Below are 72,089 nucleotides of genomic sequence, written 5' to 3'. Positions count from 1 at the left end.
GGTTTGGCATTAGGGTTAGGTTTGGGATTAGGATTATGGTTAGGGTTGGGATTAGGGGTGTATTGGGATTAGGGTTGGGATTAGGGTTACGTTTGTGGTTAGGGTTAATATGGTTAGGGTTGGGATTAGGGTTAAGGGTGTGTTATGGTTAGGGTTGGGATTAGGGTTAGGGGTGTGTTGGAGTTAGGGTTGTGATTAGGGTTATGGTTGGGATTAGGGTTGTGTTGAAGTTAGGGTTGTGATTAGGATTAGGGATGTGTTGGGATTAGGGTTGTGATTAGGATTATTGATAGGGTTGGGATTAGGGTTAGGGGTGTATTGGGGTTAGGGTTGTAGTTAGAATTGGGGGTTTCCACTGTTTAGGTACATCAGGGGGTCTCCAAATGTGACATTTCGCCACCGTTGATTCCAGCCAATTTTTAGTTCAAAAAGTCAAATGGTGCTCCCTCCCTGCTGATACAGCAATTGGTATTGGTGGGGTACACGGGGGGTGAGGTGCCTTTCACGTTTGTATTTTTCGTAACGGTAATATAACATACATCTGTCAATTTCTCTTTTAATTTTTCTAATAAAGAGCATATAAATTTTACATTGGACTAGTACATCTTTGTTCCCTAGTGGAAGTGGGTTGTTAGTATTTGATGTGTCCATTTATGACAAAGTATCCACATGAGGATTGGATTTAAATTGCATATGATAAAGCTTTGAATCCCTATATCATGTGGTTGTGTTGGTGGTTGGTGAATTATTTGTTATTTACTGTGTTTTACTGTGTTTTGCAAAGATTTTCCAGGCAACATGGACTTTAAAGCCAAAGAAAAAGCTTGGCTGACTCAGATTGATCAGGTGTTTGGTAATGATAAATCGACATCTTTTCAGACAAGTGATCAGGAGTGTGAGGAGCATGCTCTAACTCTGCAAAATATGGTTATTAAGAGAACTAAATTATGGTGGAATCGGCCTTTTTGAATATATTGCAAATAAGATAATTCCTAGAGGCTTACGTGTACGGGTGGTCCCTACATTTCCAGTTGATAATTCAGACTTTGTGGTGAAATGGGAGGAGGCATGTAATGGCTTTTCAAATACTCTTATGCAGTTATTTAGTGACTTAAATACTAATACCATCATTAATTGGAGGTGGCGATAAAAGATGCTGAAGAAGCACTAAAAAGAAAATGGTCACCAGAGATTACAGACTTTTAATACACAGATGGATAAGACTATAGATTCAACTATGAAAAAGATTGATGCCACCCAATCTACAAAATTTAATCGAGATTTACGTGATAATCACAATAATCATGCTTATGCTTGGAGAAAATCTACTATACAAGGACAACGTGCTAGTGCAGCAGAATTGGGATCCTCTATGTCATCATTAAGCGACCAATCTGAAACTTCAAGTACGCCAATATCAACCTGATCTGGAGCTATATCCAGGAGGTTGAAAGATTTGAATTTTCATCCATATTGATGTAATCCCAGATCACTAGAGCAGAGAAAACGTGACAATAAAGTAATTAACCATAGTAGTGTTAATTTCACATCAGCTGATCTCTCATTACTAAATAGGGGTTTATCCTTCTCACCAGCAGCTCCGATTGATGTATTTTCTACTATTAAAGACCTCCAACTCTTTGCACGATCTCTGATGTTCAAGCGATAGTTTTTATTATCCTAATTTATTCCAATTGTTCCCCACAGAAGAGGAACAAACAGCACTATGTATCCTAGAAGATCTATCCATTTAACACAATACTACAGAAGGAGGTAAGATTCCTCCTTCAATTAGGCTAGGTTCACATTGCGTTAACAGCAGCCCATTCAACACATGCGTTAACGGGCTGTTGTTAGCCCAAGTGCCGATATGTCATAGAGCTAGCAGATGCTCTATCTGCGCTAGCGGTGACAGACCTGGAAACGCTGCAGCCCACATCCCAGGGTCCATCACTCAATGACGGCACATCGCTACCGCAAGCCCATTTTGGGCGTGCGCTAGCGATGCCCCCGAAATAGAGCTAAATGGCGTTAACGGACTGCGTTACACCGCGTTATGCCGTGGTGTAAAGCAGTCCATCTAACGGACTGCTAAAATGTAATCTGAACCTAGCCTTAGACCTCCTTCCAAGAGATTTCCTTCATGTCCAAATATAGACTTATTTATTCAGATTGTGAGTAAAGATCTAGCAGACATTCCTCGGTTTATATATCGTGACAACTTAACATTGTAGGGAAGGGGGTGTCTACGCGTTCTTGAGAATTTACAGGAGGTGGTAATAAAACCCGCGGACAAGGGGGGTAACATTGTTATTTGGCCTAGACTTGATTATGAAAAAGAGGCATATTGCCAGTTGGGTGATAAGATATGTTATAAAAAACTGACTTTTAACCCCTTGTCCGCTTATACTGCCCAACTGATAGCTCTATTGATGATGGTTAAGAATGATGGAATCATCACCAAAGAGTTGGCGACAGCTTTGTTGGTGAATGAGCCCATGATTGCATTTTTCCCGCCCGCGTATGCAAATCTTTTCCTGGGGCTGTGGGACAGGGACCTCATCCTGTCAGATCAGCCAACATCAATGTGCCACGTCCCATCATGGGCACGTTACATTGATGACATATTTCTGATCTGGCAGGGTTCCACGGAAACATTGGAACAATTTTTTCAATGCTTGAACAGCAATGATCGGAATATTTTTCTTACATATCATGGGAGTTGTGAGGAGATTGAGTTTTTAGTTGTTAAGTTGAGGAGAGATATCAATATTTTTCGCAAAAAACAGCCACGAATATGCTGTTACATGCCTCCTCCTCACATCCTAGACATATTATACAGTCTGTACCAACCGGACAGTTCCTGCGTTTACGTAGGTTATGTTCTACCGATGATGACTTTTTTGCACAGGCAAAAGATTTAAAATCTAGACTTATTGATCGTGGGTATAGTAAGAGGATGATCAAAAAGGCATTTAATCGAGCGAGACACTCCTCTAGACGTAACCTTCTTTATAAGACTCAAAATAGGGATGAGAGTGATGTTGTGCGGTTCGCGACAAACTATCACTCACAGTTTCCTATGCTTAAACGAGTGCTGGATAAATCCTGGCACATACTGAGGGCAGATCTGGTCCTTGCAAAATTCTTACCTGAGAGGGCCGCCATCACTGCTAGAAGATCACGGAATCTCCATGATATTCTACTCTGCAGTCACTATGCTGATAATTCACCAAAAACGTTCTCGGATACTACGACTGCGAGGTGTGGGTTTGTCCCATGTGGTCGCTGTGTAGCATGCCCAAATATAGATCGCTGTGATACGTTTACTGAGGTTGATAATACACGTGTGTATGGCATCAGGAAGCGTATCACATGCACTAGCAGGAATGTTATCTATTATGCCACGTGTCCCTGCGCAAAAATATATGTGGGTTTAACCACAAGGCAAATAAAAGTTTGCGTTAGGTAACACATGTTGGGCATTGCTGCAGCGGCGACCAGTGAGGACACATCCACACTTAAGACATTTCCTCGCCATTTTAAATTGTATCATGGCTGTGAAGGTGGCCTTCTCAGAGTGAGAGGAATAGATATGATCGAGGTGGGGATTCGGAAGGGCAATATTCCGAGGAGACTAGCCCAGATGGACCTTGGGTGCCTTACATTCATCGGGGCTCAATGAAAATTTGAGCTACGCTCCTTTCCTCTGATCGTTTGTCTGACTTTATAGAGCTATAAAAGTTATATAAGTTTTCAGCTATGAGAAATAGTTTGTATAATTTTAATTTCAATTTTTTACTCCGATTAGTTTTTAATTATTTCTGTCATCTGTGCAGCGACTCAAGATTTACATATATATTGGTACCCCAAGGTTTCTGAATGAATGGATTTGTTCACCTTCAATTGGCTCCTCAAGCAATGAACATGACGGCATTTATATAAAGACTCATTGTTATAATTATGTATTTAAAAATGGAATAATCATCATATATTGATATAGATTTATTGTGACATATTATTGTGAAAACAGTTGCCGGGGTAACAGTAGCTGTATGATGAAATATATATGAGATTAAACAATGCTGCTGGTTATTAAACATTAGGTTGCCTGATGCACAGTGAAGGTTGTGCGACCCTGCTTGTACGCGCTGTCCTCCTTGGTTCCCGTGACTCCCTGAGGCGCGCAGTACTGTGTGACGCCGACGCTCTGCGGCATGGCAGTTTCTATAGGGATGAGTACGTCACACCCGGCAAAGACGTCACATCCGGGGGACGGTGCTGTGATGTGTTAGCGGCCGCATTCAGACTTAGGGTACATACTGCATGGGACGGGAGTGAGTGTGTACCCCCTGACGAAGGCAGGACCGAAACGTGCTTTGGAGGTGCGCACACTCCCCTGTTACCTCCCTCTATCCCTCTAGCTGCGCACTCTGCACTTTAATAGTAAGTATAGGATACATAGTACATGTGTTGTCTACCATAGTAGCATGGCCCAGTGATGGCATAGAAATGCATGGGCTTACAACTGAGGCATGGTGTATTGCTTAGGCAATGGGGGGAAAGGAACCTGTTTGTGTCACTTTAGTTTCTTGTGATACAGCAATTGGTATTGGTAGGGTACACAGGGGGGTGAGGTGCCTTTCGCATTTGTATTTTTCATAGCTGTAATATAACATACATATGTAAATTTTTTTAAATGTTTCTAATAAAGATTATATAAATGTTACATTGGACTAGTACATCTTTGTTTGTTAGTATTTGATGTGTCCATTTATGACAAAGTATCCACATGGGGATTGGATTTAAATTATATATGATAAAGCTTTGAATCCCTATATCATGTGATTGTGTTGGTGGTTGGTGAATTAAACGCAACATGACGCCCGCAGACCATTCCATCAAAGTCTGCATTCCAAAACAGCGCTCCTTCCCTTCCGAGCTCTGCCGTGAGCCCAAACAGTGGTCCCCCCCACATATGGGGTATCAGCGTACTCAGGACAAATTGCACAACAACTTTCATGGTCCAATTTTTCCTGTTACCCTTGTGACAGTAAAAATTTTGGAATGAAAAGATAATTTTTGTGGAAAAAATATGATTTTTTATTTTCACGGCTCTGCATTAAAAACTTCTGTGAAGGACTTGGGGGTTCATAAGTGCTCACCACACATCTAGATAAGCTTCTTGGGGGGTCTAGTTTCCAAACTGGGGTCACTTGTGGTCCATCAAAGTCTGCATTTTAAAACATCACTACTTCCCTTCTGAGCCCCAATGTGTGCCCAAACAGTGGTCCCCCCCACATATGGGGTATCGGCGTACTCAGGACAAACTGGACAACTTTTGGGGTCCAATTTCTCCTGTTACCCTTGTAAAAATAAAAAATTGTGGGCTAAAAAATAATTGTGGGCTCTGCGTTATAAACTTCTGTGAAGCACTTGGGGGTTCAAAGTGCTCACCACACATTTAGATAAGTTGTGGGGAGTTTCCACTGTTTAGGCACATCAGGGGCTCTCCAAATGCGACATGGCGTCCGATCTCAATTCCAGCCAATTCTGCATTGAAAAAGTGAAAAGGCGCTCCTTCCCTTACGAGCTCTGCTGTGCGCCCAAACAGTGGTTTATCCCCACATATTGGGTATCGGCGTACTGAGGACAAATTGCACAACCTCTTTGGTGGTCTAATTTCTCCTGTTAGCCTTGCGAAAATAAAAATTTGGGGGCGAAAAGATCATTTTTGTGAAAATAATAAGATTTTTTAGCTTTACGGCTCTACGTTATAAACTTCTGTGAAGAACTTGGGGGTTTAAAGTGCTCACCACATATCTAGATAAGTTCCTTAAGGGGTCTCATTTCCAAAATATTGTCACTTGTGGGGGTTTCCACTGTTTAGGCACATCAGGGGCTCCCCAAAAGCGACATGGCGTCCGATCTCAATTCCAGCCAATTCTGCATTGAAAAAGTCCAACGGCACTCCTCTTCCAAGCTCTGCCGTGCGCCCAAACAGTTTACCACATATGGGGTATCTGCGTAATCAGGAGAAATTGCAGAACAAATGTTTTTGTTCAGTTTCTGTTTTTACACTTGTGAAAATAAAAAAAATTGGTTCTGAAGTAAAATGTTTGTAAAAAAAAAGTTAAATGTTCATTTTTTCCTTCCACATTGCTTCAGTTCCTTTGAAACACGTAAAGGGTTAATAAACTTCTTGAATGTGGCTTTGAGCACCTTGAGGGGTGTAGTTTTCAGAAGAGTGTGACTTTTTGGTATTTTCTGTCTTGTACAAAGGGGTGTACAAGACTTGAAACGTGAGTTGGTCCTTAAAAAAAAATTTTTTTTTGTAAAGATGAGAAATCGCTGGTCAACTTTTAATAATTATAACTTCCTAACAAAAAAAATTTAGTTCCAAAATTGTGCTGATGTAAAGTAGACATGTGGGAAATGTTATTTATTAAGTATTTTGTGTGACATATCTCTCTGATTTAAGGGCATAAAAATTCAAAGTTTGAAAATGGCAAAACTTTAAAAATGTTCACCATATTTCCGTTTTTTTTCATAATTAAACGCAAATCATATCGAAGAAATTTTACCACTAATATTAAGCACAATATGTCTCGAAAAAACATTCTCATATTCAGCGGGATCCGTTAAAGTGTTCCAGAGTTATAACCTCATAAAGTGATAGTGGTCAGAATTGTAAAAATTAGCCTTGTCATTAAAGGGAATCCGTCACCTAATTTTGGGCCTATAAACTGCAGCCACGGAATGCTGTAGATAAGCCCCTGATGCCGGTGGCCGCAGTTTATAGGCCCAAAATTAGGTGACAGATTCCCTTTAAGCTGAAAATTGTCTCCGTCACTAAGGGGTTAAACACCCCGTTGACTGTTTAATGGCATTTATTATGATTCTGCTGATCCAGGATATTGATCACTAACTCGCTGTATTGCAAATTCTACATTAATAGACCTCTGGGAACCTGTACTAACACAGACCTGCAGAACCCACATCTATGGGTAAAAAGGGAAAATCGCACACCTCATGTTTTCTTCTTACTCATAGAGCAGTAGGTGCTATGGACTACAATAAGGCTATGTGCACACACTGCAGAATTGCTGTGGAAATTTCCGCGGCAGTTCTGCAACTCCCTGCCGCCGGTATAAAGCATGTGGAATTGGCATGCATATTCCCACTAAACACGTGTTTAACAAGCGTAATTAGCTTGCAAAATGCTAGCGTTTTCCAAGCGATCTGTAGCATCGCTTGGAAAACTGATTGACGGGTTGGTCACACTTGTCAAACATAGTGTTTGACAAGTGTGACCAACTTTTTACTATTGATGCTGCCTATGCAGCATCAATAGCAAAAAGATATAATGTTAAAAATAATAAAAAAATAAAAAATCGTGATATTCTCACCTTCTGGCGTCTCTCGCAACCTTCCCGCTCCTCGCGATGCTCCCGTTCCCAGTTATGCCTCGCGACAATGACCCCAGATGACAAAGCGTCACGTGAGACCGCTACGTCATCACAGATCATTGTCGCAAAGCATCACTGGGAACGTGAGCTGCCGGGAGCATCGCTAAGGCCTGGGCTGGATCTGGGGGCCGCCAGAAGGTGAGTATATAACTATTTTTTCTTTTCATTCTTTTTTAAGGGTCTGGAGGAGAGGCTTCACTCCTCCACCCTGGGTACCATCCGCACATGATCCGCTTACTTTGCGCATGGTGGGCACAGCCACATGCGGGAAGTAAGCAGATCAATGCATTCCTATGTGTGCGGAATCTCCGCGATTCCGCACAAAGAATGAGCACGCTGCATATTTTTCCACGATGCGATTCTGCCACGGAAAAATACACAGCATTAGCACAGCATTGCTGAATCCCATTGAATGCAATGGGCTATGTTGTGTATGCGTTTTCGCTGCGAAAAAAACGCATACAATCTGCAACGTGTGCACGTAGCCTAATGGTTCATTTAAAAAGACATCACAAATTCTAACAAGGGGCTGTGGGTTATTTGCTGTCTGTGATTTTTTTTTGTTAATTATTTATTGATGTTGTAAACTTGATACATAAATCAGCAGTGCCAGTTATAATGCCATCACAAGGAGCATGACATCAGAGTAGTTGACATAGACTTCACATGACATCACAAGTGCTATAGAATGTGCAAAGTTCTATTCCTGAGCCATCTTGTGTCCCTGTTTGAAGAGGACGAGTCCAGGTAAGCCGCTCTTCACTGAACGCTGAGGATCGGGGCACATCGGAGAGGGAGGAGGACTCTCTGCACAGCACAGACAGCACAGCAGGGCCAGGAAGAGATCTGCACTGCACGCTGTATGGACGGCTTCATGATCATCACCATGAGTCCTCCAGATGATTATTAGATGCATTTTTTTCTTCTTCCTGACCCTCCCCAGGCTGTTCTGAGAGTGGTGGAGTAACTATCATAGGACCTGTAAGTATCAAGTGAGAAGACTTTTTGGTTATGTTTGTATGTGTGTGTTAAGGTGTACATGTCCCCTGAAATGCAGCAGTAAGGCTATGGGCACACGTTCAGGATTTCTTGCATAAGCATACATGGTCGGCCGCTGTCTCTGGTCTATAAGACGCACACAATATTTAGCAAGTCTTTTGTTGTTAAAAAGTGCATCATATAGTCTAGAAAATACAGTTAGTGACAGTCACGCTTTATCTAAGAAATGCATCTTAACCCCTTGACAACTTATGATGGGCTATGTCTGTCATAAGTCGGCTCCCCATCTTTCACATGGGAAAGCACGCCAAACCCCATCTTTATCGGCAGATGATGGCTGTGTAAGGCTACATTCCCATTTGCGTTGTGCGCCGCAGCGTCGTCGCCGCAACAAAACGCATGCGTCGTGCGGCCCTATCTTTAACATTGGGGCCGCATGGCGCCGCATGTACATGCGTTGTCATGCGTTTTGGTGCGTCGTACGCCGCATGCGGCGTTAGGGCGCACCTGTCAGGGCGCAGCAAACGCAACATGTTGCATTTTTTGTGCGGCGCCGACTTTTTAAAAAACGCATGCGTCGTGTTTGCGTCGCTTTTGCGTCGTCGATGCGCCTTTTTTACCATTGATTTGTATTGACAACGCAGACGACGCAAGTACTTGCGTCGTGGTGCGTTGTACGACGCATGCGTTTTCTAATAAAAATGCCAAACATCGTCTAGACTTTGGGGGGGGCGCATGCGGCGCAAAACGCTGCGTTTTTTGTTCAAAACGCAACTGCGTTTTTGTTTGCGTTGTGCGTTGCGGCGCCGACGCTGCGGCGCACAACGCAAATGTAAACGTAGCCTTATTCAGCCATCATATGCCTCTAACGAGCGACGATCCACCCACTGCTGTTAACCTGTTAAATGCCGCAGTCAATCTGTGACAGCAGCATTTAATGCTCGCCGGCAGGGGGATGCACTGTTCTATCCCCTCATCGGTGTACCCGTGACGTGATCGCTGAGTATTCTATCCCCTCATCGGTGTACCCGTGACGTGATCGCTGAGTATCTCTGTGACTGTCACCACTGTACTCCTGTGAAAGCCAGACTGTGGCTGCTGTTCATAGGAGATTGTGATTTCTGATATTTATAACAATGTTGTATGTAGCACAAGCAATCAGATGATGGCAGGTTCAAGTCCCCTAAGGGGACTAACAAATGCATTGAAACGTAAAAAAAAAGTTTAAAAAAAATAAAAGTTCAAATCTTCCGTTTTCCCCATTAAAAATTAAGAAGTATAAAAAAAATTAAAAAATACACTTATGTGATATTGCTACTTTCGCCAAAGTCAGATCTATCAAAATATCAAATAAATTGTTTCGATCGGTAAACAGCCTAACTAGAAAATAAAATGCCAGAACTACACAGTCTTTCACCATTGCAACAAGAGAAAAAATGTAATAACAGGTGATCAAAACATTGTATATATCCCAAAATGATATCAATATAAACATCGGTTCGGGTGCAAAAAACAAGATGTCAGCCCCATTCCTGAAAGGAAGAAAAAAACGGAAGCACAAAAATGAAACATCGCCCGGTCCTTAAGGGGTTAAAGGGTTTTAGAGTAATGTGTGATAATAGCACATGAAGCTTTACTACCTCCGCAGCTCCAGTTCTGGCTCTTCACTGCTGCCTCTAATCTTTAGTCACTGGCTTCAGGGGTGACGTCATGACTGCAGTTCTGCAGCCAATCATTTGGCTTAGTGGCCCATGCCGGCAGAGCATCTAAGCTCAGTGATTGGCTGCAGCAATGAGTTGTGCTGTAGTTGAGCCATCACCGCTGCAGCCTGTCAAAATAGCCCACAGGAAGTGCTGAAGATCCAGAGCTGGAGCAGCAGGGAGAAAGTAAAGCTTTGTGTTTTTTTTTTCTACCAATGGTAACTTCCTATATACTTTAAAAAAAAAGTTTCTGTAAAGACAAATAATGATTTACCTACCAGCCTCGCTAGCTCTTATACACATTTGGCTGATTTCACCTCTCCGTTGGAAGCCCTATTGGAGCCTCCATCGCAGATTTTATCATGTAGGACGAGTGCTCAGGCAACAGCTATTTGGCCGTTGTTCACATGACGTACCCCAATGTTATATACAGCAATATGCAGCAAGACACAAGATCCAGGGAAATATCCGATGGGTCAGGAAGGAATTTGTTGTCCCCCCTGAAGCAGAGCTCATTGGGGGGTTTTATTTGCCTTCCTCTGGATCTTTGGGTCCCAGTGGCTCTCAGGTGGTCCCCAATTATCGCAGCTCGTTCTGTGACCTCCATGGCCAATCAGAGAGTCATTGTGACCATAGTTTAATTTTTCAAAGGGCCAGTAATATTTTCATTACAATGTTGCTTATTGCTATTCCAATAAAAAAAAATTATATATAAATATATTGTGTTGTGTGTTTTTTTCCTGGATTTCACCTTACACAGTGACAAGGATAGAAGTGATCACTACTATCCTGAATGTTCTACAACTAGACGTGGGGGCTTCATATACAGAGAGCAGATGTCATAATATCAACTCCGGTACCAAAATACATTACAATTATTAGAGGGCTCAGTCTGTGATGGGGGCACTAACATTGTATAGAGTGTGTCCTACACAACATACTGCAGAGAGAAGACTGAAGACCTGGACACAGAGCCACAGAATAGAGAAGACACAGGGTCTTGTGTAAAAGTAAAAACCAGAGGAAAGACGTTCAACAAGTAACCGGGGGGCTCCAGGACCAAACCAGGAGGAAGGCCTCAGTCATCAGTAACCACTGTTCACATGGAATGGCCCACATTTACCAACCGTTCTGCAGCCACTTGTTTACATTTGTCCAACACCTCCGTCGGTCCTTGTAGTTATTAGGCCACCATGGTCGGACTGGCCCACCGAATGACTGGAGGATTCTCTGGTGGGCCCGGCCCTGACATCTGCTGGCACAGTGAACATAAGTCACGTGTGCCAGCTCTGTGCATACCGACCGCTCTCTCCTGTTGTCTTACTGGGTGGAGCAGTGATAGAAAAAGTCATCAGAATGCAAGAGCGCTCTGTTACTTGAAACACGCACTGCTCTCTGACTAGTTGTGGGAGGAGCCGCGAGCAGGACGTCCCCAGCGTGTACGTCACCACTACTCGCGGATCCTCTCAGAGCTAGCCAGAGAGCAGTGTGGGTGTCAGCGATAACACAGCGGACACGCTCGCCTGCTGCAGACTGCGGCTCATGTAAGTAACAAGCGCGCTCTTGCGCCCTGATGGCTTTTTATGTCACCGCTCTTCCCTGTGTTGAACAAGCACAGAGAGCGGTGCAGCTCTTGATAAGGCCAACACTGATTGGCTGCAGCGCAGCCAATCAGTGTTAGCTTTGTTTTGGCCTCTTCTCCCTGGCTGTACAGCAGAGCTCAGGTAGTAAGCTGTGCTGTCATCTATAAGGAGCGCTCCCCTCCCCCACGGTGTAAGCAGCAGAGGGAGATAGATGTCTTTCTGCTACAGCTGCAATGGTTGAAGAAGGGCTCACCTGCCAGCCTAACCGAGAGTAAGTGTAAATGGGGGCCTTTAGGCTGGGGTGATAGAGGGGAAGGGGCTAAGTTACTTAGGGGTGAATGAGGGCCCCATTAAATCATCTCCGCTTTCACCCCTGACTGACTGCACCCCCTTCCCCTGTATCACCCCTGCTGAACCCCCTCGCCCTGGAATCACCTGACTGCGCCACCTCCCTCTGTATCCTCCTGATTGAGCCTCTCACCCACTGTATTACCCGACTGCGCCACCTCCCTCTATATCACCCGACTTTGCCACCTCCTTCTATATCACCCCTGACTGAGCCCCTCCCCCTGTATCACCCCTGCTGAATGCTCTCACCTCAGAATCACCCTGAGCCCCTCCACCCCTGTATTACCCGACTGCACCAACTCCCTTGTGTGCTCCTGATTGAGCCTCTCTCCCCCTGTATTACCACTAACTGCGCCACCTCCCTCGGGATCACCCGACTGAGCCTTCTCCCACTATATCACCCCTGACTGAGCCCCCCTCCCTTGTATCATTCCTGACTGCACCTTATCCCCTGTATCACCCCTGACTGAGCCCCCTCCCCCTGTATCACCTGTATCACCCCATCACCTCAGAATCACCCTGACTGAGCCCCTCTACCCCTGACTGCACCACCACCCATGTATCCTCCTGAGCCCCTCTCCCCCTGTATTACCTCTCATGGACTGTGCCCCCTCTCCCTGAATCACCCGAATAAACCCCACTCCCTGTATCTCCACTGACTGCGCCACCTCCCCTTGTATCACCCCTGACTGAGCCATCTCCCTCTGTATCACCCCTGACTGAGCCCCTCTCCCCCTGTATCACCCGACTGAGCCATCTCCCTCTGTATCACCCCTGACTGAGCCCCTCTCCCCCTGTATCACCCCTGACTGCGCCATCTCCCTCTGTATCATCCTGACTGACCCCTTTATTACCCGATTGACTGTGTCCTCTCCCCCTGTATCATCCATGGCTGTGCCACCACCCTCTGTATAACCCTGACTGCACTCCCTCTCCCTGTATCACCCCTGACTGACTGAACCCCCTCCCCCTGTATCACCCCTGCTGAACCCCCTCTCCCTGTTACCCGACTGCACAACCTCCCCTTGTATCACGCCTGACTAAACCCATCTCCCCCTGTATTACCCCTGTCCCCTCCCACTGTATTACCCCTGACTAACTGTGACCCCTCCCCCTGTATCACCCCTGGCTGTGCCACCTCCCTCTGTATCACCATGACTGAGCCCCTTTCCCCTCCCTGGCTAAAACTTCTTTCCCTACTACTAACAAAATGAGACCCTTCATAAAAAGTTATGGCCTTATAGGTGGCAGAGAGATATATGTAAAAAGTGTATAGGGGGATGTGAGGGAAAGCTCTTTTAATATTATTCCAATGTCATACACAAGTGATTTAGGACCCCCACCACTATAAGAGGGGACATTCACATAATGTATTTGCTGCAGCAATTAAACAGCAAATTAACAGCTGAAATATTCACACATTGTGCAGATATTGCTACATTTACTACTATGATTATTATTGTTATTTATATAGCACCATTATTTCCATGGTGCTGTACATGAGAAAGGGGTTACGTATAGGGTTATAGATATCGTTTACAGTAAACAAATTTACAATGACAGACTGGTACAGAGGGGAGAGGACCCTGTCCTTGCAGACTTACATTCTATGGGATAATGGGGTAGAGACAGCAGGTCGGGGGTGCGGCAGCTCGGGTGGTGGTGAGGCAGCTCGGGTGGTGGTGAGGCGGCAGAGCTCGGGTGGTGGCGAAGCAGCAGAGCTCGGGTGGTGGTGAAGGAGCAGAATGGTTATTGTAGGCTGTAGGATTTCCTGAAGAGATGGGTTTTCAGGTTCCGCCTGAAGGATCTGAGTGTGGTAGATAATCGAACGTGTTGAGGCGTGGAATTCCAGAGGATGGGGGATATTCGGGAGAAATCTTGGAGGCGGTTATGTGAGGAACGAATAAGTGTGGAGGAGAGTAGGAGGTCTTGAGAGGATCGTAGATTACGTGAAGGAAGATATTGTGCCATATTGTGTACTACTATGTAATGATGACCTTTACCACTGACCTGATTCTTTGTATTGCAAAGGATGAAATCGATGGTGAATATCCGCAGCATGAACTGACACATTGTTCATGGTAAATCGGCTTCGGTTAATTCCCGCTGTTGATTTTCTCAAGAGTATTGATGAGATGTTATAAAATCCCTCCACTACACTAACACATTGGCTTAGTGGTTAATAAACACCAGGAGACATGTATCATTGAGTTTGCACCAAACTGTGGACACCAACCCCTGCTATATCCTTAAGACATGTACTGCCTTATGGTATACCCTGATATTAAGGTGTTTTACAGCACAATTGGTGATCATGTATTTATTTCTATGTAGCTATACAGTGGGCCCTAAGAATGATTTTCTCTGGTGGGCCCAAGGTGCTCCAGTCCGACGCTGCTTTTGTGGCACATTCAACACAAATTAAATTTGCCTGAATTTGCTCCCAGAAAGTCACCGAATGAACTAGGAAAAACTGTTAATCTCAACAACTAAAGGGGTATCCAGGGACCATAGAAAAGTTGGCAGAGTAGTGGAAAAAAATATCTTAATCTTCCCATCCCACAGCTCTGGTGATCTCAAGCCCAGAATTCATGTAACGCTGCAGCCAATCATTGGCCTCACGTTTGACGTGCATAAACTGCATATAACTGATAGGCCAGTGATTGGTCAGAATAATATCACTGCAGGACAGGCAGGAACCACCACAGTGGCTGCACAGTATCAACAGGGATTGGACTGGTAGATGGTCATTCTTTATTTTGTAACATTCCCCATTCTTGGTGGACATTTCTAACATCCCAGTAATCCTATAAAGGAGTATGTCCAAGTTTGAAAGTTATCCCCTATCCGTGGCACATGGACTGTGAGTTTACAGGGAAGATTCATCATTCCATTGATTGCATAGTGTGAACAATAGTCTTTTTACTGGCCCCTAATGAAGACTGGACTCGCCATTTGTTATTCAAGTGTCTCCATGGTTATTGAATGCAAAGTGTGATTATGGCTATATAGAAAACACCTTTTCCTCACTTCTAGGGTTGTTTAATCTCTTTGAATGCTAATTCAGATGTTTACCGTAGTCTCCCTTTAATTACATTTGCTCCCTATGGCTGCACACCGTTTGCATGATTAAATATGTTGCATCGGTGGTGACTATTCTCCTAGAGGGTTAAGCACCAAGTCAGATTAATTTGTAAATCTTTATATACAGCTATTTACTACTTGCAAAACGTTATATAGTTGCTATTGTTTTTGTTTTCTCATTGGCCAATGACAAGCTAATGGTTTGTTTTTTTTATGTTCAGTGTGTTTGTATGCACATTATTTTTTTTCTATATGCACAATTTTTCCAGTAACGCATTTAGCTCTTTCACCCCGAAGCCTGTTTTCACCCTCATGACCAGGCCAATCTTTACAATTATGACCAGTGTCACTTTATGTAGTAATAACTCTAGAACGCTTCAACATATCCCCACTGATTCTGAGTTTGTTTTCTCATGACATATTGTATTTTATGACAGTGGTAAAATTTGTTTGATACAACTTGCGTTTATTTGTGAAAATATCGGAAATTTGGAAAAAAAGTCTTAGTTACTTACCGATAACAGTATTTTTCAGAGCCCATGACAGCACCACCAAGAGAGGGGATCCGCCCTTCAGGAACAGGAAACCTACAGATACAAAAGGGCAGCACCTCTCCCACGCATCAGTTGGATTACAGAGCTCGAGAGGACCACCATGGTTAATGGCAAAATTATGTTCAACACTTTAACAACTAAATATTTCCTACATGTGAACCTTATAAGAGGACGACGTGCACACCTTAAAAAAAAGAGGGAGGAAATCGAAGGGTGCCGTCATGGGCTCTGAAAAATACTGTTATCGGTAAGTAACTAAGACTTTATTCGATTACCCATGACAGCACCATCGAGATAATTACAGAGAGTAATAACTACTTAGGGAGGGACTACAGCTTGCAGCACACTTATACCGAAGGAAAGGTCAGAGGAAGCACCCAAGTTTAACCTATAAGGATAAAAAAACGTGCTCGGAGAGGACCAAGTGGCCGCCGTACATATCTGGTCAAAGGAGACTCTCTGCCCACGAGTCTGCCATGGATCGAGTGGAATGCGCCCTCAGCTTTTCAGGTGCCGGCCTGCCACTTGATGTGTATGCCAGCAAAATTGCCTCCCTAATCTATCTAGCCAATGTGCTTTATGACACCCTAAGGCACTACCTGGTGCCTTGAAAGGAGACAAACAAGGCATTGTCCTTTTTCCAGGAATCAGTAACTGACAAGTACTCTATGAGACATCTTCTAACATCTAGGGTGTGGAGCTTCAAAACTTTCTGGCTGGCCGGATTGGGGAGGAAGGATGGAAGAACTATTTCCTGTGTCCTATGAAAACTGGTAGCTACTTTAGATTATTACTCTATCGTCATGGAACTGAGTATACGGAGGGAGTCTACATAGTGCTTGGATGTCACTCACCCTCCGTGCTCACGTCAGTGCTACCAAGAAGGCTACTTTTGAGGAAGAGTATTTTCACCGAGGCCGATGAAATGGGCTCAAACGGGGCTTCCGTCATGGCCGTGAGAACTAGGTTTAACCCCTTAGTGACAGAGCCAATTTGGTACTTAATGACCGAGCCAATTTTTACAATTCTGACCACTGTCACTTTAAGAGGTTATAACTCTGGAACGCTTTATCGGATCCCGCTGATTCTGAGATTGTTTTTTCGTGACATATTGTACTTCAAGTTAGTGGTAACATTTCTTCGATATTACTTGCGATTATTTATGAAAAAAATGGAAATATGGCGAAATTTTTTAAAATTTTGCAATTTTCAAACTTTGTATTTTTATGCCCTTAAATCAGAGAGATATGTCACAAAAAAATAGTTAATAAATAACATTTCTCACATGTCTACTTTACATCAGCACAATTTTGGAAACAATTTTTTTTTTTGTTAGGGAGTTATAAGGGTTAAAAGTTGACCAGCAATTTCTCATTTTTACAACACCATGTTTTTTTTAGGGACCACATCACCTTTGAAGTCATTTTGAGGGGTCTATACGATAGAAAATAACCAAGTGTGACACCATTCTAAAAACTGCACCCCTCAAGCTGCTCAAAACCACATTCAAGAAGTTTATTAACCCTTTACGTACTTCACAGGAACTGAAACAATGTGGAAGAAAAAAATGAACATTTAACTTTTTTTTGCAAACATTTTACTTCAGAACTATTTTTTTTAATTTTCACAAGTGTAAAAACAGAAATTTAACCACAAATTTTGTTGTGCAATTTTTCCTGAGTACGCCGATACCCCATATGTGGAGGTAAACCACTGTTTGGGCGCACCGCAGAGCTTGGAAGTGAAGGAGCACCGTTTGACTTTTTCAATGTAGAATTGGCTAGAATTGAGATCGGATGCCATGTCACGTTTGGAGAGCCGCTGATGTGCCTAAACAGTGGAGACCCCCCACAAATGACCATTTTGGAAACTAGACCCCTTAAGGAACTTATCTAGATGTGTGGTGAGCATTTTAAACCCCCAGGTGCTTCACAAAAGTTTATAACGTAGAGCCGTGAAAATAAAAAAAATCGCATTTTTTCTACAAAAATGATCTTTTTGCCTCCAAATTTTTATTTTACCAAGGGTAACAGGAGAAAATGGACCCCAGAAGTTGTTGTACAATTTGTCTTGAGTACGCCGACACCCCATATGTGGGGGTAAACCACTGTTTGGGCGCATGGCTGAGCTCGGAAGCAAAGGAGCGCCATTTGACTTTTCAATGCAAAATTGACTGGAATTGAGATCGGACGCCATGTCGCGTTTGGAGAGCCCCTGATGTGCCTAAACAGTAGAAACCCCCCAAAAGTGACCCCATTTTGGAAACTAGACCCCCCATGGAACTTATCTAGATGTGTAGTGAGAACTTTGAATGCCCAAGTGCATCACAGAAGTTTATAATGCAGAGTCGTGAAAATAAAAAATATTTTTTTTTAACAATAAAGATTTTTTAGCCCCCAAGTTTTTATTTTCACAAGGGTAACAAGAGAAATTGGACCCCAAAAGTTGTTGTCCAATTTGTCCTGAGTATGCTGGTACCCCATATGTGGGGGTAAACCACTGTTTGGGCGCACGGCAGAGCTCGGAAGGGAAGGAGCGCCATTTTGGAATGCAGACTTTGATCGAATTGTCTGCGGGCGTTATGTTGCGTTTGCAGACCGACCCCTAATGTACCTAAACAGTAGAAACCCCCAACAAGTGACCCCATTTTGGAAAATAGACCCCCCAAGGAACTTATCTAGATATGTGGTGAGAACTTTGAATGCCCAAGTGCTTCACAGAAGTTTATAATGCAGAGTAGTGAAAATAAAAAATATTTTTTTTTCCCACAAAAAAGATTTTTTTAGCCCCCAAATTTTTATTTTCACAAGGGTAACAAGAGAAATTGGACCCAAAAAGTTGTTGTCCAATTTGTCCTGAGTATGCTGGTACCCAATATGTGGGGGTAAACCACTGTTTAGGCGCACGGCAGAGCTTGGAAGGGAAGGAGCGCCATTTTGAAATGCAGGCTTTGATAGAATGGTCTGCGGGCGTTATGTTGTGTTTGCAGAGCCACTGATGTACCTGAACAGTAGAAACCCCCCACAAGTGACCCCATTTTGAAAACTAGACCCCCAAAGGAACTTATCTAGATATGTGGTGAGAACTTTGAATGCCCAAGTGCTTCACAGAAGTTTATAATGCAGAGTAGTGAAAATAGAAATTTTTTTTTTTTTTCACAAAAAAGATTTTTTAGCCCCCAAGTTTTTATTTTCACAAGGGTAACAAGAAAAATTGGATGCCAATATTTGTTCTCCAATTTGTCCTGAGTATGCTGGTACCCCATATGTGGGGGTAAACCACTGTTTGGGCGCACGGCAGAGCTCAGAAGGGAGGGAGCACCATTTGACTTTTTTAGCGCAAAATTGGCTGTCGTGTTTGGAGACCCCCTGATGTACCTAAACAGTGGAAACCCCCAAATTATAACTCCAACCCTAACTCCAACACACCCCTAACCCTAATCTCAACCCGATCCATAATCCTAATCACAACCCTAACGATAATCACAACCCTAACCCCAAAACAGCCCTAATCTCAACCCTAACCATAACCCTAATCAAAACCCTAAATCCAACACACCCCTAACCCTAATCCCAAACGTAACCCTAATCCCAACCCTAATCCCAAACGTAACCCTAATCCCAACCCTAATCCAAACCCTAATCCCAACTCTAACCCTAACTTTAGCCCCAACCCTAACCATAACTTTAGCCCCGTCGTCACAAAAAAAAGTTCAATGTAACCTTTTTTTTGTACGTCGCGTCCGTCATTTCCGCGCATGCGTGGCCGTAACTCTGCCCCCTCCTCCCCAGGACATAGACTGGGCAGCGGATGCGTTGAAAAACTGCATCCGCTGCCCACGTTGTGCACAATTTTCACAACGTGCGTCGGTACGTCGGGCCGACGCATTGCGACCGCCCCGTACCGACGCAAGTGTGAAAGAAGCCTAAGGCTACTTTCACACGAGCGTCGTACTCGGCCCATCGCAGTGTGTCGGGCCGACGTACCGACGCTAGCGTTGTAAGCGCCACACAACGGGTGCAGCGGATGCTGTTTTTTCAACGCATCCGCTGCCCCACTGTGAGGTGCGGGGAGGCGGGGGCGGAGTTCCGGCCACGCATGCGCGGTCGGAAATGGCGGACACGTCGCACAAAAAAGTTACATGTAGCTTTTTTTGTGCCGACGGTCCGCCAAAGCACGACGCATCCGTCGCACGACAGATGCGACATGTGGCAATCCGTCGCAATGCGTCGCTAATGCAAGCCAATGGAGAAAAAACGCATCCTGCAAGCACTTTTGCAGGATGCGTTTTTTCTCCAACGACGCATTGCGACAGAAGCCAAAAAACGCTAGTGTGAAAGTAGCCTAACCCTAACCCTAAATTTAGCCCCAACCCTAACCCTAAGGCCATGTTCACACAGTGCGTTTTTTACCGCGGAACCGCGGCGGTTTTGCCGCTGCGGTTCCGCAGCTGTTTTCCATGCAGGGTACAGTACACTGTACCCTATGGAAAACAGGACACACTGTGCACATGGTCCGGAAATTTAAAAAAAAAAGCCGTGCTGAATAGCTCCCGGAAAAAAGAAGGAGCATGTCAATTCTTCTTCCTGAACCGCAGCGGTTCTGCACCCATAGACCTCCATTGTGAGGTCAAAATCGCAGTAAAACACGCAGATCAAAAATATATCTGCGTGTTTTACTGCGGTTTGATGTGCAGAACCGCTGCAGCAGGAAGTGCGGGGAAGCCGGCGGAAGTGCGGGGCCGGAAGTGCGTGGGCGGAGAGACATGGAGGCATAGCGTCGCATGGGGATCGTGTCGGCCGTTTGATTGATTTGGTGTGTGTGTGTGTGTGTGTGTGTGTGTGTGTGTGTGTGTGTGTGTGTGTGTGTGTGTGTGTGTGTGTGTGTGTCCCCATGCGACGATAGTGCCTCCATTGTGCTAAGTCGCCGTATGGGACTACTACTCCCATCCGGTATTAGGATGGGAGAGTTGTCCCTGTGTCCGGCGACTTAGCACAATAGTAAAGTTTACACCAAACACCTACACACAATACACATACATGACACACAGTACAGTACATACAACACATAACAGAGTATATACTCACCAACAGCACACTTGTAGGCGAAGCCCTCGATCCTCCAGGAAAAAATCCAAAAATAATAAACCAAATCCATACTCCCTGTCCGCAGAATCCATAAAACGAGTGTCCCACGCCGATCGGCTGCTCTCCGGCGATACACTGCCAGGAGCGAAGCTCCTAGCAGTGTATCGCGTACTGTTCCGGAGTTCAATGACTCCGGCGTCTCGGTTAACAGCAGTACAGCTGCGTTGAACTTTCCCACGCAGCACTGCCGTTAAGCGAGAGTGCCGGGGTCAATGACCGCCGGTAAACTCGCTCGCGCATGCGCAGTGACACACCGACAGGAACTATGGCTCCTGTCAGTGTGTTGCTGCATCCGTGGAGAGCAGACATATCTCTGGATGTGTCTGTTCTCCATGGAAAATCTTCGTGGGATACGTGGATACTTAAATACGTGACACGTGTCACTTAAATACGTGATACGTGTCACTTAAATACGTGGCACGTGGCACTTAAATACGTGGCACTTAAATACGTGGCACTTAAATACGTGGCACGTGGCACTGAAATACGTGGCACGTGGCACTTAAATACGTGATACGTGGCACTGAAATACGTGGCACGTGGCACTTAAATACGTGGCACGTGGCACTGAAATACGTGGCACTTAAATACGTGATACGTGGCACTGAAATACGTGGCACTTAAATACGTGGCACGTGGCACTGAAATACGTGGCACGTGGCACTGAAATACGTGGCACGTGGCACTGAAATACGTGGCACTTAAATACGTGGCACGTGGCACTGAAATACGTGGCACGTGGCACTGAAAAACGTGGCACGTGGCACTGAAATACGTGGCACTTAAATACGTGGCACGTGGCACTTAAATACGTGGCACGTGGCACTTAAATACGTGGCACGTGGCACTTAAATACGTGGCACGTGGCACTTAAATACGTGGCACGTGGCACTTAAATACGTGGCACTTAGGCTATGTTCACATTTGCGTTGTGCGCCGCAGCGTCGGCGCCGCAACACACAACGCAAAGTGAAACGCAGCAAAACGCATGCACAACGCTGTGTTTTGCGCCGCATGCGTCCTTTTTTTGATTGATTTTGGACGCAGCAAAAATGCAACTTGCTGCGTCCTCTGCGCCCGGATGCGTGCGCTGCAGTGACGCATGCGGCGCAAAACGCGGAGCGCTGTCATTCAAAACATGTCCACTCATTTTGGTGTTTAGTCCCAAAATGGAGGATGGAAGAAGAAAAGGGTTGGACAAGGAAATGACATCATTTTTTTTTTTTTTCCCCCCCCACTGCAGTAAACTTTATTTCTGTCAAACACAGACAATCTGCAGACAAAACTGCATCAAAAAACGCACTAAAAAACGCACTAAAAAACGCACTAAAAACGCACCAAAAACGCACCAAAAAACGCACCTGCGTTTTCTGCAGAGACCTGCAGTTTCAGTCAGGAAAAAAAAAGGATGGAAATCCTGAACGTGTGAACATAGCCTAACTCTAACCCTAATTTTAGCCCCAACTCGTCTCTCCTGCCGGCCGGCAGATGGCAGCAGATGGCGGGCACACTGCGCATGCGCCCGCCATTTTCTTTCCCGACGAAGAAGCCGGCCGGCAAGAGGAGACACAGGAGGACCCAGGGACACCGGGTGAGTATTATAGGGTCCCCGAATCCCCCTATTTCTCTGTCCTCTGATGTGCGATCACATCAGAGGACAGAGAATTACAGATCGCTTTTTTTTTTTTTTGCGGTCGCCGGTAAACTGTTAATTACCGGCGATCGCAAAACAGGGGTCGGTGCAAACCGACCCCGATCATGTTCTTTGGGATCTCGGCTACCCCCGGCAGCCGAGACCCCAAAGATCTTCCGGGTGCCGGGCGGCGGGCGTACTGCGCGTGCGCCCGCCATTTTTTCCCGGAAAAAAGATGGCGGCGCCCATCGGGAGCCACGAGGAGCTCCGGGGGAGGTAGGTGAGTATTGGGGGGCTATCGGGGGCCATCGGGGACCCTATTTCTCTGTCCTCCGATGTGCGATCACATCGGAGGACAGAGAAATTAAAAGGCAAATCGCGTTTTGTTTTTTTTTTGTTGCGACCGCCGGTAAACGGTTAATTACCGGCGATCGCAACTCGGGGGTCGGTAAAAAACCCCCAAATCATGTTCTCTGGGGTCTCGGCTACCCTCGGCAACCGAGACCCCAGAGAAAATCCGACTCTGGGGGGCGCTATTCACTTTTTCCACAGCGCCGTTAATTAACGGCGCTGTGGTTTAAGTACCCTTAGCGGCCGCCGTTAAAAGGCGTATCGGCGGTCGTTAAGGGGTTAAATCCCATGGCATAAACCTATCCTTAACTAAGGGCCTGGACCTACCTGCTGCTTTAATAAATCTACTAACCCAGTAGTTACCGGCGATATCATAGCTAAAAAGGGCCCCCAGGGTTGATACCTGAATCTTCAGGGTACTGGTGGAAAGACCCATATCTAGACCCTTCTGAAGGAACTCTAGGATCTGGGCTATTGGACCCTTTTCCAGCTTCAACTCCTGAGTTGTAAAAAAAAATGTCCAGGTACTGGCATAGATCCTGGTTGTAATTTCTTTTTTGCTTTTAAGAAGGGCATTTATTAGGTTCGGAGAAAAACCTTTACTTTTTAGTAATGACCATTCAAACTCCACGCCGTCAGATGAAGGCCAGCCACCTGAGGATGGTAGACTGGGCCCTAGGATAGGAGATCTGGAACCTCTGGCAGTACCCAAGGGTCGGACACAGACATGGTCCTGAAGCATGAGAACTAAGCCCTCCTGGGCCAAAAGGGAGCGATTACTATTACCCTTGCTTTGTCCTTCCTGATTTTTCTCACCACTAGAGGTAGCAGAGATAAGGGAGGGAAGGCGTAGGCTAGACTGAAGTCCCATTTTATGAGGAAGGCATCCACTGCTAGCGGGTTTTCTCTGGGATCCAGTGATCAGAACTGCCTCACTTTCCTATTCTTCTTGGCAGCGAAGAGATCCATGTCCGGCTGACCCCACTTCCGCACAGATTGAAAATAGCAGTTTTTAGAGACCATTCCCCTTGTTTCAGAAGGTTGCGGCTTAAAAAGTCCGCTGCAGAATTGTCTTTCCCTCTTATATGCAGACCTGTTAAGGGTATGTGCACACGCTGCGGATTTTGCTGCGGATCCACAACGTTTCCGCAGCTGCGGATCCGCAGCGGTTTCCCATGCATTTACAGTACCATGTAAAGCTATGGGAAATGAAATCCGCAGTGCACATGCTGAGGAAAAAAACACGCAGAAACGCAGCGGTTTATTTTCCGCAGCATGTCAATTCTTTGTGCGGAATCCGCAGCGGTTTTTCACCTGCTCCAATAAAAAAAAAACTACAGGTGAAAACCCGCAGCGGAAACCGCAATAAAAACCGTGATAAATCCGCAGTAAAAACCGCAGCGGTTTTGCACTGTGGATTTATCAAAACCGCTGCGGAAAATTCCACAATGGAATCCGCAGCGTGGGCACATGGCCTAAAGATAGAAAATGTTGTTCTGCAAGTTGGAACAGGCGTTGTGTTACTTCCATCAGCTGTTTGGAACGAGTCCCGCCCTGGTGGTTGACATAAGCGACTGTGACCTGATTGTCGGAGAGAACTCGCACGTGATGACCCTGCAGATATACAAGAAGTTTTTTGACTGCCCGCTCTACTGCTGTTAATTCCCTCAGGATAGAAGACACCTCTACCTCATGATGTTCCCATAGGCCCGGGACCATAATCTCACCCATTTGATCCCCCCAACCCATAGGGCTTGCATCCGTGGTGACTATTCGGGTTATATTATACTCCCAGGGTACCCCTCTGGATAGGTTTCTCTGGTTGAACCACCATTCAAGGGATCTTACAGTGGTCCGGGATAAAGTCAGCTGAACTTCTAAATGACCCCCGAGAATTCTGTCATTCAACAAAACATCTCCTCGTAGTGATCTCATATGAAATTCTGCCCACAGGACCGCAGGGGATGCAGGATGAGTGAAAGCCCAACAGAGACATCGCTTTTCTAAGGGACATGGTGGGGTTGTTAGAGGAGTTTTGGATCTGATAACGCAGGCGAATTACCTTGTCGGGTGGTAAACGACACTCCTGAATCTGCGAGTCTAAAAATAGGTCCAAAAACTGCTGTACTCTTAGGGTACCGTCACACATTGAAATTTCCATCGCTACGACGTTACGATTCGTGACGTTCTAGCGATATCGTTACGATATCGCAGTGTCTGACACGCAGCAGCGATCAGGGATCCTGCTGAGAATCGTACGTCGTAGCAGATCGTATGGAACTTTCTTTTGTCACTTGATCACCCGCTGACATCGCTGGATCGTTGTGTGTGACAGCGATCCAGCGATGTCTTCGCTTGTAACCAGGGTAAACATCGGGTAACTAAGCGCAGGGCCGCGCTTAGTAACCCGATGTTTACCCTGGTTACAAGCGTAAACGTAAAAAAACAAACCGTACATGCTCACCCGTCGGTGTCCTTCAGGTCCCTTGCCGTCTGCTTCCTGCTCTGAGTGCCGGCCGGAAAGTGAGAGCAGATCACAGCGGTGCTGCGATCTGCTCTCACTGTACGGCTGCACTCAGAGCAGGAAGCAGACGGCAAGGGACCTGAAGGACACCGACGGGTGAGTATGTACGGTTTGTTTTTTTACGTTTACGCTGGTAACCAGGGTAAACATCGGGTTACTAAGCGCGGCCCTGCGCTTAGTTACCCGATGTTTACCCTGGTTACCCGGGGACTTCGGCATCGCTCCAGCGCCGTGATTGCAACGTGTGACCGCAGTCTACGACGCTGGAGCGATATTCATACGATCGCTGCAACGTCACGGATCGTGCCGTCGCAGCGATGAAAATTTCAATGTGTGACGGTACCCTTAGGGGCTGTAGCCGTGATTTTTTGATATTTAGTATCCACCCTAAAAGTTCCAGAATGGACATTGCAGTTGGTAGCTGCCCCAAACAATGGTCCGCTGATTTGCCTACAATAAGAAAGTTGTCAAGGTAGGGGACAACAAGGATATCGGATTCAGAAGGTGGGCCATGACCTCGGCTACAACTTTAGTGAACACACGAGGGGCAACTGCAAGACCAAAGGGAAGGGCACTATACTGGAAGTGCCACACTGATCCTCCTAAGAAAACTGCCACTCTAAGGAAACGCTGATGGGTTACATGAATGGGTAATAATAATAATTTTATTTATATAGCACCAACATATTCCGCAGCGCTTTACAAATTATAGAGGGGATTTGTACAGTCAATAGACATTACAGCATAACAAAAATCACAGTTCAAACTAGATAACATGGGTATGCAGCGCCCCAGAGTCCTGGTTGCTGCAGTAATGTCATTCTTCCACCAGGGGGAGTGATATTACGTCTGAAGGTAATAAAGGAGTTCATCTTTCCAGGTATCACAAACCATACACCACACTTCACACTCCAATCCACCACGGGGAGCTACGCTCCTATCTAGTAGGGCACTCCTCACAGAAGGGTAAAACTGGGTGGTTTGGATAGAAAGTTAGAGAGACGCTGCCTGGGTTTGACCCAGAGAGTACCTGTCAGGCAGACAGGGGGAAAAGAGGAACATCGGAGCTGCAGACAGAGGGTCCCTGTCAGGGGTGGGATCCTGACAGAGGCCTAGCGGGATAGAAAGCTACGGAGCTGCGCCTGCCCCACGTGCGGCAGCATCCTAAAAAAGGACACGAAGAGAAGTGTATTGTAGAGAGTGAGAAACGAAGTCACAGCACAAGGAGATAACACCGGGAGGAGTTCTGTCCTGTAAGAGGCTGCCTCCTTCTGAGGCGCGTAGCCGGTGGCCGGAACACCGAGGGAGTAATTGACTCTACGCATTACTTCAGAGGCCGGCAGGACAGGACAGTCAATTCCAAGTTGGCTGCCCGACCTAAATACTAAGAAGACACAGTGGCAAATTGTGGGGGTCGGGGCGTCTCTAGGGTCCCTATAAACAAGCCTCAGGCCATCAGTCATAGGGGTTTATCCTATCCACACCATCTGGGGGACAGAGAGAAAGACATCTAGAACATCTACGAAAGTTGTGAGGACTTTACCAAGTTGCTCAGCAGGGAGCTAGTAGGAAGGCTACTGATTTCCACCTGGATAAGGGGACTCTGGATTTGCCTTTGGACCGGCTGGACTCTACCTACCCTGTGGTCTGTACCCTGGACTGTGGATGCTGAAGCTTCCAGTAAAAGGTAAAGAGACTGCAACCTTGTGCCCTCGTTATTCACTGCGCCTTACATCATCCACCATCGCCACTTCTGGGAAGCCCTGGGGATACACTTCACCTGTGGGAAGGTATACCATCTTGCTGCCATAACATCACCCCAGCGGACCCCTAAGCAGCGTCGGTCACCCTGACCGAACACCACAGGTGGCGTCACGAACATTATACAAGCTACACCTTTAATTGGACGTCCCTCAAAGGGCCACGGACCGGGTCAGGCCACCGTGACATCCCCCGAACCGTAGGACCCGGTGCCGAGTACCCCATTGCCCTACTCTGGGGGCAATCCAGGTACATGATAATAAGAATCTTTTAGATCTAACACCACCATGAAGCAATTTTCAAACAATAACTTTATTGTTGAACTGATGGTTTCCATTTTAAATGGTCGTATTACCAGAAATTTATTAAGGGCTTAGATTAATTATGGTTCTGAAGGAAGACTCTGGTTTTCGGACCAAAAACAGGAGAGTAGAAACCTCTACCCCTCTCTGTTTCAGGTAACTCCACCAGAACCTTTTTATTACACCGTTCATGGATTTCTGATTCCAGGGCAGCTTGTTCTAAAGAGGATCTGAGGGGAGTAACCTTGAACCTATTTTGAGGCACGTAGGAGAATTCTAACTCAAGTCCTGATGATATTAGACTTAGAATCCAGTAGCTGTTGGAGATCAGGGACCAGGCCCGGTAAAAGGCCACCAGCCTACCTCCAACAGGTACTGCTAGTCATTGGGAAGATTTCTTATGATCTCGGGAAGAGCCTCCAAACATAAATCGAGTACCTTTCCTCTTCCTTTCATTCCATTTACCATGCTCCCTGGAAGGCCTCCTACAACTGAACCTTCTCCTACTGAAAGGTGGTCGGTAGGAAGTAGCCGGTAAACTGGGAACTTTTTTTGATCATCCCCTGCTTTTACTAAAAGTTCGTCCAGGACTGGACCAAAAAGGTACTCTCCTTCACATGGGATGGAGCAGAGAGTTGGGATCTGGCCTGGATATCACCAGGCCAATATTTCAGCCACAGTGCCCTTCAAGACGCGTTGGACAGTCCTGCGGTTCTAGCCGCCATCCTTACAGAGTCCGCTGAGGCGTCGGCTAGGAAGGCTGCAGACAACTGAATCATAGGTAAGGCCTTCAAATTTTACTATTAAGCGGAAAGGACATGCGTTTCCTAGGATCTAATTAGCCAAACATTACGTCTTGTACAGAAGGCTCCGGCCTAGAATCTGCCACCCCATGGTGGACTTAACCGCTTTAATTTATCCATGCGGTTTAAAGTAAAACAGAAATGGCTAGAGTCCTCCTCTGAAGTTGATGAAGACGACCCCGCAGAATCCTCATCCTTTCTAAAGTTCACCTCCATCCTAATAATCTCCCTTAGGCTTAAGGTGAAGTAGGGGTTTCCTCCACTACCTGTAGAAGGGGGAAGTATAAGGCACTGCATTCTAGCTAAAAAGACTAACCATACACAAGGCTGACATAACTTTTTTGGGTAGGCGTCTGGCAGGGGACAGCTGCAAAGGGCACACTCCATGTGCCTCGATTTTCCAGAACACTTCTTCCCCTAGCAGGGCATAAAAAAATAAGACGACGACTGCATCACCGAGTGTACTTTCACGGAGATCTCTTACCCGTGTTGCAGATTAGTAGGTACCGGATCACGAGGGGGAAATTTCTCTGCCGATGCTGCTGAATCCTCCACCCTGGAGGAGCTCCTGCGGCTGGACAGAACACTTGCCCGGCTACTACCCGTTTCCCGGGCCTTCTGTCGGGACTTTATACAGGGCCTCACAGAAGCATGCTGCTCTGCATTCTGATGCTGCAGGTCCTCCTGCTGCTCCAAGGAAGCTGCCACGTCCACCCTGGTAATGGCTCAGAAACACTGCAGGCGTCCAGGACCTTTATGTCACCCCCCCCCCGGATATCTGGGACAGTAGGTCTCTGGCTCCCCTCTGGAGCCGACATGCCTCCCGACTCCACACCCTCCCCACACCCTGGCACCCCCGGTCTCCGGCTACCATCCCAGGCAAGCTGCGCGCACGTGACCCAGCGATATACCAGAAAAAGCAGTCCGGCACCCGACTTCTGGGATGGCCTTCCAGGCCCCGCCTCCCGACGCGTTGCCAGCGCGACCACCAATGAGGCTGGAGCGCGCGAGGGGCCGGGCCAGATATGTCACCAGCCGAGCCTCCCGGCCCGCCCCTGGCTGCGTCACCCAGCCCACCCCCGACACCGCCGCACCCGCCACAGCACGCCGGGGAGCACAAGACAGAAACAGATGGATCCATCGGGGAGGATACTTACCTTCCGGCGCTGGCCCTCCGGAGATGGAATCCTCCGTACACGCTCCACCTGCTCCGCTTACAGACGTGGAATCCTTCCCGGACCCACCGTGGCGCTTCCAGGGACACAGCACCGGCCGAGGTAGGGGACCCCCGCTACATAAAACCGGCCGGTCAGGCCTGGGATCCTGAAAAAATCCTCCAGGTATCTGTAGGAACCCCATCCACTTCAGGAACAGGAAACCAACTTGATGCGTGGGAGAGGCGTCGCCCTTTTGTATCTGTAGGTTTCCTGTTCCTGAAGGGCGGATCCCCTCTCTCGGTGGTGCTGTCATGGGCAATCGAAAAAAAGTTAATTTTTATGCCCTTAAATCAGAGAGTTAAATCACATAAAATAGTTAATAAATAACATGTCTGCTTTACATCAACAAAGTTGAAGTAAAAATTGTTAAGAAGTTATATGGGTTCAAAGCTGATCAGCGATTTCTCATTTTTCTAACAAAATCATTTTTTTTTAAAAGGACCACAATACATTTGAAGTCACTTTGAGGGGTCTATATGACAGAAAATACCCCAAAGTGACACCATTTGAAAAACATCACCCCTCAAGGTGCTTGAAACCACATTCAAGAAGTTTATTAACCCTTCAGGTGCTTCACAGGAACTGAAGCAATGTGGAAGAAAAAAATTAACATTTTACTTCTTTTTTTCACAAAAATGTTACTTTGGCCCCACATTTTTTATTTTCACAAGGGTAAAAGGAGAACATGGACCTCATAAATTGTGCAATTTCTCCTGAGTATGCCTATACCCCTTATGAGGGGTAAAACTACTGTTTGGGTGCATGGCAGGGCTGGGAAGGAGCACCGTTTGACTTTTTGCACGCAAAATTGACTGGAATCGAGAGCGGACACCATGTCGCTTTTGGAGAGCCCCTAATGTGGAAATCCCTCACAAGTGACACCATTTGGGAAACTTGATCCGTCAAGTCCGTCAAGGAACTTATCTAGATGTTTGGTGAGCACCTTGAACCCCCAGGTGCTTCACAGATATTTATAACGTTAATTCGTGAAAAGAAATTAAAAATCACTTTTTTTCCCACAAAAATGTGTTTTAGCCCCATTTTTTTATTTTAACAAGAATTACAGGAGAAATGGACCCAGAAAATTGTTGTGCATTTTTTCTGAGTACGCCGATAAACCATATGTGGGGGAAAACCACTGTTTGGGTGTACGGCAGGGGTTGGAAGGGAAGGAGTGACTGTTAAACAATGGAAATCCCCAACATGTGTCCCTATTTTGGAAACTAGACCCTTTTGGGAATTTATCTAGATGTGTGTTGAGCAACTTGAACCTTTATAAGGTTGAGCATTGAAAATAAAATCATGTTTTTTCCAAAAAAATGTGTTTTAGCCCAAATTTTATTATTTTAACAAGGGTAACAGGAAAAAATGGACCCCAAAAATTGTTGTGAACTTTTCCCCCACCCCTGAGTACGCCGATGCTCTGTATGTGGAGAAAAACTACTGTTTGACGTACGGCAGGGAAGGAGTGACTGGAGAGCAGCTTTTGATGGAATGACCTGCGCTCATAATGACACATTTGGAGAGCCCCTGATGTGCCCAAACAGAGGAAATCCCCCAAAAAGTGACTGCATTTTGGAAACTAGACCCCTCAAGGAATTTATCTAGAGGCATAGTTTTATAGTAATGATTACAATGCTTTTGGTTTTACTGGTGTATGAATTCATAATGTGGTATCATGTGTATGTTGCGCAGAGTACATCAGACTATTAGGGTATGTGCACACGATGCGGATTTTGCTGCGGATCCGCAGCGGATTTGCCGCTGCAGACTCGCAGCATTTTTCCCTGAGTTTACAGTACCATGTAAACCTATGGAAAACAAAATCTGCAGTGCACATGCTGCAGAAAAAAATGTGCAGAAACGTAGCGTTGTTTATTCCGCAGCATGTCAATTCTTAGTGCGGATTCCGCAGCGGTTTACACCTGCTCTTTTATAGGAGTCTGCAGGTGTAAAACCACAGGTGGAATCTGCACAAAATCCGCAAAAAAAACCTGGTAAATCCGCTGTAATTCCACAGGAAATTCGCAGTGCGGTTTACCTGCGGATTTACCAAAATCAGTCCGGAAAAATCTGTACCACTTTCTGCAACGTGTGCACGTGGCCTTAAAGTGTGTTGTGTCAACAGGGTAAAAACAAATATATGTACTCTCTGTTTCATTTCAAAGAGAGATTAAAATTCCGACAATTTCTCTCTCTCTCTCATGTTAACACTGGGGTATACAACCATTCTGCATGCCAACTTGGAGGTAAAGATGGCATGTAGAGTGGTGATCGCTATTTTAGATTAACCTCTTTGGCGCGGATTGGTCAGTAACTGTTGTTCATCTAAACTAATTAAGGTTTAACACTGCAACATAATAACAAACGAGCGGTCATAAAAACGACTGCCAGTGGGTAAAAGGTTACAGATTCTGCAGTCATATAGTGCCGCCATTTGGTCCATGTAGACGGACTTTTACTCTCCATCCTCATTGTTTTGTTTTTTTTATGTCCATTTCTCTATCGCTTCATTGGGGGACACATGAACCATGGGCTGTATGCTGCTGCCACTAGGAGGCTGACACTATGACAAAAAAGTTAGCTTCTCCTCTGCAGTGTACACCCCACCGACCGGCACTAGGATAATCAGTTTTAGGTCAGTGTCAGGAGGAGGTGGACACAGGTCTTTTACTAGACCCATAGCTATCTACCTCAATTTTTGGCGTTTTCCTATAACATTTCCCTTTTTTATTTTTAGATGGATCTTCTCCTTTACCTCTGGAGGGATACAGTGAGAACAGTCACCCTGTACTCCCACGAAGAGACTAAGAGTACGGGTCCAATCCGCCCTGGTTGCAAGTAGGGTCGGCATTCAGTTGTTGGACCTCTGCTGCAGCACCATTTGTGCTTGGGCTGGCTTCTGTGCCCACTAGGCTCTGAGCGATTTCCCGTTGCACCAGAGCCGCGACCAGTTAGCTCTTGTTTTTGCCCATGGCGTCAATCCGTCTCAACCCGCAAAGGGCAATAAGAGTGTCCTTGTTATGCTGCTTATACCAGTCTTCTCCAAGCATAGCCATGGTTGGAGTGTACTGCTACCCCGTATCCTCATACGTCTATCCGACAGGACCCCAACCCCTAACTAGAATTGAGCGAATTTGTTCGCCGAATCTGAATTTGACATTCGTGCCATATTTGAACCCTATTCGTGCCAAATGTATGTTTGATGATCGGTTCTGGGTAGCTAGAAGGAATATAGAGCGCACATAGGGTCTTGTCCGAGATAAAGGGAATATTTGTGAGACACAGTATTAATTCACTCACCTATTATGGTTGTGTGAGACACAACCACCGCACTTAGCATTAGCGGCTGCTGCAAGCCCCGATGTGATGATCCTTTGCTAGGTGAAGAGAATGGGGCATCAGACTGCGCTGCTCGCCTGTCAGGATAATGTACCAGAGAAGTCCAAGTAGATGTAATAGAGAATAGATTTTATTTCTACGCGTTTCGTGGTGATCACACAGGTAGACAGATAAGACTGTCCTGAGGAAGTGGTGTGATCACCACGAAACACATAGAAATAAAGTCTGTTCTCTATTACATCTACTTGGACTTCTCTGGTACATTATGCTGACAGGCGAGCAGCGCAGTCTGATGCCCCATTCTCTTCACCTAGCAAATGATGATCGGTTTTGAACATATTCAGTAATTTCTACTCCCATTAACTCTAATGATGTTCGACTGTGTTCCATGAATATTGCAAAAACAATATTCAATGCCGATCATATTCGGAACCGAATCCGAACAAATTCGCTCAACTCTACCCCTAATACATGAAGAGTGTTTAGGTGATCCTAAGGATATGTTTCCATGGTACAAATTGGCAGAACTTTGGACGCAGCTCCGTCCAAAGCGCTGCCGGCTTTTGTACGCGCGGTTATTCCGCATGTGTTCATTGAACACAAGTGGAATCACTGCATCCTATACATGGACTGTGTAATTTATCTTGCGGAGACTGAGCGTCTCTGCAAGATAAATAGACATGCTGCGGTCTAGAAAGATGCGCCACATGTGCATATACGCAGGTCTGCCACCTGCATCTTTGAACGCATAGTGGAGATGGGATTTCATAAAATCCCCTCCACTATGCTGTAACATCTATGCTGCCCCTCCTCAGAGCTCCAACTGTTAGCTCCGCCCTTTTTCCGGCCTCATAGTGCAAGTTCTTTCTGGAAGTTCTTTTCGTTCAGTGGCACGGAATCTCTGCATGCTTTTCACTCTGTGGGCCTTCCTCTTCCTCCCTGCGGTCACCATTTGTCGGCATCGGAACGTGGCCTCTGCAGGAATGTCTACATTTCTTCCTGAAATTGTCTTGGAGCTCCCCTACAGCCTGGAACCAGACAGGACCTGCATATGTAGCTCTGCTCTGCAGACTGACACTCTCCTCAGCATATATCTTTCGGTCCTATAACCTTCTGGCATTAGTTAGTGTGTCTGCTTATCATGTCCAATCCTAAAAGGAGAGCTCTCGCCCTCCAGCTTCTTCTTCCTCTGCTCGTCGGGCACTTTGTTTGCTCTTCATATAAATGCAAACTCCCTTCAGGTCAGTCCTCTTCCCTCTGTCAGGACTGCAGCAGCCCCCCTGCACTGGCTACCCAGGAGCCCTATACTGCCCCAGGAGAGAGTGGAGCCCGTTTCCCAGTGCGGGCTCTCTCTCTTTCAATCTGTGACGGCTCTCACCAAGGTGTCGCCGACTCTGGTGTCTGTTCTTGACAGATTGCTCCTTCCTACCTCCGCTGTTAATCACAGGCTGTACCTACCAACATGGGTTATAAGAGATCTAGGTCTTCCTCCCCCACTCCCCCTGGTCTCTCCCAGTGGACAGCTCCCTCCCGGTCCTCCTCCTGAGTCAGGCGAGGCTGTTGCGGATGTACTGTCATATGATGACTCGGACCTGGATTCTTACCAGGCCAATAATATGAGAGACATGGTCCATAGCCTCATTGTGGTGGTCAACCAGACCTTTAACATTAAGGATACCGCTACAGAACCCGCAGAACAGGTGGTTTCATTTACATGGTCGAGACCAGCTCCCAAGTTCTTTTCCCCAGAGAATTTGAGGAGGTACTTTCCAGGGAACAGGAAAACCCAACCAGATGCTTCCAAAGAGGGAAGCGCCTCGGCATCCTATATCCCTTTGCCCCTGAGCTCACTGGACCACTTCTCCGATTGTTGACCCTCCAATTTCCAGAATGGAGCATCCCTCAAGGACTCATTAATGGGACCATAGAGTCCTTTGCAAAGTCTGCCTATGAAGCGGCCGCTTCTACATTGTGCCCTGCCTTTGCCACCACCTGGGTGTCAAAGTCCATAGCTTCATGGGCTAAACAACTTCGTCAGGGCATTCTTTCTGGAGCCCGACAGGCGGAATCGGCCAACCTCACAGACCAGATTTCTGATGCAGGGAAGTACACAGTATCCGCATCCCTGGACACCGCTTCATGTGCTTCTCAGGCGTCCAGCAATTTAGTGCCAATCCTCCTTGGGTTAAGGCGTGGCAGGCAGACTTATCTTCAAAAAAAGTCCCTTACCAACTTGCCTTTCCAAGGATCCTGGCTTTTTGGCTCCAAGTTGGACCAAATTATTAAGGAGGTCACCGGAGGGACAAGCTCTCTCCTTCCTTAGTCCAAACCTCGCCGGCCTCCTCTGAAGTGTAAGCTTCAGCCGTTTCTCTTCTACAGAGGATTTCAGTTGTAGTTTCTGCCTAGTGCTGCTGTAGCTGACTGATTGCTGTCTGAACCCATGTCTGTTTTCCCCTGTTCCCATCTTGACTCTGTTTCCCTTTAGCGTGCAGACTCCCTGGTTTGACTTGGTGTGTATCCTGACCGGTTTCTGTCCTTTGTCTAATCCGCTCCTGACAGTTACTGACCCCTTGGCTTGTCTCTCACAGTGAGTTTGCGTATTCCTTTGGTACTGCGCTACAGTCTAGGATCTGACCCGGCTTGTTTTGACTATTCTGCTACCACCTGTGGTAGCCTCACTGTTGCACTGCAGGTTAGCTCTGTTTAGGTGCAGACCTGCTTCCTCTATACTGCCATCTAGTGAAGCCTGCACCTACCTGCATTGCAGCAGCATGACAGGCAGAACCATTTTCAGTTTGTCGCCCTGACATTCAGGCTCGCAACTGCTCCCAGGGTTTTCACAAAAATCATGGCAGCGGTAATACAGTCTAGTGCTCATCCCGTACCTCGACAACATTCTCATCAAGGCTCTGTCCTTTTACTAGACCCAGGAAAGTCTGTTCTCGACACCCAGTTCCGATTCGGTTTGCTAATCAACAGGGCAAAGTCTTGCCTTGTCCCAACTCAGTGCCTCATTTTTCTAGGCATGCTGGCACCCGGCAGACAAGGGTTTTTCTTCCCAAGGATAAGAGAGCAATCCTCCAGTAGGGAGTTTGCTTTCTGCAGGGCCCTTGGCTTTCATCTTTCCGCTCGGTCCTGGGAAGGATGGTGACAGCATCGGAAGCGATTCCCTTTGCACAATTCCGTTCAAGACAGCTTCAGCAGGCAATCCTATCTCAGTGGAACAAGTCTGTTCTCTCTCTGGATCGTCTAGTTTGGCTCTCAAACGATCTCTCAATTGGTGGCTGTCATCCCTTCTCATTTTCCAGGGTCGGTCATTCCTTCCTGTTTACTGGCAGGTGGTGATGACGGACGCCAGCCAGCCTTGTCAGCTAGGGTTTGGTCTTTCGCCACCTGGCTGTCCAGGGACATTGGTCGGCAAAGGAATCATCTAATTGAGAAGGAATCCTCGAGATAGGGGCCATTCTTCTGTTCCTCTGCCACTGAGAAAAAGTTTATCAGGGGTCTGCCAATAAGAGTTCAGACGGACAATGCCACGGCGGTGGCATATGTCAATCACCAAGGAGGAACTCTGAGTCCCTTGGCGATGGTTGAGATATCCAAGATTCTGCTCTGGGCTGAGGCGACCGTTTCGTTGATATCTGTATATTCCCGGCGTCGACAATTGGGCCGCCGACTCTCAGCCGTGAAGGTCTCGAGGTGGGAAAGTGGTCTCTGCATCAGGATATTTTCCATCAGATTTGCCCAGCTGAACAGGAAGGTTCCACAGTTTGTTTTCAGGTCCCATGATACTCTTGCGGTGGGCGCTGACGCTCTGGCAATACCCTGGTCACAGTTTGCTCTTCCCTGTTTCCTCCCTTCCCCCTTCTTCCCAAGAAGATCAAGGTGGAGGGGGTACTGGTCATCTGATAGCACTGCATTGGCCCAAAAGGTCTTGGTCCGCAGAGCTCATCAATCTTCTCACGGATGCCCCCTGGAGGCTCCCAGACAGACTGGATCTTCTGTCCCAAGGACCGATCTGCCACCAAAATTCTCTGTCGCTCAATTTAGCGGCGTGGCTGTTGAAACCACGGTTCTGAGAGCGTCCGGGTGTTCAGATAGGGTGATTCAGTCCATGATACAGGCTAAAAAGCGGTCATCATCCTGGGTCTATTATCAGACTTGGAGAGCCTGTTTCAGCTGGTGTGAGTCTAATCACATCCCGCCTATGTCCTTTGCTCTCCATTTATTTCTGGCGTTTCTCCAGGCGGAACTTTTGCGCTGGTCTTGCTTGTGTTTCTTGTGGCCATCACCTCTACTAGGCGCGTCTTGGATTTGGCAGCTCTTTATTTTCTGCCCCCTTTCCTGTTCTCCACCAGGACAAGACGGTTTTGCGGCCTCTACCTTCTTTCTTTCCCAAGGTGGTGTCCATACTTCACCTAAATGAGGATATTGTCGTCCCTTCCTTTTGCCCGGCTTCAACTCATTCTCTGTAGCATTCCCTGTACAGGTTAGACCTGGTCAGGGCTGTGCGGGTCTATCTGGCTAGGACCGCCCCTTTTAAGAAGACAGAGTCTCTCTTTGTCATTCCAGAAGGTGTGGGTAGAGGCCTCCAAGGTTACGATTGTTCACTGGATCCGAATGACAATTTTGGAGGCATAACGAACAGAGAACCTCCCCCTGGGATTAAGGCACACTGTACCCGGGCAGTGGGGGCCTCGTGGGGAGTACACTATAGGGCATCCGCCCTGCAACTCTGCAGAACGGCAACCTAGTCTTCCATCTACAGGTTCGCCAAATTTTACAGGGTTCATACCTACGCTTCGGCAGACGCCATCCTAGGTAGAAGGATCTTGCAGGCAGCAGTGGCGAGTTCTCAAACCTGAACAGAGTTTGTGCTGTTCCCTCCCCAGGGTCTGCTTTGGGACGTTCCATGGTTTCCTGTGTCCCCCAATGAAGCGATAGAGAAAACAGCATTTTTGGTTATCGTAAAATCTGTTTCTCAAAGCCTTCATAGGGGACACTTCAACCTCCCATGTATATCAGCTCTGGTTACTGTATTATATTCTTACAGTTTGAGTTGTATTTGTTTCTTTACATGTTGCTTCTCCTACTGCTTTCTCACTAACTGATTAACCCTAGTGCCAGTCAGTGGGTGTATACTGCAGAGGAGGAGCTAACTTTTTTGTGAAGTAAGCCTCCTAGTGGCAGCAGCATACACCCATCGCTTCCTGTGTCCCCCAATGAAGGCTCCGAGAAACAGATTTTATGGTGAGCAACCAAAAATCCTGTTTTATTACACCGGGTCTGTGTTTCTTCATATACTTTGCTTTATCATATCTGATGAAAAGACCTACGTAGCCTGGAAAGCTCGCTTTGTAACAATTTATTTGTTAGCCATTAAAAATTCATCATATCTACAAATTTATTATTTTGTTTCTCTTACCAAGAGCAAATCAGTATATTTTTGGCACTGCAGACAGAGTGTCATGCGTTAAAAGGGGTATTCCATCTTTAGCTCTCCTATAATATCTCAATCAAGCGTATGACAAGGTTGAGAACAGGCCACGCGACTCAAACAAATAGTGTTCAGTCTATGGTTTTCCAGCTTTTGAAGCTGGAGGTTTAATCCCCCTTTAAGAGTTTGTTCAGATGATTAGCGGGTATTTAACTTGTGGTAAATAGTAACCACACAGTCTTATGAAGACGCTATAAACGGACTAAGAAGTTCTAACCTGAGCTAAGGTAAACTGCCGGGATAAAACCTTCTTGTATCTGCTGAATACTGAAGGTAAATTGAAGAAAAATAGGGGTAACCAAAGGCAAACAGTATCTATAGAGTATCATTTGGGAAAAATAATAAACAAAATTACGTAATAACCAAAGATAATAAATAAATAACTCCCAAATGAGTTTGTTTTTTGCCCTAGTATTGGATCAAGACAGTTATCCTAAACTTAATACAGAGAGGGGGGAGGAAATTAATCCAGAGAGATAACTTTATGTCTTTTTAGTAAAATTGCTTTATTAACCGTGCAAGGTAGGAGGGCAATGGTAACAACACAATCACCCAACAGTAATTTAAAACCAAATAACACACACAGAGCACCGGTAAACTGCCTGCAGACCCATATCAAAAATTATATTAGTTAAAACTATGCATATTATGGATATCTTGGATCAAAATTTACAAAGCCTCATAGGGGGACTCAGCCCTGTATAGTAAAAGAATCCATTAAAGAAGTCACTATATCTGATACTCAATGCTGGCAAATTGGCATATGGTCGAATACAACATAGTGCACACCCTAGATTTACAATACTTCAGCAAGTGCAGCCACATTGGCATATGATCAGATACAAAATAGTGCACAAGGAGAGAGCAGTAGAAATAGTTAATACATCACCCTAGAGTTGCGGTATTTTGGCAGGTGCAGCGTCCCGGTGTCCGTCCCTATGCACTATTTTGTATCTGATCATATGCCAATGTGGCTGCACTTGCTGAAGTATTGTAAATCTAGGGTGTGCACTATGTTGTATTCGACCATATGCCAATTTGCCAGCATTGAGTATCAGATATAGTGACTTCTTTAATGGATTCTTTTACTATACAGGGCTGAGTCCCCCTATGAGGCTTTGTAAATTTTGATCCAAGATATCCATAATATGCATAGTTTTAACTAATATAATTTTTGATATGGGTCTGCAGGCAGTTTACCGGTGCTCTGTGTGTGTTATTTGGTTTTAAATTACTGTTGGGTGATTGTGTTGTTACCATTGCCCTCCTACCTTGCACGGTTAATAAAGCAATTTTACTAAAAAGACATAAAGTTATCTCTCTGGATTCATTTCCTCCCCCCTCTCTGAATACTGAAGGTGTCTCTGTGTTAGGATCTACAAGGAGGGAGGTTTAAAGAGGCAGCATTGGGAGGACTCCTGGATGTCTGGAAGCCTTTACCTGTGTGGTAAGAACGATTAGCACTAAGTTCCATAATCTCGACCAAGTACGGAGCATGCGGCCATTGCATATGTTAAATCATATTTCGGCTATCAAGCTGTCAAGAAGCGGTGATATCGCTTCATCCTGTCTCGGTTCTCTGCCTTCTCCTGCAAATATGGTTGTCTCTGCAAAGGAAAAAGTAACACGAGACGTGTGGGGGAAAAGCCCACATCACCCCTCCACTAACCTCATATTTTCTGCTTTCTGTCAGTTGCCTCCAGGTATGTTAACCACTCCTTACCTGGAAGCAACTTCATTTTTGGCTCCAGTCACAAATAAGTGTACCATGCTGCCCAATTTATTCTTGGCAGAGAGAGGACATGCTCGATACCATGCTAGGTTGTTGGCGTCTTATTTTAATAACACTGAAGTTTATGGTACTCTACTTGCAAATAAAGACCATGGCGCAAATATGAGGGAAAGGGCAAACGTTGGTAATTTCAGATTGCCCACAGGAAGATCTCAAAAAAATATTGTAACTTTTCCATAGCCAGGATGATCTGCAGTAAAGTTCTGTGCAATGTGCGGCAGGTCTATAGCCTCCATCCATCCTCTTTGGTTCATTCTGCTTACTTATTCCTCCGAAACATGGCAACTCGGAGTTCAAATGCACCTAACCATGGCTCTCAAGTCTATTTCAGTTCCTGGTCCTCCGACAGTGACGTTACTTCTATGGTGGTATGTTCCTCTTCTCCGTCGCCTGACTCACAGGGCAGAGCAACTATAGTGCTCCCAGCCGGTGCTATCTGAGCAAGGTTTTGTATCGTGGCACCCAGGCCCTGCAGCGTCAGCAACTGAATGGGGCTCACTACTTTGAGAACAGTGTTACTGTCTTGCATGGCTGCCGTACTCAGGACGGTAAGGTTGGAGGAGTCAGGGTGTATCTCCAGCGTGCCGGGAAAATTGTTTCCTGAAGGGGTTACTATAGTATAACCACCCAAAACGGAGGAGGAGGGAGAGTTGGCCTGGGAGATAGAGTTCTTGTTAATGACAGCGGAGCTGGATGAGGATGGGATGGAGGTGGAAAGTACTTTACTGAAGGGGAGACCAGTCAGCTGGGAAAGGGACATTCCTTGTGGCAGGGTGATTTGTGTTGGCGGAGTAGAAACCTGGGAGCTGATGGCGGCAGGACCTGAAGTGGCTCTGGTTAATCGTGGTCGTTTGGCAGGAGGAGGAACGTTGACTGGTGTCAGCGTCATCAGGACGTTGTTTAGGTGTTGGGATTTGTGTTTCAGTTCCTTAGCTCTTCGGCGATGCTCATCACATTGCTGCTCCAGTGCTACGAAAGGAAGGAGATGAAATGTAAACTGAACAATGCCGCTTTGTATCATGGGATAATATGTGGACATTCCAAATTGCACCCAAGTCATTACTCCATATACATTGAATGTACTACTCCACATAAATCTACACCCCAGAGCCATCCAAGGGTTTCAGTTTCTAGATTAGGACATTTATGGGATGCCAACACAAGAAACTTCCCAAAGTACCAGTCTAAGGGCAAATAAAGAGCAAGGTGGTACACAAAGCCACCACAGTTTGTGAATCCTTTAGGTCATCCTGCAGCAAAGAGAACGTGATAGCAAACTGAGTCCTAGTCCTGAAGTGGTGTGCGAAAGATTAAAGATGGGGGATAACTTTGCAATCACTAGTGCAGGTGTAGGTTTTCAGGATTGCTAATTTACTGTAACCTGGTCTACACCCCCCTCAATTTAATTCAAGGGCTTGTTCACCATTATAATTTATATATCCGCTAAATTAGTAAAATAAGCAACTTACTAATACAGTATATGCCTCACGTCTGTTACAAGCTCCAATCCTGTGTCCTGTTGAATCCTCTATGATTTGTGTGTGACACAGGACAGAGTTTCCGCTTCGAGCACATGACAAGAGCGTTGTGTGAACGTGGCTGACTGATCAGTTCAATAGTTAAGCCCCTTCACTGTCGTAGCTGATGTACAGACACAGAGAGCGGGCTGACCCCTTCAAAATCATAATAGTATCCCAGTATGAGTACCTGCTAAGTCCCTTGTGTATTGCTCCCTGGATCGATCCATTTGGCTCTTGTGACCAGCTAATACTTTCTTAATGAGGTCCAACATCCCAAAATTTTGGACAATGTTGTTGAGCAACATGGCATCTATAAGAGACAAGAGACATATGATTATGACAGTTACCAAACATTTTTAATGTGACATTCCTGGCTAATTAGTGAGATTCTTTCCTTCCCCTTAAACGAGAGATTATTCCTGACCCAATTCATAAGAGCATTCTGAATGAGCACATGCTGGAACATCAGGGAACAAACAGTAAAACTGCATTAATACAATGAGCTATTGAGATCTTCATACCGAGACACCAGGCCTTTTATATTAAAACACACAATGTACAACGACCCGGCACTTTATCAATGCTGAATGAAACTGGGAGGAGGTGATACATCGCTGCCAGACATCAATCAACTAATCAGGAAAACTACAAAAAATATAAGAAGAAAAGCTGGATAATGCACCTTGCAACTGGATGGGAGGCATCTGCAGTCGCTGCTTCATCCCCTTCATGGTTTCCAGCAGCTCCTGGTGAAACTCCTGGATGACCTCCCCCAGCAGACCCGCATCCCGCAAACCTTGCCAGAACCCCAGGGTATCGTCTGCAGAAGAGCAACGCAATGGTTAGTTCCGCAATGGCGATCACCTCAATGCTACATTAGTCAGATCCACTGGAAACCTAGAATGGCAGCCATATTGCAGGCTTTCACCCAACTTTGCACGTAATGGATAGAACCAAGAAAAGTCTGAACAGAATTTAAAGACCAGGTTAGACTGACTACGACCATCCTATTTTTGAATGGTTGTCCTTACCTGCGATGGTGCTGCCCCACTCTCCTGAATTCTCACACGTTTCAATAGTTATTGTGGTTGGGTTGCCATTCACAGCGAAATCTATGTAATGAAAAGACAAATGAACTTGATATGGCACTGACTACAGAGATAAATGAGGTAGCATCAAAACTGTAATATAGTAGTATGTCTAAGGAAATGTGATTATGTACGTAGGCTCCTCAGTCTACATTTTATTCATACCACACAATCTAAAGCCAAAGCGCACAAAAAAAACCAAAACAAAAACAGATTCACTTTCTGGTCCCACCTAAGAATTAAAAGGCTTGCCCAAGCTAAAGATATTGAAGATCCTAAAAAAAGGTCATCAGCATCAAGTAACCAAACAGGAGCTGATCTGCAGTGCCCAACAGCAGCTGCTACACACTGAATGGGGCTGCGCAGGGTAGTAAAAGTCAATAAGCTTACATCAGGCTGGCGCCAGATCTTATAATGTCTGATTAGTGCAGGTGACGCTAGTCGGACCCCCATTCGATCTTATATTGATGACATGTTATAGATATCTTTAGTCTGGACGTAAACACATAGGAGTGAGCAACAGCATTTGAGAGTCAAAGTACATGGATGAAATCATTCAGCCACTGCCTGATACAAGCTGGCTGTTACTAGGCAGCTTGTACGGTGATGTGAAAAGTGTTTGCCCCTTCCTGATTTCCTATTCTTTTGCGTGTTTGTCACACTTAAAATGTTTCAGATCACCAAACAAATTTAAATATGAAACTCAAAAGTAATTTCCAACCACATATAGGATTTTGGCGTACTCAGGATAAACTGTGTAACAAATTATGAGGTCCATTTCCTCCTAATAGCCCTTTTGAAAATGAAAAACTTGGGGCTAAAACAACATTTTAGTGGACAAAAAAAAAAATTTTCATTTCCGAAGACCACTGTTATACAATTCTGTGAATCATTTGTGGGTTTAAAACGCTCACTACGCCCCTTGATGAAATCATCAAGAGGTGCAATTTTCAAAATAGTGACAAATGTGGGTGGTTTCGGCACCATAGTGGTGTCAAATATGGGTGATGCCATATTGGCACCAAGGCGGATCTTCAAATGTGACATGCACCTGCCGTCTATTCCTGCCACATCTGCGCTCGAGAAGTCAAATAGCGCTCTTTCCCATCTGAGCCCTGCCACGTCCCCAGTTGTGTTCCCCGACATACTTAGGAGAAAATGAACCATCATTTGTTGTGCAATTTCTCTTGTTAACGTTGATAACATGAACAATTTGGGGCAAAAGCAACATATTTGCTTAAAAATTTTTCATTATTCTTTAATTTCAAGGCTCAACTTAATTTCTATGACGCACCTCAGTTTCCAAAATGGGATCGTGTGTGTGTGTGTGTGTGTGTGTGTGTGTGTGTGTGTGTGTGTGTGTGTGTGTGTGTGTGTGTGTGTGTGTGTGTGTGTCCCATTTACCACTTAAGGGGCTCTGAAAACGTAACATGGCGTCCGCTATCTATTATAGCCAATTTTGTGCTCAAAAAGTCAAACGGTGCACCTTCCGTGCCGAGCTCTGCCGTGCGCCCCAACAGTAGTTTTCCTCCACAAATTATATGGTTCATTGTCTGTTGTTAAAAATATGATAAGACTAGTCAACCCTTTTAACCCCTTAGTGACAGAGCCAATTTGGCACTTAATGACCGGGCCAATTTTTACAATTCTGACCACTGTCTCTTTATGAGGTTATAACTCTGAAACGCTTTAACGGATCCCGCTGATTCTGAAATTGTTTTTTCGTGACATATTGTACTTCATATTAGTTGTAACATTTCTTCGATATTTCTTGCGATTATTTATGGAAAAAAATGGAAATATGGCGAAAATTTTTAAAATTTAGCAATTTTCAAACTTTGTATTTTTATGCCCTTAAATCAGAGAGATATGTCACACAAAATAGTTAATAAATAACATTTCCCACATGTCTACTTTACATCAGCACAATTTTGGAAACAAATTTTTTTTGTTAGGGAGTTGTAAGGGTTAAAAGTTGACCAGCAATTTCTCATTTTTACAACACCATTTTTTTTTTTAGGGACCACATCAGATTTGAAGTTATTTTGAGGGGTCTATATGATCGAAAATAACCAAGTGTGACACCATTCTAAAAACTGCACCCCTCAAGGTGCTTAAAACCACATTCAAGAAGTTTATTAACCCTTTACGTGCTTCACAGGAACTGAAACAATGTGGAACGAAAAAATTAACATTTAACTTTTTTTGCAAACATTTTACTTCAGAACCATTTTTTTTTTATTTTCACAAGTGTAAAAACAGAAATTTAACCATAAATGTTGTTGTGCAATTTCTCCTGAGTATGCCGATACCCCATATGTGGGGATAAACCACTGTTTGGGCGCACCGCAGAGCTTGGAAGAGAAGGAGTGTCGTTTTACTTTTTCAATGCAGAATTGGCTGGAATTGAGATCGGATGCCATGTCATGTTTGGAGAGCCCCTGATGTGCCTAAACAGTAGAAACTCCCCACAAGTGACCCCATTTTGGAAACTAGACCCCTTGTGGAACTTTATCTAGATTTGTGGTGAGCACTTTAAATCCCCAAAGTGCTTCACAGAAATTTATAACGTAGAGCCGTGAAAATAAAAAATCCTTTTTTTTCCCTCAAAAATGATTTTTTAGCTTGCAATTTTTTATTTTCTCAAGGGTAACAGGAGACATTGGACCCCAAAATCTGTTGACCAGTTTGTCCTGAGTATGCTGATACCCCATATGTGGGGGGGAGGGCACTGTTTGGGTACCCATCAGGGCTTGGAAGGGAAGGAGCGCCGCTTGGAATGCAGACTTTGATGGGATGGTCTGCGGGTGTCATGTTGTATTTGCAGAGCCCCTGATGTACCTAAACAGTAGAAACCCCCAAGTGACCCCATTTTGGAAACTAGACCCCCCAAGGAACTTATCTAGATGTGTGGTGAGAACTTTGAATGCCCAAGTGCTTCACAGAAGTTTATAATGCAGAGTCGTGAAAATAAAAAATATTTTTTTTTCCACAAAAAAGATTTTTAGCCCCCAAGTTTTTATTTTCACAAAGGTAACAGGAGAAATTGGACCCAAAAGTTGTTGTCCAATTTATCCCGAGTACGCTGATGCCCCATATGTGGGGGTAAACCACTGTTTGGGTGCACGGCAGAGCTCGGAAGGGAGGGAGCACCATTTGACTTTTTGAGCGCAAAATTGGCTGTGGCGTTTAGAGACCCCCTGATGTACCTAAACAGTGGAAACCCCCCAATTCTAACTCCAACCCTAACCCCAACACACACCTAACCCTAATCCCAACCCGATCCATAATCCTAATCACAACCCTAACCCCCAAAACACCCCTAACCCTAATCCCAAAGCTAACCATAACCCTAATCAAAACCCTAAACCCAACACACCCCTAATCCTAATCTCAACCCTAACCTCAAAACCTAACCCTAATCCCAATACACCCCTATCCCTAATCCCAACCCTAGCCTTAACCCTAATCCCAAACCTAACCCTAATCCCAAATGTAACCCTAATGCCAACCCTAATCCAAACCCTAATCCCAACTCTAACCCTAACTTTAGCCCCAAGCCTAGCCCTAACCCTAACTTTAGCCCAAACCCTAACTTTAGCCCTAAACCTAGCCCCAACCCTAACCCTAACTTTAGCCCCAACCCTAACCCTAGCCCTAACCCTAGCTCTAACCCTAATCCTAGCTCTAACCCTAACCCTAGCCCTAACCCTAACCCAAGCCCTATGGCTATGTGCACACGTTGCGGATTTTGCTGCGGATCCGCAGCGTTTCCGCAGCTGCGGGTCCGCAGCAGTTTCCCATGAGTTTACAGTACAATGTAAACCTATGGGAAACATAAAACGCTGTGCCCACGCTGCGGAAAAATCCACAGAGAACCATTCTACGTGTGCACATATCCTAACCCTACCCCTACCCCTAATTGGAAGATAGAAATTCATACATTTTTTTAATTCTTTATTTTTTCCTTACTAATGGGGTGATAAAGGGGGGGTTATTTACTATTTTTTTTATTTTGATCACTGTGATAGGATCTCACAGTGACCAAAATAAAACAAGTGGAAGAATCTTCCTCGGCCGGCAGATAATGGCGGGCGCACTGCGCATGCGCCCGCCATTTTCTTACCGGAGCAAGTATATAATACAGCGCAAGTGGAAATATAAAACTTAACTTTTACTCATTAATACAGATAAAAGAGAATAAAGTCACCCAAAATATGATTAAAAATTGGGGTACAGTCTAATGCAAAAATGACCTTGGAGACTAGATAACCCCAAATAGGATTCCAAACTCCGCATATAGCAACACCTGCGGAATATAAATGGCCCAAGGTACGGTATACAAATCTGCTGCAAGAGAAATTCCATGTAACTAGCAGCATGAATGCACATACACTTGGTTGCATAAAAGATAATTGATCATCTTAAACAATGGTGGCACATGGAACAAAACCGTGCCAGATTATAAATATATAGTACTGGAAAAGGAACAATCTCACCAATTCCAACGGTGCGAGCACAGGAGCGCTGAATAGTCCCCGGTCAGGAGTACATCCAGGAATTTGATGGGAAATGACAATACCCTGTCAATCCCTATGGGGCTACTGATAAGCTATCCCCAAAGCTCCTGCCCTTACAAGGGCAGTCCACAACTACCCCTGCACACACATGCCCTGCACTCTCCCTGTGTCATAGTCCCAACGCGTTTCTTCCAAGCTAATTCATCAGGGGACTGGCTTGTATGAGGAGACAAAGTGCCTTGTGCTATGCTAGAGGACAAAGAGTCCTGCCACCCTCTGTGCTATCTTGCAGAGAATGAAGGGGCGTAGGGCCGGTCTTTAAATAACTAGAGGTCTGGTAAAAAACCAGAGCACTGGTGGGGTAATCAACCTAAATAAGTGGCAACCGTGGATACGTAACAATGAGCCAATAAGTTGTGGGTCAGCAAAGAACCGGAGCAAGAAGCCGGCGGCCAGCAGAAGAAGCAGGAGGACCCAGGGACACCGGTAAGTATAACAGGGTCCCCGAATCCCCCTATTTCTCTGTCCTCTAATTTTTTATTTTTTTTTGCGGTCGCCGGTAAACAGTTAATTACCGACGATCGCAAAACAGGGGTCAGTAAAAACCGCCCCGATCATGTTCTTTGGGGTCTCGGCTACCCCCGGCAGCCGAGACACCAAAGATCTTCCGGGTGCCGGGCAGCGGGCGCACTGGGCATGCACCCGCCATTTTTTCCTCGGAAAAAGATGGCGGCGCCTATCGGGAGCCACGAGGAGCACCGGGGGAGATAGGTGAGTATTGGGGGGCTATCGGGGACCCCATTTCTATGTCCTCCGATGTGCGATCACATCGGAGGACAGAGAAATTAAATGGCAAATCGCGTTTTTTTTGTTTTGTTGCGACCGCCGGTAAACGGTTAATTACCGGCGATCGCAACTCGGGGGTCGGTAAAAAAACCCCGAATCATGTTCTCTGGGGTCTCGGCTACCCTCGGCAGCCGAGACCCCAGAGAAAATCCGACTCTGGGGGGCGCTATTCACTTTTTCCACAGCGCCGTTAATTAAAAAAAGGTTGAATGGGAAATAAAAAAACAAACAAACCAGCTGTACTGGGTTAAAGTGCAAAACTAGACACAAGTTAGTAGAAAGCAGCCACATTTTTTAACTCTCATGCATCTCTTTAATATATTATATACAGAAATCTAATACTCCTGCACCACACACCTCACTGCCAGCAGACACTGTATTGTGCCATTAAATAAGACTGGAAGCCAAGTACCCTCAGGAACGCTTTTGGATTGCTACCAGCTAAACCCGCTTCTCCAGTTTCGATGGCTGTAAACCATAATTTTGTTTTCACCAAATCTAATACAATAGCACAGAGGGAACAATGTAGGCAACCCCCATCTATAGGGACAAAAGAGTTCCCCTGACCTGGTGGCAACTTAATGGAACATGGCAGTCAAGTATCTAGGTGCTGTATTGTTAAAATTACATGAAAAGTTTACAGAACCAGCTAAGCAAACTCTCAGACATGAGTGGAGAGAGCTACATGCTTGGCAACCTCTCTGCAACTGCTTGGATGCAGCCAGCAAAAAAGGGATCAGTAGGTTCTAGATGAGATCCCCCCATCTATCAGAAACTGATCGTATGTCATAAACACAAAGTTTGTATTTTCATCCTTTTTATTCATCGGATTCCAAATTATACAGCGGCGGTAACCTCATTACAACCGGCATTAACACTGGAGTCAGCAACTAGAAGCAGTAGGTTACAAAGAGCATCATGTGAAGGCTTCTTGCCGTGTCAGGCATTATCACTACAAACCGAGCATTTGCTGCTCTGCAGTGAACAAAGCCAAAAAGGATATACATTCTGAAGAATGCAAGAAGAGTTTTACAATGAAGAAGAAAACATGTAGGAGCTCAAGCACATGACTTACTCTCACCGGAGGCTGTTGTGATGGGAATGTACTCTGTAGACACCTGGCTGCACAGCGACACGCGGCTCCCCATCACATCGATCTTAGTGCTTCGGCAGGTATTGGAGCAGACCTTTGAGTGCTGATAAAAATCCAATTCTCCAGAGTCCATTATCTTTCTGTTGTAGAAATAAAAAGCCAACACTAGCATCCTAGAATTAAACCTTTTATAATAGATCTCCACCTGTAGACAGGGGCCCTAACAGCAAGTTTCGGCAACGCACTTGATAGCTACATCATGTTACATAGGAAGCAGTAATAGATGGCAGCTTGTTCTTTATCTCTGTCATATCGGATGGTACTTCCCCACTCATTGCCAAAAATGTTGAACACATGCTTTACTTCTATTTTTCTATACAGGCAACAGATCTTAAGTCAAAAGGTTTTCTATTTCTTGCAAAAAAAAACCTTGCACACACATTTTCATCATATTTTGATGCACCACCATAGTTCTATAGTAACGTTTGAAAGCATTTTATAATTCTAAATAAAGCCGCTAGGTGGCACTATCCTATTACATAGTAACATAGTTATTAAGGTTGAAGGAAGATTTAAGTCCATCTAGTTCAACCCATAGCCTAACCTAACATGCCCTAACATGTTGATCCAGAGGAAGGCAAAAAAAAAACCATGTGGCAAAGAGTAAGTTCCACATTGGGGAAAAAAAATTCCTTCCCGACTCCACATACGGCAATCAGACTAGTTCCCTGGATCAACGTCCTAATATCAAAAAGAATGTTCAGGCCGCACCCTCAAATACCAATGTCTCTACGGACAATAGGGTGCCCGTCCACACCAGGGGATCCATCCCAGTATACAAATCCAAACGTAGATGAAGAAACGGACAGCACCACAGCAATTGTGAAGAAACAGCTTACGTGTTTATTCTGCCATCTGCAACGTTTCGGTCCACAGACCTTTATCAAGCTTGATAAAGGTCTGTGGACCGAAACGTTGCAGATGGCAGAATAAACACGTAAGCTGTTTCTTCACAATTGCTGTGGTGCTGTCCGTTTCTTCATCTACGTTTGGATCAACGTCCTATCAAGGAATCTAGTGTATATAACCTGTAACATTATACTTTTCAAGAAAGGCATCCAGTCCCCTTTTAAATTTAAGTAATGAATCACTCATTACAACATCATACGGCAGAGAGTTCCATAGTCTCACTGCTCTTACAGTAAAGAATCCGTGTCTGTTATTATGCTTAAACCTTCTTTCCTCCAGACGTAGAGGATGCCCCCTTGTCCCTGTCTCAGGTCTATGGTTAAAAAGATCATCAGAAAGGTCTTTATACTGTCCCCTCATTTAATTATACATTAAAATAAGATCACCCCTTAGCCTTCGTTTTTCCAAACTAAATAGCCCCAAGTGTAATAACCTATCTTGGTATTGCAGACCCCCCAGTCCTCTAATAACCTTGGTCGCTCTTCTCTGCACCCGCTCCAGTTCAGCTATGTCTTTCTTATACACCGGAGACCAGAACTGTGCACAGTATTCTAAGTGTGGTCGAACTAGTGACTTGTATAGAGGTAAAATTATGTTCTCCTCATGAGCATCTATGCCTCTTTTAATGCATCCCATTATTTTATTTGCCTTTGTAGCAGCTGCCTGACACTGGCCACTAAATGTGAGTTTGTCATCCACCCATACTCCCAGGACCTCTGTAGCAAATTCTATATGGAACTGTAAATTCACAACATATATTTAGATTAATGCATACATTTACTGAATACTTTTCCCCTATCACATTTTTGGGTTTCTTCCCTACCCCATGCGAACCTGAGCATGACGCCATTCATACGAATCGCCCTCTTCCAGTCCTTCAGTGTGGATTTTCCAGCCAGATGAACAAACTCTTTTGGACTTATTAAGTGTTCATTGTACTAGTAAAGAGGAAAAAAAATACAGCAGTGTCAGACAAAGGGAGAAAAGTGCTAAGCTAAGTAGTAGGATTCTTTAGGTTCATAATAAGGTGCAACAAAAGGCTCATAAAAAGAAAAATAAGTATGTTAGCCAGTTGAAAGAAGACTGACTGCTCTCAGTAAGGGCTTCTTCACACACTGCATTTTTTCACACGCTTTTCAAGGATGAAAAACGCTGCACTGCAAAGTGAATGAAAGTTCTGAAGTCTCCTGCTTATTTTTCCTTGTGAATTTGAAGCCTCAAGGCGTGTAATTTCTTTCAGTGTTTTTCACCCAAATGAATGAGGGGGGGGGGTCGAAAACACATGTAAAAACACAACAAAAACATGTAAAAAATGCACACATTTTACATTAACTACAAAAACAACATAAAGATGTTACAAAGCAAGATTTTAGGACTACTTACGTCTCTTCACCAGGCTTAAATGCCTGGCAAAGGCTCTGTGATATGAAAGTCCATTGTAAGTGTAACAAGACTGGCTGTCTTACCTGGACACATTTTACATTAATTCCCGGACACACAAACTTCCTCCATAAAAGATTGGCTTTGCTTTCTCCACAGGTGATGGGATAAGCGATTTCTGCCTCCAAAGCCTCTTCTTCCTCATCCCCCATCTTTACTTCTCATCAGAAAGGGTGAAAAAAACCATTCATGTGAATTTTTCAACATGAAACTATATGGTCTTAATATGTTTGTATGTATGGAGGATAGAGGGAGGGATGGAGAGGGAAAAAATGGATGGATGGAGAGGGAAAGAGGGAGGGATGGATGGATGGAGAGGGAAAGAGGGAGGGATGGATGGATGGAGAGGGAAAGAGGGAGGGATGGATGGATGGATGGAGAGGGAAAGAGGGAGGGATGGATGGATGGATGGAGAGGGAAAGAGGGAGGGAAAGAGGGAGGGAAAGAGGGAGGGAAAGAGGGAGGGAAAGAGGGAGGGAAAGAGGGAGGGAAAGAGGGAGGGAAAGAGGGAGGGAAAGAGGGAGGGAAAGAGGGAGGGAAAGAGGGAGGGAAAGAGGGAGGGAAAGAGGGAGGGAAAGAGGGAGGGAAAGAGGGAGGGAAAGAGGGAGGGAAAGAGGGAGGGAAAGAGGGAGGGAAAGAGGGAGGGAAAGAGGGAGGGAAAGAGGGAGGGAAAGAGGGAGGGAAAGAGGGAGGGAAAGAGAGAGGGAAAGAGGGAGGGATGGAGAGGGAAAGAGGGAGGGATGGAGAGGGAAAGAGGGAGGGATGGAGAGGGAAAGAGGGAGGGATGGAGAGGGAAAGAGGGAGGGATGGAGAGGGAAAGAGGGAGGGATGGAGAGGGAAAGAGGGAGGGATGGAGAGGGAAAGAGGGAGGGATGGAGAGGGAAAGAGGGAGGGATGGAGAGGGAAAGAGGGAGGGATGGAGAGGGAAAGAGGGAGGGATGGAGAGGGAAAGAGGGAGGGATGGAGAGGGAAAGAGGGAGGGAGGGAGGGATGGAGAGGGAAAGAGGGAGGGATGGATGGATGGATGGAGAGGGAAAGAGGGAGGGAAAGAGGGAGGGATGGAGAGGGAAAGAGGGAGGGATGGAGAGGGAAAGAGGGAGGGATGGAGAGGGAAAGAGGGAGGGATGGAGAGGGAAAGAGGGAGGGATGGAGAGGGAAAGAGGGAGGGATGGAGAGGGAAAGAGGGAGGGATGGAGAGGGAAAGAGGGAGGGATGGAGAGGGAAAGAGGGAGGGATGGAGAGGGAAAGAGGGAGGGATGGAGAGGGAAAGAGGGAGGGATGGAGAGGGAAAGAGGGAGGGATGGAGAGGGAAAGAGGGAGGGATGGAGAGGGAAAGAGGGAGGGATGGAGAGGGAAAGCGGGAGGGATGGAGAGGGAAAGCGGGAGGGATGGAGAGGGAAAGAGGGAGGGATGGAGAGGGAAAGCGGGAGGGATGGAGAGGGAAAGCGGGAGGGATGGAGAGGGAAAGAGGGAGGGCGGGAGAGGAAAGGAAAAAAAAGAGGGCGGGAGAGGAAAGGAAAAAGGGAGGGCAGGAGAGGAAAGGAAAAAGGGAGGGCAGGCGAGGAAAGGAAAAAGGGAGGGCGGGCGAGGAAAGGAAAAAGGGAAGGTGAGAGATGGAAGGAAAGAAGAGGAAGGAAAAAAATATCAGTAAAGTAAAAGACGGAACTAGAAAATAAAGTAGGGAGAAAAAAAAAAAAGATCAACACCATCTCATCCATGTAACCAGAAGATTTATACCAGTCAGATAAAACAAGGAAAACATTTACAGAATTCCTCTCAGGAAGACGTGTTAAAATGACCACTCACTTACCTAATACGGCTTCTTTCAGTTCCGTAGATGCACTAAATGCTGCTGCATCTACAACATTCTCAGACTCCAGAGCTTCCTCCCCCAGGGTCCTGCACATGAATAAAGAGATGCAGAGTTACATTAAGCATATGTACCTACCCCCCCAGACTACATATCATTGTGATGATAACAGACACACACAGGATAGTGGATAGCCATAGCTCGGCAGGAGGTTAATGCTTCTGCACAAGTAGGTCATTAATGTGGCTGATACGTTTTAACCAACTGAGTGGACATCATACAGAGGCTGTCTGATGAGCAGGTCCTTAGAGCCCTTTAAGCCACAAATTGGCCAAGTGGTGGATCCCTACCTGAACACTCCAGGCGCAGAGACATCACTACTCCCAACCCAGGGCAGCCTCAGCTCCTGCCCATTCCAGATTGGACTGTAATATTAACACATATGAATTACTGTGCTGGTAATAGTATCACCATTTCGGACATTTCATATTCCATTGTGGATTGGGATTACTTTAAACACTTTCATATACACATATCAGAAGGCACTAATGGAGATCTGTGGACTTCGAAGATAGTGTGGTGCAAAATACTATGCTCACCATAGAATACAATAGAACGCCAAGGCCTGAACTAAAGGACACTGATCACCATCATCTGTGACATCCCTATGCGTAACCCCACAAAGCATCCCCTGTACTGATGCCAGTGTGCACTAATTAGGTCATATAAGCCACACTTATTTTTCTTGCTTATACGACACCACTTATTTCTACAGCGCTTTACAGACATCGTCATTACACAAATAATTGAAATTAAAAAAATTATATATTATTAATAAACCTTTTAATTAAAGTAGTTTTACTTTTTTAGTGTCCCTTTAAATTCACTCTGTAACCTAAATAGAGTCGAATGGCCCGGATAGCGAGAGATCTGTCGGCAGCCCCACCGGGAAGTGTTTGAAGATGCTCCCATGAGTTAATCTCGGAAGCAGGTCCTGCCTGTTGCCATGACAAAGCCGGGGGAGGCAGATGGGCACCACAGGCTACAGCCTCAAATCTGCCTCCCTCCACAGAGAGATGGCGTATCAGGACAAGGTAAAACTGCCCGGATAAGAATAAATAGCAGGTGACAAGTCAACGCTTTGCAACTCCAACCGAGTGATGAAAACCTCAGAAATGGGACTCTCTCATTGACCCGATGTGACATCAAAAGGGACGAGACGCTGCTGCAAGATAGACAGAAGAACTGCCTGCCGGACGGCATGTATCCTATCAATTACAGTAGGATACGTGCACAATTCCTGCTTGGCGTCGGATGGTTGCTCCTGCAACTCCTCTTCTTGGCATGCATCAGCGTCATGCCACGCCTGATGTCAAGGCATATTAAGTGACAAATCTACTGAGGCTTAATTCACGTATCCGTGAAACATGGACTGTGCTGATAATTTTAATAATCTCACTGGTTGTCTTAAACAAGCCAGATTAGGCTAAATGCACACGTACCATGAAAGACAGACCATGAAAGACCAGCATGTGGTATTATAAGTCTTACAACATGCCACCAGAGACCCCTATGACATATAATCAGGTCATTTTCTTAGGATATTTTTGATGCATGCTGAATACTTAAAAATGTGCTATTTAAGGACAAACTTAGTATTGGTCCCTGAACATACTATTTGTCACTCTGATTTTTCCCAGACCTGGCCTCCATACATTCTGTCAGTAATGTGGAACAAGGCTAAAATAATCTGACGCCATACAGATTTATGGTGTGAGGTGAGAAAACTTTAGTCTGGCGTTTTATTGGAGATTTCATTGCCTCTCTGTTTATCCAAAAACACAAACAAAGGGTATGTACAGTTTTGCACTACATGTTGCTGCAATGCATCTAAAATTAAGCAGCTTCGCAAACTGATTGAAAATCTAACTTTTTGTTCAGACAGTTCCTATGCTACACCTTTAGATACAGAATGTGGATTCCTACCTGTTAGTGGTAACAAGAACAGCTTTCACCTCCTCCATGCCGCTCCCATTCATAATGTGATCAGGTGTGGTCACCACCACCACTTCTTCTACATGCACGCTGACATCTGGGGTGGCCATTTCAGGAAAAACCCTCACGGAACTGGTGTGGAAGAGAACAAACACAATTACAAAACAATAGCCGCAACACACATCGCTACTCCTCCAGCTTCATCACCTGTCTTCAAGCAGACTGTATAGTCCAAGATCTGCAGCCCGTAGTCAGTGTAGGTACTTCCAGCAGATGGATTAGTGGAAACTGGGGGCTATTCTATTAATTACAATAATCCCTAGCCTCCAGCAAAGGAACTTGCCAAAAATACAACCCCTTATTGCATACCCTACTAGATCACATTGTGACAGTAGAGGAGTTTGCATGATCCCCAGAACCATAGCAAAGAGGACTGTCTGTATTCATACATTGCATAAACATCCATTGATTGCAATGAGCACCAAGTAACCATTACCTTTTTACTGCAAGGTAATTAAATTGTCAGTTCCTCAAATAATAACTTGTACTAAATCGAGCCCTTCCTGAAGCAGGACCTACACCAGATAACCTCATACAGATAAGATTTAAAGCGAACATATCATGCAAAAAAAACAAACTATTAACCTACCTGTGGGGTTAAGGTACCTTCACACGAAACGACATCGCTAGCGATCCGTGACGTTGCAGCGTCCTCGCTAGCGATATCGTTTCGTTTGACACGCAGCAGCGATCAGGATCCTGCTGTGATGTCGCTGGTCGCTGAATAAAGTCCAGAACTTTATTTGGTCGTCCGATCGCTGTGTATCGTTGTGTTTGAAAGCAAAAGCAACGATACCAGTGATGTTTTACACTGGTAACCAGGGTAAACATCGGGTTACCAAGCGCAGGGCCGCGCTTAGTAACCCGATGTTTACCCTGGTTACCAGCGTAAAAGTAAAAAAAACAAACAGTACATGCTCACCTGCGCGCCCCCCAGCCTCTGCTTCCTGACACTGACTGAGCGCCGGCCCTAAAGTGAAAGTGAAAGCACAGCGGTGACGTCACCGCTCTGCTGTTAGGGCCGGAGCTCAGTCAGTGTCAGGAAGCAGACGCTGGGGGACGCGCAGGTGAGCATGTACTGTTTGTTTTTTTTACTTTTACGCTGGTAACCAGGGTAAACATCGGGTTACTAAGCGCGGCCCTGCGCTTAGCAACCCGATGTTTACCCTGGTTACCCGGGGGCCTCGGCATCGTTGGTCGCTGGAGAGCGGTCTGTGTGACAGCTCTCCAGCGATCAAACAGCGACGCTGCAGTGATCGGCATCGTTGTCGCTATCGCTGCAGCGTCGCTTCGTGTGAAGGTACCTTTAATCACGTTCTGAACCTGACCAGCGCCTGCACTTGAACTCCCGGTAGGGTTCCAGTATCAGTTACGGGAGTGGCACCGGCACGAGTTCAGTCACCGTTTAATGTATGGAGAGCAGTGGAGGTAACCGTGTCGCAGGCACTGACTGACAGCCAGCTTTAATGTTGAGCTGCTGTCAGTCAGTGCTGGGGCCATGGTTACACCTGCGACACAGAGTGGTAACTGAACCCGTGCCGGCGCCACCTCCGTGACTGAAACCCAAACGCTACCGGGAGGAATAAAGTTCATTTCCTCCCTGCAGCGGATGTCCAAGTGCAGGTGCTGGGTAGGTTCAAAACACTATTAACCTGCAGATTAACCCCATATCTGTAGGTTAATAGCATTGTTCACGCGACAGGCTCCATAAGAGGTTGCTTCAGTCTCTGACATTTAGCTTCAGAGAAGGGGAATGAATGTGGCTGTTTAGTAATGCACCCCAAGGCCCTCTGTTGGGTCACATGGTAATTTTACAAGTATAAATTGTTCTGGGTCCCTGTCTCAGAGAACTCAGAGAAGAGCGTGTGTGTGCGCACACGTTAAGTATTTGCGGCAGACTTTTCTGCACCAAAAACAAATCTCTTTGCAGGAAAAATCTCTGCATTAAAAGTGTGATTTTTAATGCAATTTTTAAAATTCATTAGAATGGGTCCCAGGTTGCAGCTATAATGATCTCAATTGAAATCCAAATGGGATAAAGTTAGCTACATCCTCCCTTACTACAAATACCACAGAACTAGAGAGCCTGCACACAACATATACATGGTGTCTACACCTGACGATTTCCATGGGTCAGACCATCCATCCAATATCTATGGGCGTCTCCCGACTCTATCCTGACAGATGTTGGAGGGAAAGAAGGACAGGGAATATTAGAGATAGAGATCATGTTCCAGACTGTCGAGAGAGAGATTCAGTCAGTTACCTGCACAGGGACAAGGAACAGAGGAGAAAGGTTGTATCAGTGACTTCAATGGAGACCTAGAGGGAAGTCTGCTCCTTTTACCCCTTATCAGCCACGATCTGGAGATGGATTAGAGACTGAAATATAAGGCAATCAGCCCCCTTCATATAAATCACTGGTTTTGTACACACGTAGAAAGTGTCGGGGAAGCTCTTGATGGGAGCCAGAAGCGGCAATGAAATGGTGCCAAGGGTTGAGCTTTAATAAGTAACTGCTGATTTTTTTTGGACAGGTTCAATATAAGGAACAGGGAGTGGCCATATGGCACTGAGCTGCCAATGGACAATCATTAAAAAAGACAGCACACTGTGGAATTGGAAGTTTAGCATTTGGCTGATGTGTTCTTTCTAACGCCAGACATAGGTGCCTAAGATACCGTATGTATCTTTTTCTTCCATTCTAAACAGGTGAACCCAAGCAGTCCCCACACTAATCAATGGAGCCCCTCTGCTTCCGTTTGTATAACAGATGCAGTGGCTCACTTTTCTTTTTGTTTGTTACTAAAACAGAACTGACAAATGGAAAATCCCAAAGGACATGTGACCAAAGCTTAACCCGACACTGGACACCTCTGGGGCCAGTGGCTTTTCTTCAAAAGAACAAAAGATTGGGCGCTGCAGTACAAAACGTCTGATCCTTCTCCCCCCCTGATGTCAACGGTGGGAAGAGAACCGTGAAGCCATCATACATATTGGATGTCCAGCCGGTGGGGTTTAGCGGATTTTTAAGCAACAAACAGTAGCACCCTCACGCTGCTGAAAAAAAAAATGTTTGCTACGGAAATAAATCTGCAAGTATATCTTATCCATGCAGCAATGATTAGGATGACAATGGCAACACATCTGCCTGGGAACCATGTGGCTTTTTATGCGGGTTTAGAGCAAAATCCGCAGCAGAAAATTTGTATACTTGAGGGTATGTTCACCCAAATATGGAGAATGCCTAGCAAAAATGGCTTTATATACTCTTTGATGTGGACTTTTCCCATTCAGATGTGTTCCCATAGGGCTCAATTAGACGATCATATATTCGGTCAGTGTTCTACCATGTTCTCAATAATAACCTAATTGGTAGTGCACATAAGAATTTATAAACTGGTGGTCTGTGTGAAAAAAAAATTGCAGCATTCTGGTCTGCTTTCTGGACCATACTCGAGTTAGTCAATAGCAGGCATCTTTGCTTGAATGTTATTCAGATGAGCTGCACACAGAGCCAAATGCGACCACTATTTGTGGATGTGACTGGTTTTAAAGGGTTATTCCCATCTTCATACATGAATATTGTAGGAGAGTACTTGTAAAAACAAGAACTTTTACAGTTTTCTGCATATTAAAATTTGCAGCTATTCATAATAACCTCTTCCTGATATTTACCGTACATGTACGGTGAAAGTTTGGAGAGGATGTATGGAGAAGGCTCACTAGCTGAGTCGAACTCTACCTGCTATTGTTAACCTGTTAAATTCCGCGGTCAATCTGACAGCAGAATTTAGAGCGTGCCAGCATAGGGGTTGGATCCTTGTTTGCGCAATCAGCACCCCGCGATTAAGCTCAAGACCCCGGTTCCTGGACCATGAAGTTATGCTTAAATTTAGCCTGTGGCTTGCCTTCAAAGAAGATCATGATTACTGCTATATACATAGTACAAGCAATCAGATGATTGAAGGCTCAAGTCACCTAAGGTGATTAATGCAGTAAAAAAAAAAAATTAAAATTAAAGACAAAAATATCAATGAATGAAAATAAGGATATTAAAAAATGGGAAAAAGATAAACATATGTGGTATCACTGGGTCTAAAAAGGTTCAATCAAAAACATAAAACGCATTAAAGGTACCGTCACATTAAGCGACGCTGCAGCGATAGCGACAACGATGCCGATCGCTGCAGCGTCGCTGTTTGATCGCTGGAGAGCTGTCACACAGACCGCTCTCCAGCGACCAACGATGCCGAGGTCCCCGGGTAACCAGGGTAAACATCGGGTTGCTAAGCGCAGGGCTGCGCTTAGTAACCCGATGTTTACCCTGGTTACCAGCGTAAAAGTAAAAAAAACAAACAGTACATACTCACCCAGCGTCATACCTCCCCCAGCGTCTGCTTCCTGACACTGACTGAGCTCCGGCCCTAACAGCACAGCGGCTTTCACTTTCACTTTAGGGCCGGCGCTCAGTCAGTGTCAGGAAGCAGACGCTGGGGGAGGTATGACGCTGGGTGAGTATGTACTGTTTGTTTTTTTTTACTTTTACGCTGGTAACCAGGGTAAACATCGGGTTACTAAGCGCGGCCCTGCGCTTGGTAACCCGATGTTTACCCTGGTTACCAGTGTAAAACATCGCTGGTATCGTTGCTTTTGGTGTCAAACACAACGATACACGGCGATCGGACGACCAAATAAAGTTCTGGACTTTATTCAGCGACCAGCGACATCACAGCAGGATCCTGATCGCTGCTGCGTGTCAAATTAAACGATATCGCTAGCGAGGACGCTGCAACGTCACGGATCGCTAGCGATATCGTTTAGTGTGACGGTACCTTTACTGTTGGAAGCCAACATGGACAATGTGTATTTCACAAGAACACTGAACTCACAGTTGAATCCATAAACTCTGGATAACATCAATGAGACCATGAGCTGTAGAAGGGTCACAAAACCTACCAGGCAGGAAAACCATTATTTGTCCTGTGGTGTGGCACCTTTTCTTCTGTTGATAGAGTAAAGAGAGCATGTACATGTAAGATGGACATCTTCTCTGGGCTCTTGGAAGATGCATAAACCATGTAGTGTTTATATTACAAACCATTGTTCTTGATGGACATCTGGTCTCCAGCCTAAAGGCCCCGTCTCACTAAGCGATTTACCAACGATCACGACCAGCGATATGACCTGGCCGTGATCGTTGGTAAGTCGCTGTGTGGTCGCTGGGGAGCTGTCACACAGACAGCTCTCCCCAGCGACCAACGATCAGGGGAACGACTTCGGCATCGTTGAAACTGTCTTCAACGATGCCGAAGTCCCCCTGCAGCACCCGGGTAACCAGGGTAAACATCGGGTTACTAAGCGCAGGGCCGCGCTTAGTAACCCGATGTTTACCCTGGTTACCAAAAAAAACAAACACTACATACTCGCCTTTCGGTGTCCAGGTCCCTTGCCGTCTGCTTCCTGCTCTGACTGAGCCGCCGTACACTGAGAGCAGAGCGCAGCGGTGACGTCACTGCTGTGCTCTCACTTCTCACTGTACGGCCGGGAGTCAGTGAGAGCAGGAAGCAGACGGCAAGGGACCTGACGGACATCAGAAGGCGAGTATGTACTGTTTGTTTTTTTTTACATTTACGCTGGTAACCAGGGTAAACATCGGGTTACTAAGCGCGGCCCTGCGCTTAGTAACCCGATGTTTACCCTGGTTACCAGTGAAGACATCGCTGGATCGGTGTCACACACACCGATTCAGCAATGTCAGCGGGGCCTCAACGACCAAAAAAAGGTCCAGGCCATTCCGACACGACCAGCGATCTCGCAGCAGGGGCCTGATCGCTGGTACGTGTCACACATAGCGAGATCGCTATGGAGGTCGCTGTTGCGTCACAAAACTTGTGACTCAGCAGCGATCTCGCTAGCGATCTCGCTATGTGAGACGGGGCCTTAAATGGAATTTGAACCTGTGCTCAGGCCTGTTTGAAACAAGGACCTTTTGTTATATACAAAGACACCATCTGAAAGATGAAGACCACTGCAATCACATTTGACCCTTGACTCATTAATTCTGGATCTAGAAGCACCACATTCAGGAGAGTGTTTGCATCAGCAGTAGTGATGAGCGAGTATACTTGTTACTCGAGATTTCCCGAGCACGCTCGGGTGTCCTCCGAGTAACTTTTAGTGCTCGGAGACACCCCGAGCATGTTCGGGAAATCTCGAGCAACGAGTAAACTCGCTCAACACTAATCAGCAGACATGTGCATGTTTCTTAAGACCTCAAAATGCTGTGACCGGATTGGATGGTACTATTATGTGGATGGAATACACATATCAAGGATAACAGCATGGGGTGGTCACACAGATCCCACCACTGCTACCAGTTTGTCACAGATGACACTGAAGAGATCACGCAGATCCCATCGCTGTTACCAGTTTGTCAGGGGACACAACTCCGCTGCCTCCAACAGTCAGGACAATTATGCAATTAACTGACGAGTGATGGACGAGGGGGTCTGTACTACTAGGCCGGTTATCTGGGAACTCACAGTGAGTGTATGGTATATACACCTCCGATTACAACGCATATCTATATGCCGATACGGTCACTGCCAAATGCACAATAACGAAAAAAGCCCTACTGGCTGCCACCATTAAACGTTTATACAGGCCGATTGGACACCCGTTACAGGTAGCACATAGCTTCGGAGGTACATTTTACAGCGAAAGCGGGACAGAGCTATTAAACTGCATATATTTAATAAAGAAAGATAGGCAGTGTTTATAAATAATACAGAAAGATGATACAAAATGGGTACAAAACAATACAATATGTACAATCACATAAAATATGGAATAACCAAAGGGATTTACTAAACCTGGTATTAGGGAAATGGCTCAGAGCTTAGCGGAGGGTAGCACTCAGATTGTGAAAATGGGTCACTCACAGCAAACTTGTGTCTTCCAGAATGAACAAAGACAGACACGCAAACTTTCATTTTTCTAGCTGGATGATAGGCCCACATATCCCCCCTTGGTAAGCTCACAAGGGGGGCTGGTTGTTGGATGTTCTTAGTACTTCAGAATTCCATGAGATCCCCAACTTACAAGGTATCTTCACCAATAGAGTTCCCAGGCGGTAGATATCGTTGTCATGTTTCCTATCATGATTTTACCTTTTTATAAAGATGAAATATGGCATGTATGGCACCATCCATTGGACCATTATTAAGTTGGAGGGGTTAGAACGGCCCTACAGTGATGAGAGCATGCGTGATGTTCGTACCTTTGCTGCAATGCCAAAAATACACTCACCGGCCACTTTATTAGGTACACCATGCTAGTAACGGGTTGGACCCCCTTTTGCCTTCAGAACTGCCTCAATTCTTCGTGGCATAGATTCAACAAGGTGCTGGAAGCATTCCTCAGAGATTTTGGTCCATATTGACATGATGGCATCACACAGTTGCCGCAGATTTGTCGGCTGCACATCCCAAAGATGCTCCATACAAGGCAGGATGGATCCATGCTTTCATGTTGTTTACGCCAAATTCTGACCCTACCATCCGAATGTCGCAGCAGAAATCGAGACTCATCAGACCAAGCAACGTTTTTCCAATCTTCTACTGTCCAATTTCGATGAGCTTGTACAAATTGTAGCCTCAGTTTCCTGTTCTTAGCTGAAAGGAGTGGTACCCGGTGTGGTCTTCTGCTGCTGTAGCCCATCTGCCTCAAAGTTCGACGCACTGTGCGTTCAGAGATGCTCTTAGGCCTACCTTGGTTGTAACGGGTGGTGATTTGAGTCACTGTTGCCTTTCTATCAGCTCGAACCAGTCTGCCCATTCTCCTCTGACCTCTGGCATCAACAAGGCATTTCCACCCACAGAACTGCCGCTCACTGGATTTTTTTTCTTTTTCGGACCATTCTCTGTAAACCCTAGAGATGGTTGTGCGTGAAAATCCCAGTAGATCAGCAGTTTCTGAAATACTCAGACCAGCCCTTCTGGCACCAACAACCATGCCACGTTCAAAGGCACTCAAATCACCTTTCTTCCCCATACTGATGCTCGGTTTGAACTGCAGGAGATTGTCTTGACCATGTCTACATGCCTAAATGCACTGAGTTGCCTCCATGTGATTGGCTGATTAGAAATTAAGTGTTAACAAGAAGTTGGACAGGTGTACCTAATAAAGTGGCCAGTGAGTGTATATCTCCCATAATTATCAGACTGATGTAAAACTACAATATTCATAAAAAGTCTCAGAAGAGTAGGCCCTTCTCAGCTTCTGCGTAAACGACTCTCAGACTTCCGGTCTTTTTCTCAAATTTTGTCTCTTCTGCAATTACCTGGACACTGCAGGGGGCCTACTTCAATGGAGATGGATGTGTCAGCTCTCTCATTTCATAGTTAGAATTCGTGTTCTCGCTTCCCCAAGCTATAATTAGTTTCTCTCTGCCACATTTAATACAGTATGTTCAATGTGAGGTTGATATATCCCCTCTCTGGAGAGGTACGGATTTTAATTTTACTCTATGACTGTGATCTTACTGACCTGTTCACTCATGATGTTGAGTCATTTTTACTCCCCAATCGTCTGGATTTATCAAAGTGATTAACCCCTCTGTGACCTTAGACGTACTATCCCGTCGAGGTGACCTGGGCCTATCTGACCCTCGACGGGATAGTACGTCATAGCCGATCGGCCGCGCTCACGGGGGGAGCGCGGCCGATCGCGGCCGGGTGTCAGCTGCCTATCGCAGCTGACATCCGGCACTATGTGCCAGGAGCGGTCACGGACCGCTCCCGGCACATTAACCCCCGGCACACCGCGATCAAACATGATCGCGGTGTACCGGCGGTATAGGGAAGCATCGCGCAGGGAGGGGGCTCCCTGCGGGCTTCCCTGAGACCCCCGGAGCAACGCGATGTGATCGCGTTGCTGCGAGGGTCTCCTACCTTCTTCCTCCCTGCAGGTCCCGGATCCAAGATGGCCGCGGCATCCGGGTCCTGCAGGGAGAAAGGTGGCTTACCGAGCGCCTGCTCAGAGCAGACGCTGGTAAGCCTGCACCGATGTAAGTGAGATCGGTGATCTGATAAAGTGCAGTGCACACTATCAGATCATCGATCTGTGATGTCCCCCCCTGGGACAAAGTAAAAAAGTAAAAAAAAAAATTTTCCACATGTGTAAAAAAAAAAAAAAAAAATCCTAAATAAATAATAAAAAAATATATATATATTATTCCCATAAATACATTTCTTTATCTAAATTAAAAAAACAAAACAATAAAAGTACACATATTTAGTATCGCCGCGTCCGTAACGACCCAACCTATAAAACTGCCCCACTAGTTAACCCCTTCAGTAAACACCGTAAGAGAAAAAAAAAAAACGAGGCAAAAAACAACGCTTTATTACCATACCGCCGAACAAAAAGAGGAATAACACGCGATCAAAAAGACTGATATAAATAATCATGGTACCGCTGAAAACGTCATCTTGTCCCGCAAAAAACGAGCCGCCATATAGCATCATCAGCAAAAAAATAAAAAAGTTATAGTCCTGAGAATAAAGCGATGCCAAAATAATTATTTTTTCTATAAAATAGTTTTTATCGTATAAAAGCGCCAAAACATAAAAAAATGATATAAATGAGATATCGCTGTAATCATACTGACCCGACGAATAAAACTGCTTTATCCATTTTACCAAACGCGGAACGGTATAAACGCCTCTCCCAAAAGAAATTCATGAATAGCAGGTTTTTGGTCATTCTGCCTCACAAAAATCGGAATAAAAAGTGATCAAAAACGGTCACGTGTCCGAAAATGTTACCAATAAAAACGTCAACTCGTCCCGCAAAAAACAAGACCTCACATGACTCTGTGGAGCAAAATGTAGAAAAATTATAGGTCTCAAAATGTGGAGACGCAAAAACTTTTTTGCCATAAAAAGCGTCGCTGGTTTCACACTTGCGTTTTTGTCTGCAGCGTTTTTTGCACAAAAAAACGCATGCGTTTTTTCCCTATATTTAACATTGAAAACGCATGCGTTTTTTTGTACGCGTTTGGTCGCGTTTTCAAACGCATGCGTTTTTTTTCTGCATGTGTTCATTTTCAGAAATACAGCCTGCAGTATTTTCTTGCGTTTTTAAGCACATTCGTTTGCGTTAAAAACGCATGCGTTTTTATCGAAAAAAAAAACAGAAAACACACTAAAAAGCCACCCACCACCATCAAGGTGATAAAGGGATCCAAACCCTAACCCTAACTCTACCCCTAACCGTTTAATGAACATTTTCTGACAGTCATAGTGCCACGTATTTCAGTGCCACGTATTTCAGTGCCACGTATTTCAGTGCCACGTATTTCAGTGCCACGTGTTTCAGTGCCACGTATTTAAGTGTCACGTATTTCAGTGCCACGTATCACATATTTCAGTGCCACATATTTTAGTGCCACGTATTTAAGTACCACGTATTTCAGTGCCACGTATTTCAGTGCCACGTATTTCAGTGCCACATATTTCAGTGCCACATATTTCAGTGCCACCTATCACGTGTTTCAGTGCCACGTGTTTCAGTGCCACGTATTTCAGTGCCACGTATTTCAGTGCCACGTATCACGTATTTCAGTGCCACGTATTTCAGTGCCACGTATTTCAGTGCCACGTATTTCAGTGCCACGTATTTCAGTGCCACGTATTTCAGTGCCACGTATTTCAGTGCCACGTATTTCAGTGCCACGTATCACGTATTTTAGTGCCACGTATTTCAGTGCCACGTATTTCAGTGCCACGTATTTCAGTCACATTTAGGGTTAGGGTTAGGGGTAGGGTTAGGGCTAGGGTTGGAGGTAAAGTTAGGGTTAGGGTTGGGGCTAAAGTTAGGGTTGGGGCTAAAGTTAGGGTTTGGATTACATTTACGGTTTGGATTAGGGTTGGGATTAGAATTATGGGTGTGTCAGGGTTAGGGGTGTGGTTAGGGTTACCGTTGGGATTAGGGCTAGGGGTCTGTTTGGATTAGGGTTTCAGGTAGAATTGGGAAGTTTCCACTGTCCAGGCACATCAGGGGCTCTCCAAACGGGACATGGCGTCCAATCTCAATTCCAGCCAATTCTGCGTTGAAAAAGTAAAACAGTGCTCCTTCCCTTCCGAGCTCTCCCGTGCGCCCAAAAAGGGGTTTACCCCAACATATGGGTTATCAGCGTACTCGGGACAAATTGAACAACAACTTCTGGGGTCCAAGTTCTCTTGTTATCCTTGGGAAAATAAAAATTTGGGGGGCTAAAAATCATTTTTGTGGGAAAAAAAAGATGTTTTATTTTCACGGCTCTGCGTTATAAACTGTAGTGAAACACTTGGGGGTTCAAAGTTCTCACAACACATCTAGATAAGTTCCTTGGGAGGTCTAGTTTCCAATATGGGGTCACTTGTGGTGGGTTTGTACTGTTTGGGTACATCAGGGGCTCTGCAAATGCAACGTGACGCCTGCAGACCAATCCATTTAAGGCTGCATTCCAAATGGCGCTCCTTCCCTTTCGAGCTCTATCATGCGCCCAAACAGTGGTTCCCCCCCACATATGGGGTATCAGCGTACTCAGGACAAATTGGAAAACAAATTTTGGGGTCCAATTTATTCTGTTACCCTTGTAAAAATACAAAGCTGGGGGCTAAAAAATCATTTTTGAGAAAAAAAAAAATTATTTTCACGGCTCTGCGTTATAATCTGTAGTGAAACACTTGGGGGTTCAAAGCTCTCAAAACACATCTAGATAAGTTCCTTAGGGGGTCTACTTTCCAAAATGGTGTCACTTGTGGGGGGTTTCAATGTTTAGGCACATCAGGGGCTCTCCAAACGCAACATGGCGTCCCATCTCAATTCCAGTCAATTTTGCATTGAAAAGTCAAATGGCGCTCCTTCCCTTCCAAGCTCTGCCATGCGCCCAAACAATGGTTTACACCCACATATGGGGTATCAGCGTACTCAGGACAAATTGCACAACATTTTTTGGGGTCCAATTTCTTCTCTTACCCTTGGGAAAATAAAAAATTGGGGGCGAAAAGATCATTTTTGTGAAAAAATATGATTTTTTATTTTTACGGCTCTGCATTATAAACTTCTGTGAAGCACTTGGTGTGTCAAAGTGCTCACCACACATCTAGATAAGTTCCTTAGGGGGTCTACTTTCCAAAATGGTGTCAATTGTAGGGGGTTTCAGTGTTTAGGCACATCAGGGGCTCTCCAAACGCAACATGGCGTCTCATCTCAATTCCAGTCAATTTTGCATTGAAAAGTCAAATGGCGCTCCTTCCCTTCCAAGCTCTGCTATGCGCCCAAACAATGGTTTACACCCACATATGGGGTATCAGCGTACTCAGGACAAATTGCACAACATTTTTTGCGGTCCAATTTCTTCTCTTACTCTTGGGAAAATAAAAAATTGGGGGCGAAAAGATAATTTTTGTGAAAAAATATGATTTTTTATTTTTACGACTCTGCATTATAAACTTCTGTGAAGCACTTGGTGGGTCAAAGTGCTCACCACACATCTAGATAAGTTCCTTAGGGGGTCTACTTTCCAAAATGGTGTCACTTGTAGGGGGTTTCAATGTTTAGGCACATCAGGGGCTCTCCAAACGCAACATGGCGTCCCATCTCAATTCCAGTCAATTTTGCATTGAAAAGTAAAATGGCGCTCCTTTCCTTCCGAGCTCTGCCATGCGCCCAAACAGTGGTTTACCCCCACATATGGGGTATCAGCGTACTCAGGAGAAATTGCACAACAACTTTTGTACTACAACTTTGGGGGTCCATTTTCTCCTGTTACCCTTGGTAAAATAAAACAAATTGGAGCTGAAATAAATTTTGTGTGAAAAAAAGTTAAATGTTCATTTTTATTTAAACATTCCAAAAATTCCTGTGAAACACCTGAAGGGTTAATAAACTTCTTGAATGTGGTTTTGAGCACCTTGAGGGGTGCAGTTTTTAGAATGGTGTCACACTTGGGTATTTTCTATCATATAGACCCCTCAAAATGACTTCAAATGAGATGTGGTCCCTAAAAAAAAATGGTGTTGTAAAAATGAGAAATTGCTGGTCAACTTTTAACCCTTATAACTCCGTCACAAAAAAAAATGTTGGTTCCAAAATTGTACTGATGTAAAGTAGACATGTGGGAAATGTTACTTATTAAGTATTTTGTGTGACATATGTCTGCGATTTAAGGGCATAAAAATTCAAAGTTGGAAAATTGCGAAATTTTCAAAATTTTCGCCAAATTTCCATTTTTTTCACAAATAAACGCAAGTTATATCGAATAAATTTTACCACTAACATGAAGTACAATATGTCACGAGAAAACAATGTCAGAATCGCCAAGATCCGTCAAAGCGTTCTAGAGTTATAGCCTCATAAAGGGACAGTGGTCAGAATTGTAAAAATTGGCCCGGTCATTAACGTGCAAACCACCCTTGGGGGTGAAGGGGTTAAGCCAGAATGCCAGAGATAATCGCTTTAAAAAGTCACACATCTTTTGCACAACCTCAAGTTACTGTGGACTGTGAGCCCCAATGGGGACAGCGATAATGTCTAATGTGCCGTGGAGTTAATGGCGCCACATAAGTATAAGAAGTAATGCCGCCAGATGTGTCCCCATTCACATGCTTAATGCCAATCAGCCATGCATCTGTGGGGGAGGGGAGCCATAGCTCGCAGCCGGCCCCTATGGGACCAGTGTGGCCGGCCATAATGTGGCCACAACCTCCCAGCGACCCTATGGTCTCCATTCTTATAGACAATATGGCCCCTCTGCTGCCAGGCCTCAGGGGGGCGCCATTTCCCCACAGTGCAGGCCGAGTGATAACATGGCACACTCCAGTAGGTCTCCCGCAGGACCCTGCCTTTGTTACCACAGACCCTAGGATTATCCCAGCTATAACCAAACAGGATGCAGGAAACCTCAATGCGTCCTCGGGAGAACCACAAGTCCCAGCAACAAAGGAGGGACCGTGAAGTGGCAGCAAACAGGGAGCAGGGGCGGCGGCCATGCGCGCACAGGTGAGGGCGTTCTCCTCAGTGCGGGGCGGAGGCTCTCGGGGTTCGCCCCCCGTCACCCCACTATTATTAGGGGTGCACGCAGGGTGCTGGTTACTATAGTAACGGCATAGGCCGCGCTCCCCGGGCTGCTGTGCGGAAGGTGACGCTTATAACGCGGCCTCGTACGCAGCCTCCTCCTCCCCCCGGCGCCGCCGTGAGCACGGCCCGCCGTCACGTCCTGACGCTCCGCAGGGACCCGGTGCGTGATGAGGGGGAGGGGTGAGGACTCCCCAGGCTGGGGGCGGCACTTACCTGCTTTCCGCCGCTCCGGGTCTTCCGTGCTGCCTGCTGCCCCGGGGGTTTACGCCGGTTATTGGGCGGTTTCGGGGACGCGGGCGGGGGGTGAAGTGAGAAGGCCGTGCTCGTTCACGTCTCCGGGGAGAAAAGGAGGGGGCTATGCGCGCTCATGTGATGGCTTCAAATATGGCCGACTTTAGAAAGTACCGCGCATGCGTGCATCACTAGTTGCAAGACGCTAGGTGGCGCTAGTCTGCAACTGGATTCCTTGTATGTAATAAGCAATATACGTACCTAGGCGCTAGATGGCGCTGTGTATGAAGAGTTCCATCAAAGCAGCAGAGCTGGGGGTTTGGCACAGTGGGATATTATTATTGTTATGTTTTGCATTTTGTATATGTAATATTTCACATATGAAATTGATATATTTTTTTGATCATATATTTTTTGTGCACATGTCTTTTTCAGGCGGATTCTGTAAAAAAAAACAAAAAACTTTTTCTCTGGCCTTATAACAATATCACATGAGCCCCGGGAGTGCTGGATCGGTGCAGACATTGGAGGGGAGTATTGATGTTATTATACTGGGGGAAATATAGGTATTCAGAAGGCGTTGTCTGAGTAGCTGACAACCCCTTTAAACTTTCTGTTCCCTGGAAACTAAGGGGGCTTAGTCTGACCCCTGAAAAACAGCTCCATAGCATTGTCCCTCCTCCTCCATAAGGCATGTAACATTCGCCGAAATGCAGACGTGGCCAACCGATGCCACAACACATTTCCACTGCTCCTGAGTCCAATCGTGGTGGCTTTACACCACTTCGTCCATATTCACCGCCCAATACCCCCTCCATCACGACTCATACACATCAGCTCCTCACTGCTTCCATCTCCCATGTACAGCTCCCATGCACTTCTCACCTTCCTGAAAAACCTCAGCCCATCTTACCCAAACACACTGCACAAAAAAACTTCATACACTTCCAAAAACTACTTGCTTTTTATCTTCTTACTCCTTCTGATTTCAGGGGACATCTCCCCCAACCCCGGTCCCCCATCCCCCAACCTCAACCGCTACCCTACCTCATATCAAAACCATACTAACCTTATTAATATTACTTGCACTCCCTCACCTCTCCCTTTCAATTGTTCCCTTTGGAATCCACGGTCTATATGTAACAAGCTTCCTTTCCTGCACAACTACTTTCTGAACAACTCTCTCAATCTGTTGGCCCTCACTGAAACCTGGATCCAGGACTCTGACACTGTCTCCCCTGCTGCCATTTCCCATGGTGGCTTACAATTCTCCCATTCCCCAAGACCCACAAACAGACCTGGTGGTGGAGTCGGCATACTCTTGTCCCCACAATGCACGTTCCAGGTTATACCCCCAGTTCCATCACTCTCATTCCCTTCTTTTGAGGTCCACACCATCAGGCTCTTCCGTCCCCTCTCCCTCAGAGTAGTGGTCATATACTGGCCCCCAGGCTCACCCACACACTTCCTGGACCATTTCTCTGCCTGGCTGCCGCACTTTATTTCCTCAGAACTACCAACCCTTATCCTGGGAGACTTCAACATTCCCATTAACAGCCCCACTTCCACATCTGCATCCCAGCTTCTATCACTAACCACTTCTCTAGGCCTCTCACAGCTCTCAACCTCTGAGACACACAAGGACGGTAACACCCTGGACCTGGTCTTTGTCCGGCTCTGTTCAATCTCCTACCTAGATAACTCACCGCTTCCCCTCTCTGACCACAACATTCTCTCCTTCACACTCACAATTCCTCCCCCACCCCAGCACTCTCCTACCTACAACACATTCAGAAATCTACATGCCATTAACCCCATACACTTTCAGACTCCCTACACTCATCATTGTCCCCAATCTCTTCTTTTTCCTGTCCTGATCTGGCTGTACATCACTACAACGCCACTCTTGGAAGCACCCTTGACCAAGTAGCTCCCCTCACCCTCAGAACCTCCAAACACAGAGTGAAACAGCCCTGGCTCACATCGCAAACCCGATTTCTCCAGCGATGCTCTAGGTGTGCTGAACGTTTATGGAGGAAAACTCGCAGACCAGAAGACTTCATCCACTTCAAATTTATGTTAAGAACCTATAACTCTGCCCTTCACCTCGCCAAACAGACCTACTACACCACCCTGATCTCCTCACTATCCAACAACCCCAAGAAACTTTTTAACACCTTTCACTCCCTCCTCAGGCCAAAAGCACAAGACACTATCACAGACATTTGAGCTGATGTCCTGGCCTCCCACTTTATAGAGAAAATAGACAATATCCGTCAGG

General features: G+C 45.6%; 1 protein-coding gene across 5 annotated transcripts; it reads right to left on the bottom strand.

Annotated features, from left to right (window-relative positions):
- Positions 1-40,132: 40,132 nt before the first annotated feature.
- On the bottom strand, positions 40,133-69,949 carry GMEB2 (glucocorticoid modulatory element binding protein 2). 5 transcript variants are annotated; one of them, XM_077253010.1, is made up of 11 exons: positions 69,791-69,949; positions 55,379-55,519; positions 53,743-53,817; positions 53,393-53,481; positions 51,609-51,739; positions 50,977-51,080; positions 49,156-49,313; positions 42,658-42,738; positions 42,309-42,446; positions 41,814-41,936; positions 40,133-41,075 (listed from the first exon to the last, which is right to left on the bottom strand). In XM_077253010.1, the coding sequence occupies exons 2-11, from the start codon at positions 55,495-55,497 to the stop codon at positions 40,429-40,431; spliced, it is 1,665 nt and encodes a 554-aa protein (XP_077109125.1). In that variant the 5' UTR covers positions 55,498-55,519; positions 69,791-69,949; the 3' UTR covers positions 40,133-40,428. The 5 variants fall into 5 exon arrangements, with proteins under 5 accessions (XP_077109125.1, XP_077109127.1, XP_077109126.1 ...); XM_077253012.1 differs by having other exon boundaries at positions 49,162-49,313; XM_077253011.1 differs by lacking the exon at positions 69,791-69,949 and adding an exon at positions 63,998-64,029.
- Between the last annotated feature and the right edge of the window lie 2,140 nt (positions 69,950-72,089).

Source organism: Ranitomeya variabilis, chromosome 4 (assembly GCF_051348905.1).
Source record: "Ranitomeya variabilis isolate aRanVar5 chromosome 4, aRanVar5.hap1, whole genome shotgun sequence".
In the NCBI taxonomy this organism is placed as follows: Eukaryota; Metazoa; Chordata; class Amphibia; order Anura; family Dendrobatidae; genus Ranitomeya; species Ranitomeya variabilis.
This window is presented reverse-complemented; position numbering and strand designations above follow the sequence as displayed.

Coding starts and splice junctions, on each gene's coding strand:
- GMEB2 (XM_077253010.1), bottom strand. CDS start 55,497: ATGGCCACCCCAGATGTCAGCGTGCATGTAGAAGAAGTGGTGGTGGTG. Junction 49,314..50,976: donor ATGAATGGCGTCATGCTCAG/GTTCGCATGGGG, acceptor TTTCTACAACAG/AAAGATAATGGACTCTGGAG. Junction 42,739..49,155: donor CACAACAGCCTCCGGTGAGA/GTAAGTCATGTG, acceptor TTCATTACATAG/ATTTCGCTGTGAATGGCAAC.